Source organism: Chionomys nivalis, chromosome 10 (assembly GCF_950005125.1).
Source record: "Chionomys nivalis chromosome 10, mChiNiv1.1, whole genome shotgun sequence".
Lineage (NCBI taxonomy): Eukaryota > Metazoa > Chordata > Mammalia > Rodentia > Cricetidae > Chionomys > Chionomys nivalis.
The window spans coordinates 7,503,773-7,575,861 of NC_080095.1; the positions used below are offsets into that span (position 1 = coordinate 7,503,773).

General features: G+C 38.9%; 1 pseudogene and 4 gene segments (V, D, J or C); all 5 read left to right on the top strand.

Annotated features, from left to right (window-relative positions):
• Positions 1-18,284: 18,284 nt before the first annotated feature.
• Positions 18,285-18,761, top strand: LOC130882587 (Ig heavy chain V region 108A-like). The segment is given in 2 exon segments: positions 18,285-18,357; positions 18,442-18,761. Coding segments are annotated over 2 exon segments (366 nt in total).
• Positions 18,762-28,498: 9,737 nt separating this feature from the next.
• On the top strand, positions 28,499-28,992 carry LOC130882722 (Ig heavy chain V region 186-1-like; annotated as a pseudogene).
• Positions 28,993-41,373: 12,381 nt separating this feature from the next.
• On the top strand, positions 41,374-41,849 carry LOC130882298 (Ig heavy chain V region 102-like). The segment is given in 2 exon segments: positions 41,374-41,446; positions 41,521-41,849. Coding segments are annotated over 2 exon segments (375 nt in total).
• A 6,468-nt stretch (positions 41,850-48,317) lies between these two features.
• LOC130882723 (immunoglobulin heavy variable 3-73-like) lies at positions 48,318-48,794 on the top strand. The segment is given in 2 exon segments: positions 48,318-48,363; positions 48,460-48,794. Coding segments are annotated over 2 exon segments (381 nt in total).
• A 15,117-nt stretch (positions 48,795-63,911) lies between these two features.
• On the top strand, positions 63,912-64,380 carry LOC130882724 (Ig heavy chain V region 102-like). The segment is given in 2 exon segments: positions 63,912-63,957; positions 64,052-64,380. Coding segments are annotated over 2 exon segments (375 nt in total).
• Positions 64,381-72,089: the final 7,709 nt, after the last annotated feature.

Genomic DNA, 72,089 nt, shown 5'->3' on the forward strand with positions numbered 1-72,089 from the left:
ATGAGAAGGTGAACCCAAAGAAAAACATATAGTTATCCTCCTGGATATGGGAAGTAGACAAGATTGCCGTGCAAAAAAAAATGGAATCTTGGTGTTGGGGTGGTATGGGGGTAAGGGGAGATGGGGAGAGAAAAGTGAGAAGGGGAGGATGAGGGGAACTTGGGGAAACGGGATGATTGGGATAAAGAAAGGATGGTTATGGGTGCAGGGAACTATTTATCTTAACTAAGGGAGCCATCTTAGGGTTGGCAAGAGACTGGAACCTAGAGGGGCTTCCAGGTGCACAGGGAGATGTCCCCAGTTTGTTCCTTGGGCAGCTGAGGATAGGGAACCTGAAATGAACCTATCATATAGCCATACTGATGAATATCTTGCATATCACCATAGAATCTTCATCTGACGATGGATGGAGATAGAGACAGAGTCCCACATTGGAGCACCCGAACTAGCTCCCAAGGTCACAATGAGGAACAGAAGGAAGGAGAACATGAGCAAGGAAGTCAGGACTGTGAGGGGCGCACCCACCCACTGAGACAGTGGAGCTGACCTATTGGGAGCTCACCAAGACCAGCTGGATTGTGACTGAAAAAGAATGAGATAAACCCGGACTCTCTGAACATGGCGGACAATGAGGGCTGATGAGAAGCCAAGGACAATGGTGCTGGGTTTTGACCCTATTTCATGCTCTGTCTTTTCAGGAGCCTAGCCAGTTTGGATGCTCACCTTCCTAGACCTGGATGGAGGGGGGAGGACCTTGGACTTTCCACAGGGCAGGGAACCCTGACTGCTCTTTGGACTGGAGAGGGAGGCGGAGAGGAGTGGGGGGAGGGAGATAGAAGGGTGAGGATGGGTAGGGAAATGGGAGGCTGGGAGGCGGCAGAAATTTTTTTTTTCAATTAAAAAAAATGATTCAGAGGATGAGTTTGAAAAACATGAAATTTTATCTACAAGGATTAATATATTCTCATTGCTTAAATGAACTCTTAGCTGCTCTAGTTACCAGAACAAGACCTTCACAAAATTATGCCAGTCAAAATTATAGGATGATAATGTATGAAAAGGCTGAGCAGGTAAAAGTGCCTCTTGACAAACCCGACAATATGAGTTTGATTTCTGAGAGCCACATCTTAGAAGAAGAGAACTGAAGTACGTAAGTTGCCTGATACATTTTTCACACAGGCCCTGGTTCATGTGTGCCCTGCCACCACTATTAAATAAAATGTGTTTCAAAAGTTTACAAGACAGGACTCCCCATGGAGCACTCCAAAATGAGGAGGTGTTGGGATAGAAATACTGCTTAGGAAGTGGGTATCACATACATTAGAGGTGGGCCACCTAGAGGTTACTAAGCTAGTGGATAACCCCTACCCTATCCATATGTATATCACTAATTAACCTAATTAGACTTAATTAGTTATTCATTAATAAATCTAAAGAGATCAATATGTTTGGAGAGAGGTCATAAGCAGAGCAAGAGAGACATACTGGGGAATGTAATGTGCACTGAACATATTTACCCATAGACTCCATCTATCATTTACCCTTTTCTTCCTCCTCTCATTCCAATTTACCACTTTTATTCCATTAGACACTTTCAGTTCTATATCATTACATATGTGCACACATAGTCATTTCTCACTATGCTAAATCTAAAGAATACAAATGAGAATCTTATAAAATATCTGTTTCTGAGATGGTCTTAATTTACTTAATAATGTTCTCACCAATTGCATTCATTTTCCTAAAAGTGATCTAAGTTCCTAATACTTTTCTGATGAATTAATTCTGATATATTGTATATGTAACATGTATTCTTGATGTAATCATTTGTAGAAATGATTTATTATAGATAATATTGTAGTAATATTTGTGTGCAAGTATTTCTGAGACGTTTTCAGTTTTGGTCATTTGGGTAAGCATTTTTTAGCATGCAAACTGCTGGAAATGCATTTAATCACTTCATGTATATGAAAGAAAAGTAAATTTTTAGCACCACAGCCAATCTGTAATTTTTTTTCACCCAGAGGAAGAACTGTGTCTGTTTGAAGTATCCTTGTGAAATGAGATCATAGGTCATAATGTTACATCCACAAGGTATGGTCAACACTTGAGGAAATAGTATGGGATGCATTTTCTCAGACAGGATTAGGACTTTGTACCTTATCATCCTGCTGCCTGACTCAAGTTCCTCTAAATCTTTTTTTAAAGATGAATGAGGTCTTTACCTAAGAAGTACCCTCTCTTAAATATGTAAAACATGTTTATCTATGGTGGTAAATACAGGGATGTCCACACTCTAGAACAACACATGATCAGTGCACTCTCCACTGTCATTGAGAACACAGGACCTAACCATGGAATGGAGCTGGATTATTCTCTTGCTAGTGGCAACAACTACAGATAAGGGGATCTCCAGTTCCAGACTTGAGGAGGGTCCATACACTCAGGTGACAGGGACATTCTGCCTTTGTCTCCACAGGTGACCATTCCTAAGTCCAGCTGCAGCAGTCTGGGGCTGAGCTGGTAAGGCCTGGGGCTTCAGTGAAGTTGTCCTGCAAGGCTTCAGACTGCATCTTTACCAGTTACTATATTAACTGGATGAAGCAAAGGCCTGGACAGGGCCTGGAGTGGACTGGGCATATTTGTCCTAGAAATGGTGGAATTGACTACAATCAGAAGTTCCAGGGCAAGGCCACACTGACTGCAGACACATCCTCCAGCATAGCCTACATGGAGGTCAGCAGTCTGACATCTGAGGACTGTGCAATCTATTACTGTGAAAGACACAGTGTTGCAACCACATCCCGAGTATGTCAGAAACCCTGGAGGAGTAGGAAGCAATTCTGGGACCAAGATGACAGAGAATATTAGACTGGAGACTTGCTCGTAAATAATCATCTGAGTGTCCATTTTCTGACTTCTCACAGTACTCTAGTTTTTCATTTTTTCATATTACACACATAAATAGTATGATGCTGACTGAACAAGCCCTCGTGTACATCATACTGTGACAGTTTCTTCAACAATGACCATCTCCATTGACAAGTATGTTCCTTAATAAAATAATAAAAACTGAAAAATATGATTATGTTTTATGACCAAAGTACTTCTGGATTATTAAAGACTAGGCCCTTTATTAGGGTAGCTTTCAAAAAATGAAAGTATGAATTTGACAGGTAAGAGGTAAATAAATAATATCTGGCTTAACAAAAATATTTTCATGCTCTTAAACGTTACTTAACCTCAGGTGTATAGTTAAGTCTGGCTTTGTGGTCAAGCAGAATTCAGTGTCTTATAATGTAAAATATGGATACGAATGCACAGCCACATAAGTGTAATCCTGCAAGTTGGTATAACTAAAGCACTTTCCACAGAAATCATTAAGCTAAAAAATATATGCACTTGCTGATTGAGGTAGGTTCTGAGACCATACATTATTCCCTGTTCCCGTGTTTTACTTCCTTTATGTTCTCAGAAACCTGTCCTACAGTCTCAATTCTTAATAGAACATGAACCTATACTGATACAGCATCAACTCCCACAGGCCGTTAGATTCCTGCTGGTCACCTTTGTTGCATAGTGTTTGGATTTTGGCCAGGTGGAGTGCTTGTAGACTCCCTCCATCAGTTGAGCTGCCTATCAACTTCATCATCAGTGGTGACTGCTCCATATAGATCTCATAACACCTAAAGAAGAGACTGGGTTTCATGGAGTTGTGGGAAACAGCTATGTGCAGTTCACCATTCATTCTTGAATTATCTACTCAACATCACCTTAGAACACTGAAGACAGATGTGAGAGTTATAGTTTGGGCACTGTGTGAGTTCATACACAAGCTTGTATTAGCTGATTCTCCAAACCAGCAGGTGACACTGTAGATCCATCCACCAATGCCTAAGAAGTAAAATAGCAGAAGCTGATAAGGAAGTTGTGCACTGACTGATTTCCTCTGTGGAGTCCATTGCCAACAACATTACATTCAGAGACTGTGGAGTAGTTGAAATGTGAGATCCCTGCACTACAATACTTGAGAGCTTCTTTGTTTAATACAATCAATACATAAGGTCAAACTATGAGTAAAATTGGAATTTGCCTATTGCCACTGGATAGGAAACTAGGTCATGAACCACTCATTATTATGGGTTAAGAATATGTGGGCCTTAGGATCATGGGAAATATTTTGGGGGATATTGTCCCAAAACTACAGAACTGATACCTCAGGTGTGTCCACAGTTCTGCAGACCACTGGTGATGAAAGGACATCAGCAGTCTCTAGTGATCCATGTTAGTGTCTGATGGGGGCAGGATGGTCAATGCATCTTCACAGCATTACTGCTATGGTTGACTCTGAGGGGGATCAGATGTCCCATGAACCATTGACATGTGGGTCACATTAACAAACATGGATGTGATGATATTGTTCTCAGTGGGATGGGAGAGTTCACTCTGCCAAGGTGCAATAAAGGAACTGGGAATGCATTTCCCCAGACCGGTTTAGAACTTGGAACTCACCATTCCACTGACTAACTCAGAAAACCTTTACCTTTCTGTATCAAACAGATTCCTTCCTTGATCTAAGGAATGCTCTTCCTCATTCATGTGTAAATTTCAGAAATTATGTTTATAGATACAGTGATGTCAACCTACTCCACAGTACCACAATAATATTCTCTTGTTCACTGTCCCTGAGTGCACAGGTTCTCAGCATAAACTGCAGTTAGATCATCCAGTACCTGGTGTCAGCAGCTACAGGTAAGTGTGTTCCCAGAATTGGGCTTAGCGAGAAGCCAGATAATGAAGTGACAAAGGCATCTTTTCCAAATTGTCTACTCCCATGTTCAACTATAAAAGCCTGTGGATGAACTGAGGAATTTTGGAGGCACATTAAATGTGTCATGCAAGGATTTTTACTCAACTCTTCCCCAGGTATTGCAGAACTCTGGACATGGGCCTGAAAGAATTGGAAACTGCCAAGCATTAAGAGAAGTTTAAGAACAGAGTAACACAGTGCCTGATACTTCCTACATGGAGCTCAGAAGCCTGATATGAGTAGGCTGTCATCTATTGCTATGTAAGACACAGTGTCGTGTCTACAGCTGAGCTGGTTCAGAAACTCTGAAGGAGTAGGGGGTTGTCTTGGGATGAGAGGACAGGAACAGGTAACCAAAAGACTTGCTTAAAACCTGTGGTTAATGGGCCTGGAGAGATGCCTCAGAGGTTAACAACATTGCCTGCTCTTCCAAAGGTCCTGAGCTTAATTCCCAGCAACCACATGGTGGCTCACAACCATCAGTAATGGGGTCTGGTGCCCTCTTCTGGCCTGCAGGCATACACACAGACAGAATATCGTATACATAATAAATAAATAAATATTAAAAATGTGTGAATAACTATTGATGAAAGGAACAATAGGACTAAAATTAATTCTCATTGAATAAAGAAATTTCATAATCCCATGCCTGCAAAAATCAGTTTTAAATTTGTAAAGTTGACCCATATATTCCCCAGCTATTGTCAGTGTCAACACACGTGTCTGCTATAATTGGGTCAACACTTTGGAACAGAAATGTTTGATTACATATTAAATAAATGTCTAACTCCCAAGACACGACCAATATTGCTGTTGGGTTATTAATAATACTAATTCACCAATCCAGTTCATATTTATGTGCTTTGAGGAATGAATTCAGAGTTTAAGCATTGATCACTGATTTAACATCATAGTCCTTGTCCTGTAATCACAAGCCTGTTACCTATTGTGATACTCAATTTGTCCACCTTATCAATTCTCCACAATATTACAGAATCCAGAAGTTTGTAAATGAATTCCCTTAAGAGAAGAGAACGTCTCTGTGAATCTAAACTGCTTAATCAGGCAAGTACTTCTCTATTATCATCCATTATAGGTTTCACTGGCCTGCCTGCACCAAGCAAGGTAGGCGCTTTGTTTACGAACTACCCAACCAGCACGGAGATCTGAGCTCGGTACCAGGAGAGACATCATTGGGGTGAGTTTGTGACGCGGCAGCATCAGCATTAAACCATACTGCTGTTTTCCTTCCTTCCACTACTTCCAATCTCTACCTACCATTTCCCAAGTTCCCCTATTCACATGGCATATCAAGTTGGTGAGGCAACTCAATATGAGTAAAAGGGTCCCAAAATCCAACAAAAGTGTGAGAGACAGATGCCATCCCACTTTCAAGAATCCTAAAAAAATACCAAGATGTTATAACTCTAACATATACAGAGGGTCTAGGTCAGCTCAGTGCAGGCTCTCTGCTTTTCAGTTAAGACTCTGTGAGCTGTTATAAGCTTATGTTGATTCTTTTTTTTTTTTTTCTTTTTTAATTAAAATTTCCAACTGCTCCCCGTTTCCCATTTCCCTCCCCTCCTCCCACACATTGCCCCCTCCCCCCACTCCCCTCCCCTATCCCCACTCCTCTTCTCCTCCCCCCAGTCCATTCCCCCTCCCTCTCGCTACTGAAGAGCAGTCCAAATTCCCTGCCCTACAGGAAGACCAAGGTCCTCCCACTTCCATCCAGGCCCAGGAAGGTGAGCATCAAAACAGGCTAAGCTCCCACAAAGCCAGTTCATGTATTAGGATCGAAACCTAGTGCCATTGTCCTTGGCTTCTCATCAGCCTTCATTGTCCGCCATGTTCAGAGAGTCCAGTTTCAACCCATGCTTATTCAGTCCCAGTCCAGCTGGCCTTGGAGAGCTCCCAATAGATCAGTTCCACTGTCACTGTGGGTGGGTGCACGCCTCGTGGTCCTGATTTCCTTGCTCATGTTCTCCCTCCTTCTGCTCCTCATTTGGACCTTAAGAGCTCAGACGGTTGATCCAAATTGGGTCTCTGTCTCTCTCTCGATCCATCGCCAGATGAAAGTTCCTGTGCCATTCTCCTTGGCCTCTCGTCAGCTCTCATTGTCCGCCACATTCCGAGAGTCCAGTTTTATCCCATGTTTTTTTCAGTAGCAGTCCACCTGACCATGGTGAGCTCCCAATAGATCGGCCCCACTGTCTCAGTGGTTGGGTGCACCCCTCATGGTCCTGACTTCCTTGTTCATGTTCTCTCTCCTTCTGCTCCTCATTATAACCTTGGGAGCTCAGTCCGGTGCTCCAGTGTGGGTCTCTGGCTCTATCTCCATCCATCGCTAGATGAAGGTTCTATGGCGATATGCAAGATATTCATCAGTAAGATTATAGGATAGGTTCATTTCAGGTTCCCTATCCTCAGGTGCCCCAATGAACTAACTGGGGACATTGCCCTGGGCATCTGGTAGCCATTCCAAGTTCAAGTCTCTTGTCACCCCTTAGGTGGCTCCCTTACCTAAGGTATGAGTTTCCCTCCTCCCCTATCCAACCTTTCTTTATCCCCATTCACCCCGATTCCCCCAGTTCCCCTCATCCTCTCCTTCACACTTTTCTCTCCCCATCACCCCTCATCCCCATCCCACCCCACCCCCAAGATTCCAATTTTTTGCCCATCAGTCATGACTATTTCCCATAGCTGAGAGGATATCTATATGTTTTCCCTTGGGTTTACCCTCTTGTTTAGCTTCTTTAGGATCACAAATTATAGACTCAGTGGCCCCTATCCATGGCTAGAAACCAATTATGAGTGAGTACATCCCATGTTCTTCTTTTTGGGTCTGGGTTACCTCACTAAGGATCGTATTTTCTATTTCCATCCATTTGCATGCAAAATTCGAGAAGTCATTGTTTTTTACCGCAGAGTAGTACTCTAATGTGTATATATTCCACACTTTCTTCATCCATTCTTCCATTGAAGGGCATCTAGGTTGCTTCCAGGTTCTGGCTATTACAAATAATGCTGCTATGAACATAGTTGGACAAATGCTTTTGTCATATGATAGGGCATCTCTTGGGTATATTCCCAAGAGTGGTATTGCTGGGTCCAGGGGTAGGTTGATCCCAATTTTTCTGAGAAACCACCACACTGATTTCCAAAGTGGTTGCACAAGTTTGCAGTCCCACCAGCAATGGATGAGGGTACCCCTTTCTCCACAACCTCTCCAGCAAAGGCTATCCTTGGTGTTTTTGATTTTAGCCATTCTGACAGGTGTAAGATGATATCTCAAAGTTGTTTTGATTTGCATTTCTCTGATCGCTAAGGAGGTTGAGCATGACCTTAAGTATCTTTTGGCCATTTTAACTTCTTCTGTTGAGAATTCTCTGTTCAGTTCAGTGCCCCATTTTTTAATTGGGTTAATTATCCTTTTAAAGTCTAGTTTCTTGAGTTCTTTATATATTTTGGAGATCAGACCTTTGTCTGTTGCGGGGTTGGTGAAGATCTTCTCCCAGTCAGTAGGCTGCCTTTTTGTCTTAATGACAGTGTCCTTTGCTTTACAGAAGCTTCTCAGTTTCAGGAGGTCCCATTTATTCAATGTTGCCCTTAATGTCTGTGCTGCTGGGGTTATACATAGGAAGCGATCTCCAGTGCCCATATGTTGTAGGGTACTTCCCATTTTCTCTTCTATCAGGTTCAGTGTGTTCAGATTGATATTGAGGTCTTTGATCCATTTGGACTTGAGTTTTGTGCATGGTGATAGATATGGGTCTATTTTCATTCTTCTACAGGTTGACATCCAATTGTGCCAGCACCATTTGTTGAAGATGCTTTCTTTCTTCCATTGTATACTTTTAGCTCCTTTATCAAAAATCAGTTGTTCATAGGTTTGTGGGTTAAAATCCGGGTCTTCTATACGATTCCATTGGTCGACTTCTCTGTTTTTATGCCAGTACCACGCTGTTTTCATTACTGTAGCTCTGTAATAGAGTTTGAAGTCAGGGATGGTAATGCCTCCAGAAGTTCCTTTATTGTATAAGATTGTTTTGGCTATCCTGGGTTTTTTGTTTCTCCATATAAAGTTGATTATTGTCCTTTCAAGATCTGTGAAGAATTTTGATGGGATTTTAATGGGGATTGCATTGAATCTATAAATTGCCCTTGGTAGAATTGCCATTTTTACTATGTTGATTCTCCCAATCCAAGAGCAAGGGAGATCCTTCCATTTTCTGGTATCCTCTTCAATTTCTTTCTTCAATGCCTTAAAGTTTTTGTCAAATAGATCCTTCACTTCCTTGGTTAGAGTTACCCCAAGATATTTTATGCTGTTTGTGGCTATCGTGAAAGGTGATGATTCTCTTATTTCTCTCTCTGCTTCCAGATCCTTTGTGTATAAGAGGGCGACTGATTTTTTGGAGTTGATCTTGTATCCTGCCACATTACTAAAGGCGTTTATCAGCTGTAGGAGTTCTTTGGAGGAGTTTTTGGGGTCGCTCATGTACACTATCATATCATCTGCAAATAATGCAAGTTTAACTTCTTCCTTTCCAATTTGAATCCTCTTTATCCCCTTATGTTGTCTTATTGCTATTGCTAAAACTTCGAGAACTATATTGAAGAGGTATGGAGAGAGTGGACAGCCTTGGCGTGTTCCTGATTTTAGTGGGATGGCTTTAAGTTTCTCTCCATTTAATTTGATATTAGCTGTCGGCTTGCTGTATATAGCTTTAATTATATTTAGGTATGACCCTTGTATCCCTAATCTCTCCAAGACTTTTATCATAAAGGGATGTTGAATTTTGTCAAATGCTTTTTCAGCATCTAATGAAACGATCATATGGTTTTTTTCTTTCAGTTTATTTATATGATGGATTACATTGATAGATTTGCGTATGTTAAACCAGCCCTGCATCTCTGGTATGAAGCCTACTTGATCATAATGGATAATTTTTCTAATGTGTTCTTGGATTCGGTTTGCCAGAATTTTGTTGAGGATTTTTGCGTCGATGTTCATGAGTGAGATTGGCCTGTAATTCTCTTTCTTGGTTGTGTCTTTGTGTGGTTTTGGTATCAGAGTTACTGTAGCTTCATAAAAGGAATTTGGCAATGACTCTTCTGTTTCTATATTGTGAAATACATTAAGGAGAATAGGTATTAGGTCTTCTTGGAAGTTCTGGTAGAATTCTGCACTGAAACCATCTGGTCCTGGACTTTTTTTGGAAGGGAGGTTTTTGATAACAGCTTCTAATTCTTCACGACTAACCGGTCTATTTAGGTTGTTCACCTGGTCCTGGTTTAACTTTGGTAAATGGTATTTATCTAAAAAAGCGTCCATTTCTTTTACATTTTCCAGTTTTGTGGCATACAGGCCTTTGTAGTAAGATCTAATGATTCTCTGAATTTCCTCTGTGTCTGTGGTTATGTCTCCCTTTTCATTTCTGATCTTATTAATTTGCAAATTCTCTCTCTGCCGTTTGATTAAATTGGATAGGGGTTTATCAATCTTGTTGATTTTCTCCAGGAACCAGCTTTTTGATTCATTGATTCTTTCAATTGTTTTCTGTGTCTCTATTTTGTTGATTTCAGCCCTCAGTTTGATTATTTCCAGTCTTCTACCCCTTCTAGGTGAGTCTGCTTCTTTTTTTTTCTAGAGCTTTCAGGTGGGCTGTTAAGTCTCCAATGTGTGCTTTCTCTGTTTTCTTTAAGTGGGCAGTTAGTGCTATGAACTTTCCTCTCAGAACTGCTTTCATAGTGTCCCATAGGTTTGAGTATGTTGTTTCTTTATTTTCATTGTCTTCAAGGAAGAGTTTAATTTCTTTCTTTATTTCTTCCTTAATCCAGGAATGGTTCAGTAGTTGACTATTCAGTTTCCATGAGTTTGTAGGCTTTCTGGGGGTAGCATTGTTGCAGAATTCTAGCTTTAATACATGGTGATCTGATAAGATACAGGTGGTTATTAATATTTTTTTGTAACTGTGGATGTTTGCTTTGTTACCGAGTATGTGGTCGATTTTTGAGAAGGTTCCATGAGCTGCAGAGAAGAAGGTATATTCTTTCCTATTTGGGTGGAATATTCTATAGATGTCTGTTAAGTCCATTTGATTCATTACCTCCATTAATTCTCTTATTTCTCTGTTAGGTTTCTGCCTAATTGACCTGTCCATTGGTGAGAGAGGAGTATTAAAGTCTCCTACTATTAATGTGTGCGGTTTGATGGCTGCCTTGAGTTTTAACAATGTTTCTTTTACGTACGTGGGTGCTTTTATATTAGGGGCATAGATATTCAGGATTGAGACTTCATCCTGATGAATTGTTCCTGTTATGAGTAGAAAATGTCCCTCTCCATCTCTCCTGATTGATTTAAGTTTGAAGTCAACTTTGTTAGAAATTAGTATGGCCACCCCTGCTTGTTTCTTAGGTCCATTTACTTGATAAGCCTTATCCCAACCCTTTATTCTGAGTAGGTGCCTGTCTTTGTGGTTGAGGTGTGTTTCTTGTAAACAGCAGAATGTTGGATCCTGTTTTCGTATCCAATCTCTTAGTCTGTGCCTTTTTATAGGAGAGTTGAGTCCATTGACATTAAGTGATATTAATGACCAGTGGTTGTTAACTCCGGTCATTTTTTAAGTTGGAAATTTTGTGTGTTCCCCTTCTTTGTGTTGCGCTGGTGAAGGGTCTCTAGTTGTCTGAGATATTGTGGTCATTGCTGGACTCCTTGGTTAGTGATTTTCCTTCTATTACTTTCTGTAAGGCTGGATTTGTGGCTACGTATTGTTTAAATTTGTTTTTATCCTGGAAAATTTTGTTTTCTCCATTTATAGTGAACGAAAGCTTGGCTGGGTATAGTAGTCTGGGCTTGCATCCATGGTCTCTTAGTTTCTGCAGTACATCTATCCAGGACCTTCTGGCTTTCATGGTTTCCATAAAGAAGTCAGGTGTAAGTCTGATAGGTTTACCTTTATAAGTAACTTGGCCTTTTTCCTTTGCTGCTCTTAGTATTCTTTCTTTATTCTGTATGCTTTGTGTTTTGATTATTATATGGCGAGAGGATGTTTTTTTTTGATCCAGCCTATTCGGTGTTCTGTATGCTTCTTGAATCTTCATAGGTATATCTTTCTTTAGGTTGGGAAAGTTTTCTTCTATAATTTTATTAAATATATTTTCTGGACCGTTGAGCTGCGCTTCTTCTCCTTCTTCTATTCCTATTATTCTTAGGTTTGGTCTTTTTATTGTGTCCCATATTTCCTGAATGTTTTGTGATGAGAATTTGTTGGCCTTGCTGTTTTCTTCGATCAGCGTGTTTATTTTCTCTATGGTATCTTCAGAATCTGAGATTCTTTCTTCTATCTCTTGTATTCTGTTGGTTATGCTTGCTTCTGTAGTCTCTATTCGTTTACCTAGATTTTCCCTGTCCAGCTGACCTTCTGTTTGTGTTTTCTTCTTTGCCTCCATTTCAGTTTTTAAGTCTTGAACTGTTTCCATTATCTGTTTGATTGTTTTTCCTTGGTTTCCTAGGGTATCATTCACTGATTTACTCAATTCTTCAAACTTTCTGTTATACTTCTCATCCATTTCTATAAGGGCAGTTTTTACATGTTGTTTAAGGGTGTCAATCACTTTCATAAAGTCAATTTTATCTACTTCTTCATGATTAAGGTGTTCATGTCCACCTGTTGGGAGGTCGCTGGGTTCTGGTGGTTTCATATAGTTTTTCAGATTGTTAGGTGAATTCTTGCATTGGCGCCTGCCCATCTCTTTCTCCGAATGCTCCCCTCTGGATCTTCTTTTACAGGATCAGGTCTCCTTGCCTACTGATGTACCTTCCCAGTGATGGCTCTCTGCAGTGCTAGTCTCCTGGTGTTATAGTGATGTCTCTCCTTGCTTGTTGCAGGCAGGCCAGTGAGACAAAGGAGGTCTCGCCTGCCTACTTGCCCTGAGGATTTGCCCCCAGCGCCAGACAGACTGAGCTGGATGGTGTTATGTGCCCAAAGAGGAAAGGGGACAGAAGGAAGAAGGGTTCTGGATGCAAGCTGGGTGGGACAAGAAGAGAGAGGCAGTATGGGGGGGTAGAGCCCCTGCAGGGAGCCCGGGGAGTATAGGGAGGGGATGAGGAACTTCAGAGTTCCCTGTCCAGGGCTGCTTCCGCCGCCACTGGTCACAAACTCACCGCCCTGCTGTCTCTCCTGGTGCCGAGATCAGATCTCGGTGCAGGTTGGGTAGTTCGTAAACAAAGCGCCTACCTTGGTTGGTGCAGGCGGGCCAGAGAGACAAAGGAGGTCTCGCCTGCCTACTTGCCCTGAGGGTTTGCCCCCAGCGCCAGACAGACTGAGCTGGATGGTGTTATGTGCCCAAAGAGGAAAGGGGACAGAAGGAAGAAGGGTTCTGGATGCAAGCTGGGTGGGACAAGAAGAGAGAGGCAGTATGGGGGGGTAGAGCCCCTGCAGGGAGCCCGGGGAGTATAGGGAGGGGATGAGGAACTTCAGAGTTCCCTGTCCAGGGCTGCTTCCGCCGCCACTGGTCACAAACTCACTGCCCTGCTGTCTCTCCTGGTGCTGAGATCAGATCTCGGTGCAGGTTGGGTAGTTCGTAAACAAAGTGCCTACCTTGGTTGGTGCAGGCGGGCCAGAGAGACAAAGGAGGTCTCGCCTGCCTACTTGCCCTGAGGGTTTGCCCCCAGCGCCAGACGGACTGAGCTGGATGGTGTTATGTGCCCAAAGAGCCTTATGTTGATTCTTTGGATTTTCTTGTGATGGTTCTGGCATCTACAATTCTTCATCCCTGTCTTTTACAGGATTCCCCAAATCCGCCCAGTGTTTGACTGTGAGTCTCTTCATTTATTTCCATTAATTGTTTTATGAAGCCTCTCTGATGACAATTGGGCTAGGCACCAATCTATGAGTATAGCAGAATATTGTTAGTAATCATTTCATTATTTTTTTTTCACAGTCAGGTGTGGTTTTATCTTAGGTCTCTGAGCTATCCATCCTCTGGATCATGGTCCTCCAAGCATTGTCAAAAGTGGGCTCACTTGCTTGGCATGGGTCTTAAGCTGGACCAGTTATTGCTTGATTACCCCAACATCCCTGCCACCTATACACTAGCATACCTTGTAGCCAGGACAAATTGTAGGCTGGAGGTTTTATGGATAGCTGGTTATCCCAGACCCTCCACTGAAAGTCTTATCTGGTTATTGAAGTTTGTCAGTTCAGATTCTGTATCTCCCATTGTTAGGGTCACAATCATAGATTCCATGGAATTTCTATTGTGATAGGTGTCTATCTTGTCCCTGAATTGCCTCCCCAATCCAGTTGTCTCTCCCAGCACTCTCTCTCTCCATCCTCCCTACACTTGACCCCTCTCTTCCTGTCCAACTTAAGCCTCACCTCCAACCATGATGTCTATTCTTCTATTTCCCCAAAGTAGGGAGATTCATATGCTACTCCTTAACTCTCCTTGTTACTTTGCCTACCTGGGTATATGGATTGTAGCATGGCTTTCCTTTACAGATAATATCTACTTACAAATGAGTACTTACCATGCTTGTATTTTAAGGTCTGGGTTAACTCATTCAGGATGAATTTTTCTAGTTCTATCCATTTGTCTGCAAATTTCATGGTGTCATTTTTAATAGCTGAGTATTCCTATATTGTGTAAATGCGTCACAATTTCTATATCCATTCTTTGTTTGAGTGCCATCTAGTTTGTTTCCAGTTTCTGGCTATTATGCTGCTATGGACATAGTTGAGCAAGAATCTTTATGATAGTGTGGAGTGTTCTTTGGGTATATGCCCGAGGTTGGTATAGGTAGATCTTGAGGTAGAGGTTTTCCATTTTTGAGAAACTGACATATTGATTTCCAAAGTGGCTGCACAAGTTTGCACTTCCATCATCAGTGGAAGAGAGTTTCTCTTGCTCTATATCCTCTTCAGTTAAATGTGTTCCTGTGATTTTAATGTTACAGGTGTAAGATGGAATCTCAGAGTCATTTTATATTGGGGACCTCTGAGTACCAGCCTCAGTGTCTAACAAGGTTGAAAACTTCTTAGAATGCTTCCCCAACATTTGAGATTCATCTGTTGAAGATTTTGTCTTTAGATCTAATCCCCATTTTTATATTGAATTTTTGTCTTTTTATTAATTTTTATTGAGCTCTATATTTTTCTATGCTCCCCTCTCTGCTTCTCCCTCACTTTCAACTTCCCCCAAGGTCCCCATGCTCCCAATTACTCAGGAGATCTTGTCTTTTTCTACTTCCCATGTAGATTAAATCTATGTATCACTCTCTCAGGGTCCTCATTCTTGTCTAGGTTCTCTGGGAATTGTGATTTGTGGGCTGGTTTTCTTTGCTTTATGTTTAAAAACCACTTATGAGTGAGTACATGTGATAATTGTCTTTCTGTGTCTGGGTTAATTCACTCAAAATGATGTTTTCTATCTCCATCCATTTTCCTGCAAAATTCAAGATGTAGTTATTATTTTCTGCTGGGTAGTTCTCTATTGTGAAATTGTACCACGTTTTCCTTATCCATTCTTTGTCAAGGGGTTTATGTTTATAGCAACATTATTTGTCATAGACAGAACCCGGAATTATTTGTTTTTTGTGTCTAATCTTGAGTTCTTTATATATTTGTGGGGTAGGTAAAGATCTTTACCACTCTGTAAACTGCCATTTAGTTATTTTGATAGGGTTATTTTTTGCCTTACAAAAGCTTTGTAGTTTCATCAGGTGCTATTTGTTAATTGGTGATCTTATTGCCTGTACAATTGATGCTCTGTTCAAAAATTTTTCTCCTGTGCCAATATGTGCAAAGCTATTCCTCACTTTCTCTTTTATCAGGTTCAGTTTATTTGGTTTTATGTTGAGGACTTTTATCTACTTTGCCTTAAGTTTTGTGCAGGGTGATAGATATGGTCCTATTTGTACTCTTCTACATCTTGACATCTATTTAGACCACCATTTGTTGAAGATACTTTCTTGTTTCCATTGTATAATTTTTTCTTCCTTCTCAAAAATCAAGTGTCTTTAGGTTTGTTGATAGGACTTCAGTTCAATTCCATTGTTCAACCAGTTTGTTTGTATGTCAATACAATGAAATTTTTGTTACTTTTCTCTACAGTACAGATTAAAATCAGGAATGGTGATACCTGTAGAAGTTCTTTTATAGTACAGGACTGTTTTAGCTATCAGCAATCTGATTTCTAAAGTCACTACAGAAGTTTAACTTACATCAACATGTGACTATAGATTACTCTTTCCACACATGCATGCCTACATTTGTTGTCTTTTATTTTCTTGTTTACAATTTTTCTTATTGAGGCTATAATGTATCATTGGGGTTGTTTTAATCTGAATTTCATGGGTGAACTAAGGACTTTGGTTGTAGGCCATAGAGAATACTATCTTGAACTGAACAGGAAATTCTCACTGCTTGTTCTGTTTTCTAGTGCAGAAAGGTGCTGGGAAGCCTTCAGGGAGAGAAAGACATCAATAATCTCACACAGTACCAGATCTTGCAGTCTACTTTATTAGCCTCTAGGTAAGAGGTACCAACTAGTGGTTCTTGTTACACTCTGAATAACTGCTTTCTAATTGGAACCTGCTCCATAGGAAAGACACCATCGTTAGTAAACACGCTCAAATAATCACGACTAGGAAAGACATAGCCGAAGTAGACCCTAGTTGTATTGCTAATGGTTATGTTGTCTAACTGCCTATAAATATATCTGTTTATATATGATAAATTAGTGCTGATTTCAGCCTTGATCATGGAAGCATCTGTGTGTAGTGATGATCACTGTAGACATTCATGACTTGTCAAAGTGCAGAGAATGAATGACTGAGTACTCAGCCACAGTGAATAGTCTGTATCTATCTCCTCCTTCCTCCAAATGAAGGATCATTATGAAACAGAGAAAAGAATGTAAGGTTCAGAGAATGAGGTTGAATGTCATGGAATTCTATTTACAGTGATTGACATGTACACTGTTGTCATTGCACAAAGGACCTCTTAGCAACTGTTGTTAACAGCCCAAGTCCTGCACAAAATCAAATCAGTTAAAATTACATGAAAGCCTGTGGAAAGGCTAAGCAGGCAAATGTGTCTCTTGATCAAATTGACAGTATTAGTTTGATTTCTGAAAGCCACCTCTTAGAAGAAGAGAATTGAACTCCATATGTTGTGCCATGCCCCCTCCCCCTACTAAACAAAATATATCTTAAAAGACTACAATACAGGTGGGGGAGGAACTGCCCATGGATCACTGCCAGTTGAGGAGATGTTAACATTGGAAGAATGCATAGGAAGTTTTCTTTTCTTAGAAGTGTGAACACTTGGCAGTTACTTATGAGCTAGTGGATAACACACACCATATCTATACAGACAGCATTTATTAGACTTCCAGAGTTGTTCATTAATTAAACCAAAGAGATGAATATATTAGAAGAAAGACCTTTTGTTTTGAAAGATCATAAGGGGAGTAAGAGGGACATAGTGTGTGAGAATATGATGAAAATGTATTGCATTCATAAATGAAAATTGCAAGGAATGAACAAGATCATTCTGAAATAGCAATATTCCATATGTTTAGAATTTTCATATAGGTGTAATATGTCCACTATACATATTTACCCTATAAAGTCAACCTATGATTTTCTTTCCCCTCCATATCCATTTGCCAAATTTATTCCGTTGGACATTTTCAGTTCTATGTCTTTATATATGTGCATTCACAATTATTTCTAACTGTATGATACCTAAGGACTACAAATAGGATCCAGATAAAATCTGTTTCTAAGAGAGTCTTAAATTTCTTAATGTCATCACCAATTGCAATCATTTTCCTCAAAGTGATATGTTTTTTATACATTACTGATGAATAAATTATGTTTTATAGCATATATATCAAGTTTTCTTAATACAGTCATTTTTTCAAAGACAAGTAGTTTGTGTCTATAATTTATCAACTGTAGACAATGCTGCAATAACATTTGTGTGCAAAATTTTCTGAGATATTTACACTTTTGATCATTTGTGTAAGTGTTTTTGTAGGTAGTCTTCTGGAGAAACACTTGCCAATTTTTGTATATGAGAAAAAACTAAACATTCTCAAATTTTACAAGTTTTGAAATCCTTTTTCACAAATACTAACTGTAAATCTATTGTCACAAGAAAAACAATTGTCTGTGGCTGAAGTTTCTTTGTAAATTGAGAGTTTATGTCTTAGTGTTACATCCAAAGATCTGCACAAGTCTTGGAGATATAGTATGGGTTTCATTTACTCAGAGAAGATTAGAATTTGGACTTTAGCATGCAGCTGCCTGACCCAACGTCCCCTACCTCTTTCTTCTAAAGCTGTACTAGGACCTTATCTAACAGGTACACTGCTCATGAATATACAAATGACATGAGACTATAGTGGTAAATACAGAGATGTCCACACCCAGAACAACATATGATCAGTGTCCTCTCCACAGTCACTGAGCACACAGGTCCTTACCATGGAGTGGAGCTGGATCACTCTCTTCCTCCTGTCACTAACTACAGGTAAAGGGGCATTCCAGTTCCAAATCTGAAGAGTGAACAGGGACTGAGGTGACAATGACATCTAAACTGTTTTTTTCTCTACAGGTATCGACTCTCAGCTGCAGCAGTCTGGGCCTGAGCTTGTGAGGCCTGGAACCTCTGTAAAATTGTCCTGCAGGGACTCTGATGATATCACTTATTACTATATTCACTGGGTGAAGCAGAGTCCTGGTCAGGGCCTGGAGTGGATTGGAAGCTTTATTCCTGTAAATGGTAATACTAACTACAATCAGAAGTTCCAGGGCAAGGCCACACTGACTGCAGACACATCCTCCAACACAGCCTACATGGAGCTCAGAAGCCTGAATTCTGAAGACTCTGCGGTTTATTACTGTGCAAGACACAGTGTTGCAACCACATCCTGAGTGTGTCAGAAACCCTGAAGGAGGAGGAAGTTGCCTGGGACTGAGATGACAGAGATGATTAGCATGAAGATTTATACAGAAATAATCTTTCTGAGTGTCTGTTTTTCTGCTTCCTTCTCTATAAATAAAATGATGCTAATTGATCCTCATTGACATGTTTCTCTGTAATAAAACACTAAAGAAGGGAAAACCATGTTACTGCATATTAACAGAATTATCTCTGGATTAGAACAGACTTGAACTTTTGGGAGTAGGTATGAATAATGTATAATATGAATTTTACCAGTAAAGTTCACATAAACAGCATCTGACCAAACCAAAACTCCTCTCACAGTCTTAAGTGGCATGAATGTGTGTTTTATAATTCTACCTGTGTTGTGCAGCAGAATTTCAGTTTCTAAGAACTGAAGAGATATTTACATCATAATCTACTACCACATAAGTGTAAATCTTGTAATTTGACAAAATATTATTAAATTACTTTTCATAGAACTAATTTATTACCCTGTGTGTATACATGTCAATTATGATAAGTTTGATATTATTCATATCAATCTGATCTTAAGTTACTGCCTTTTCAACAACAGCACCCTGACCTACAGTCTCAGGCTTTTAAGATCTGGCCTCTTCTGACACACCATCATCCTTCATGTTCCTCTGGATATGTTGAAGTCACTCTTGTTCTATAGAGTGATTGGGTTTGGATACCTGGGCCAATAACAAGCAACACGGAAACCTGTCATCCTTGATCATCTCAAGGGGTTGAATCAGTAAGAAATCTCTGTAGTGTAGAGGGATAGTTTGGCATGTTCCTGTAACAAACATAAACCCCCTTGAAATATGAATGCTATGTACTGAATATTGATGTCATAATCTTTATATGTCAAGGTAGGCAGGAATTCTGTTGGCCTATTCTGTGTTAGAGATCACTTAAACCTCTGTTGAATTTACAATACTGTTTGAATTAAAATACTGTCTTCATAAAACACTCTCCTGTCTCCACCAACAGGAAAGTATTAATGGTCAGCAGGCAAGGGATTCTTCCGTTTTTTTTTTTCCTCTGAATTGATTAAGTCTCAAAAATTTTAAGCCATCAGTCAAGTGACTGTAAGACCTTAATTTAAGCAGTTGCCTTTTGCATGCTGCAGAGCCATTTTGAAGTGCCCCAAACACTTATACTGCTAACTTAAACACTTTATACTCCCTATTCTGTACAGCCACTGTGGAATTTGTATGACTGCTCCAGAGGAAGATTAGAATGGACTTACCCCAGCAACCAGCCATACCACTCTAGAGCATGTACCCAAATGACTCTACATTCTACTAAAGACACTTACTCAATAATGTTCACTGCTAATCTACAGATAATAGCCAGAAATTGAAAAGAACCTCATTGCTCCTGTTATCCATTCCAGGATCCTTTTTTTGTGTGGAACCATTATCCTCCCTGCCTTTGATGAGGACATTTATAATGATGTTTGAATTTCATGGAGATAATGTCAGACACATTCCTATTTCAAGATATAAAATTTAATCATAATTGAAAAATCATTGTGACATTGAAATGCCCTGGAAAATGATCAAGTGTAGGTGCAGGTCTTATTGCGCATCCTTCCATGAGGGTTCAGTGCCTCAGCTTTTTCTCAGATTGAGGGTTTGGTTTCTTTATACAGTGTTACTATATCTTTGTGGTAAGTGCAATCTCATGGTTTAGATACATCTTTAGGCCCTTTGTGGTGACTTTCAGGATCTTCTGTCACTCTGGCCCTCCCCAGACTCCTGCTTGGGGTCTGAGAGAAATAAACTAACTAATCATGTCTTTGCCTACAGTTTATGTTTTCTGTTGGTGCTGTTTTTTAAAGAATCTGAGTGCAGCATAAAGATGAAGGTACTGATATTGAATAAATAGAAATTTCAAATACATGATCCAGGAAATTAACAGATTAGTATTCAACAAACTATCACTCTCTTCCATGCAATTATAGACTGAATAGCTGCCAGCCTACAAGGTCACCTACTCTTTTCTGCTGCATTCACACAGCACTCATCAGATGTGTTGTTTACCAAAGGCCTGTCTGTACCAGGTGGGCTACTTTCTTTGGGGAAAAAGGTGAACTCCTGTGAGGGCTTCTGTGCCTCCCCTCACAGACGGGCTTGACTAGAATCCTAAAACTTAAGTCCTTCATCAAAGCCAGGACCTGGCATGGAATGCAAGTCTCTTCTGGATTCATTCAACTTTGTGTGGAAAAGCTAAGCTGGGTCTGGGTACTCACTGGTGTACAGCCATGGACAGAATTCCTTCTTCATTCTTGCTGCTGATTTACCTGCATGTGAGTGTCAAGGAGCAAAAGTGTCAAACTTCTATATTATCACCTATTCCAACCTTATCATCTGCTTTCCTTTCTCCACAGTTGTCCTGTCTCAGGTTACCCTAAAGGAACCTGGCCCTGGGCTGTTGCATTCTGCCCAGGATCTCTTACTGACCTGCACTTTCTCTGGTATTTCACTGAAAACTTCTGGTATAGGTGTGAGTTGGATCCATCAGCCCTCAGGAAAGGTTTTGGAGTGGCTTGCAAACATCTTGTGGAATGATACTAAGTTCTACAACACAATCCTGAAGAGCTGGCTCACAGTCTCCAAGGACACCAACAACCGGGTATTCCTCAAGATTGCCAGAGTGTGTACTGCAGATACTGCTACACACGTCTGTGTACAGACAGCACATTGACAGAGCCTCAGCTGTCAGCTAGACAATAGTTCTGGCTGCTTCTCAGCACTATGCCTTCCTCTTACAGTTTATGGGTTTGGGAGCAGACACAGTTTACCTGCTAACCTCTGGGAATTCCTCTACACTATTTGTTTCAGAGCCCTGGATTCCTGATACACAAATAAAGTCCCTTTTAAAAATTATTCAGGAATAAAAATCTGTTGCTAAGAGTTTTTGGAGGCCCAAAAACATGCACCTATTTCCACCTTGTCTGAAAGTCAGAGAGTTTTTGTTTTTCCAAAATTGTTGACAAGTGTGACTGCACATCCTGACCTAGGATGTGGTTATTTGGTCCTCTTGACATTAAGATGGCCCAATAGGTATTTTCACTCCACCCTGACTAATGATCAGGATTTTTAAGCATACCTCTGCTGCTTACTTTGAAATAGGAGTTTTCACCTTGGGAGTTTTTGCCTTCAGGATAGTTGGTCTAAGGTGGGTTCACTGCCTATACAGTAGAGTGCTAATAATTTGTTGTCTTAATGTATTGAAGCAAATAATGTCCTTTGTATCATGTTAAAGCTGTTGCCTATCTTCTTCCCCCTGTTGTATTGGGGGTATACAATTGTATGGAATATTAAATGCAGGCAAATTTCAGTATTCACTGGATGTCCCTCTTGATACTATCCTATGCTTCTGTTTTTATTATTTTCATGTGTGTACTGATACTCATTACTGACTGTACTAATCTCCATTTCCCTACCCTGTTAAGTGGTATCTTTGCTGAAGCTTGTCTCCAACAGTTTTTTTTTTAACTATTAAGGGTGTCTTGTTCCTAACCCAGGTGGTTTAGGGTTGTGTTTCCACTCAGTGTTTGACCTCAAAACCCCAAAAGAGAAGATTCCAAATTATTGCAACATTCATCATCCATAAACTACTGGATATTTGGAAAATTGTCATTCCTGAACAAACATTCATAAATTGAATCATTGGCCAAAGTAGCTTCATGTTTATCACAAAATACCTCAGGATATTGCCAAGGCTATTGGTTGCTCTCCACAAGCTGATGGTAAAACCTTATTGCTAAAGACAACACATATATTTTATTGATCATGTAGAATTTGAGTTGGCACCTTAGTGGAAGCCTTATCTACTAACTACTGTTCATAGCAGTAGAAGGTACTTGGCATGCTCTCAGAGGAGAAGTGTAATAATAAACCTAACAACAAACTGTGACCCACAATGGTGATCTGCCTGTTAGTTATGCTTGTGTATTCATCAATGGCACAAATATTAGGGGCGTAATCAACCATCTTGAGTAGATTTAAAGACCACTCCATGAATGTAATCCATACTTGAAACTACTAGAATATTCTAGAAATTGTAGTGAGGTTGCTTATGGGAAAACTAATGTCATGCTAAAGAGCTATGGTTTTCAACCTGTGGGGTATGACCTCTTTCGGAATTGAAGAACCCTTTCACAGGGGTCACATACTCTTTAACAGGGTTCACATATCAGGTACACTGCCTGGTAGATATTTACATCATGGTTTGTAGTGAAACTTACAGTTATATAATAGCAACAAAATAATTTTTTGGTTAGGGGGTCACTACATCATGACAACCTATATTAACGGGTTGTAGCAATAGAAATGTTAAGGACCACTGTGCTAAAGGAATGGAACAATAAAATAATTCCCAATGACATGCCTGTATATGTATATTAATTTGAACTTCACAAAAGTATCATTAGTGTTGCTTCTTCTTTCATAATATGGGAAATAGCATCAAGAATCTCAAATGGACAATCTATAGAGCATGAGTTATATTGGACCACTCAGTTTTAAATAGTTGTCTTAAAGAAACGTTCTCCTCGGGACTCAGGGACTGAAGTAGAAGAAGAGCTGAAAAGATTGTAAGAGCCAGAGGTGTTGAATGAATCCAAGGAAACAGTCTCTTCCAGACACAATAGGATTGATGCATATATGAACTCACTAGATTGTGGAAGTAGATACAGGGCTTGCACATGTTCAAACAACATGGATTCTACTGCCAAGAGGGGAAAGAAACAGGACTCCCAATCCTAAAGAAGAAACTATCTGCAATTGGTATGAACATCCACAGAAAATTTAGTGGTCTTCAGGGGAATTTCACTGGCTGAAGTAAACACACTTCCCAATAGGTCTTATACTAATATCAATAAATCACAAAGTGGAATTTTTATAGATGTTTCTTTAACTGCATAAATTTATTTGGGCATTTTCTTGTCTTGATGATCTTTGTTTATATATTTTGGTTTCTGATACTTGTGTTTTTGTGAGTCTATGTGTGAGAAAGAGAGACAGATAGAGAGTCAGAGAGAAGAAGAGAGAAGGGGTTGTTTTTTAATGACTGAAAGAAAGGCTTGGCAAATCAATTAAAAGAAAGTGAGGAGGATATACAAATAGTTGGGAAAAAGAATAATTATGTTCAGAATGTATTGCTTAAAATATTTTTAACTAAAGAATATTTAAATGAAACATGCTATAATCCCCCTCTAAAATTGTGTATTGATTTTTTTTCATAAATGAGGATATTATGTATAGACTAAACATATTTATTAATATTTCTGGCATGAATGTGAACAAGCTGGTTAGAGAGTTCCCAACAATTTCTGGTCAGTTTCCTACTGCACTGTTGATTCCATCTCTTATAATCTGGTAGAATTTATAAAGATTTCTAAATGTTTTTCTGTTCAGATGTTTTATCACAACATGGGCAGAATCATTATAGAAAAGTGCTCCCTTCCAGATGTACTCAAGTACAATCACAGTCAAGCAAATCTTTGTAACTGACACCAAAGATTATAATTCAGTTTCCATTCACTTATTTCTCATTGTCTTACATGACATCACCAGGACAGGATTCATGGTCCAGTGCAGAGCTCTAAGATTCAGCCTCTTTTTATTGTTAGTTCATTTTTATTTTGTCTAAGTCAAGATGCCACTCATTGTCTATTCTTGGAAACACGGGCCTGTTTCAATACTAAGTTCAAAATTGTTTCAGCTCTAAGAGTCACCCAGTCCTGAGATGCATAAGTATTTACTCATTTATATCAATGTTACCACTCTCCTGTGCAATAAAGTGCAATTATTTACTTTGTCTATTAAACAGTGTAAAATGAATGATTTACCATGAACAGAACATCATTCTTCAGTTGAGAAGGTTCAAGATATCACTATTTGACACAGGCAATGACTTTCTTGTCCTTGATGATTTTGATTCATGAAATTCATGAATTTTCTGAGATGAATAACCTGAAGATCTTGTTTGTAAATTTTGCTGGAGGATATTGTACAGCTCTACAGAGACATATCCACCCTTTAGATACTGCACCTGAGGTATATGACCAATGAAGAAATCATGCTGTATCAATCTTTGAGTGACTCAGAGACAGGAGATCAGACTAGGTTTCATATAAAATCATCTTTGCAAATAGTGTTATGAATAGTGCAAATGGTTTTCAGGCCCTTTAGCAATGTTGAAAAGTATCAATTATAGCACAGTGAAAGAAGAAACTGCTGGGAATTCTGATGACTGAAAGCGAGCCCAGTCAGAGAAGTATGGAAAAATACACACAGTAAAGTGCGAGTGAGAATGCTAGACATCAATGTGTGCATGTATTTTAAGGAAACCTTTGCCCAGCTCAACACACATTGCCACAGCTGAGCCTGTGTTGTGATCCTCATATTAGTTTAACTTAGGAAAAAAAAAACTTATGCCTTCTTTTTATGATATCACTGTGTCAAGAGTTTAGTGCATGTATCTAGTGATGAGAGGAAAATACCTTTGTAAATCCACACTGCTCAATCAGCCAAAAATTTCATGCACATTCACACTCATAATAGCCACTAGCATCCCATGATGCTGGGCTATGAAGGACACCACCATACACTTTACCCAGGAAAGCAGAGAGGCTGAAATCCAAGAGGAGCACCACCACCTCCTGAAGTACCCTGGATTGTAGGGAAAATTGGTCCTCTACATGAAAAGAGAATCTTGTCTTCAAGGTATTTCTCAGTGTTCTGACAGTCCAGAGGAAATCATATAAATAATCACTTGTGATTGAAGAGAAGCCAAGCATTGGACTGGTTCCAGAATCCTCTATTTTGCAATGTTATGTCCATATGATTTGTGATCCTGAAGTTAGAGAAAAACATATGTGAATAGCCTCACTTTCTATAGCCACATTTTTGTTTTATTTTTAAGCTCCATTTTTGACATTTATCCACACTTGCACAGAAAATCTTACATAGTGCTATTAGCTTCTCTCATTCCTGGGAGCACAATCCTAAACAGTCTTCATCAGTGAAAACATTCAGCTCTGAAAAAGCTTTACTAACACATTCTCTTTTTTTATTATTAAAATTTTTTTATTAAAAATTTCAGCCTACTCCCCGCCTCCCTCCTCCCCCTCATCACATCCCCCTCCCCTCCCCCTCCCTCTCCAGTCCAAAGAGCAGTCAGGGTTCCCTGCCCTGTGGGCAGTCCAAGGTCATCCCCCCTCCATCCAGGTCTAGGAAGGTGTGCATCCAAACAGCCTAGACTCCCCCAAAGCCAGTACATGCAATAGGATCAAAACTCAGTGCCATTGTCCTTGGCTTCTCAGCAGCCCTCATTGTCCACCATATTCAAAAAGTCCGGTTTTATCCCATGCATTTTCAGTCCCAGTTCAGCTGGCCTTGGTGAGCTCCCAATAGATCAGCCCCACCGTCTCAGTGGGTGAGGGCTCCCCTCGCAGTCTTGACTTCCTTGCTCATGTTCTCCTTCCTTCTGTTCCTCATTTGGACCTTGGGGGCTCAGTCCAGTGCTCCAATTTGGGTCTCTGTCTCTATCTCCATCCATCGCCAGATGAAGGTTCTATGGTGATATGCAAGATATTCATTAGTATGGCTATAGGACTGGGACATTTCAGGCTCTCTCTCCTCAACTGCCCAAGAACCTAGTTGGGTACATCTCTCTGGACCCCTGGGAACCCCTCTAGAGTCAAGGCTTTTGCCAACCCTAAAATGGCTCCCTTAATTAAGATATATACTTCCCTGCTCCCATATCCATCCTTCCATTATCCCAACCATCCCATTCCCCACAGCTCTCTGCCAGATATTATCTAAACAGATCTACTTTTTCATACATGAAATACCGGGTCTAGATATTAGCCTTATCTGGTATTTGAACTGTTGACCATAACTTAGTCAAGGTAGAATGGAACCATACTTATGAGCCCAGTCAAAAGTGCAACATGAGAAACAGTTTGAGGCATGGTATACAATCTGTGAGTGTCCTCTTATCCTTCCTGGCCTGTTGTCCAACAGACCTTGAGAACAAAGAGGTGAAGTGTTGAAAGAAAGCTGTGTAAGTGAAGGGCTGTTCATGAAACAGAGAAAAGAGAGAATTTATGGTTCAGAGAATGAGGTTGAAAGTCATGGAATTCTATCTACAGAGATTGACATGTTCTCATTGCACAAATAACCTCTTAGCAGCTATTCTTATCAACAAACGACCTGCACAAAATCAAAACAGTTAAAATTGCAGCATGAAAAATGGTGGAAAGACTAAGCAGGCAAATGTGTCTCTTAGCCAAACTGACAATTTTAGTTTGAATCCTGAAAGCCACCTCTTAGAAGAACAGACTTTTGGTGTTCACCAAAAGTTGTCTTCTAAGTTCCTTGGCACATTTGTGGCCCTCCTCCTACTAAACAAAACATATCTTAAAAGACTACAACACAGGTGGGGGAGGGACTTCCCAGGAATCACTGCCAGCTAAGGAGATGTTAGCATTAGAAAAATGCATACATAGTTAGAATCCCCCCCCCATTTTTTTTTTTTTAAGAAATGTGCCCATTTGGCAGTTACTTTTGTGCTAGGGGATAAGGCCCACCATATCCTACAGACAACATTTATTACATTTACTGAGTTATTCATTAATAAAACAAAAGTGATCAATATGTTAGAAGAAAGACCTTTTGTTTTGAAAGATTATAAGGAGAGCAAGAGGGACATAGTCGTCGAGAATTTGATCAAAATGTATTGCATTCATAAATGAAAATTGCAAGGGATGAACAAAATTATTCTGGAATAGCAATATTCCATATGTTTAGAATTTTCATATAGGTGTATAATGTCCACTGTACATATTTACCCTAAAAAGTCAACCTACCATTTTCTTGCTCTTCCACATCCATTTGCCACTTTTATTCCATGGGACATTTTCAGTTCTACATCCTTACATATTCACAGTTATTTCTAACTATACGATATCTAATGACTGCAAATAGGACTCAGACAATATATGTTTCTGAGAGGGTCTTCAGATACTTAATAATGTCAGCACCAATTGCATTCATTTTCCTCAAAGTGATATAAGTTCCTTATACAATGCTTATGAATAAATTCTGTTTTATAGCATAGTTCTTGATATGGTTCATTTGTTCAAAGACATGTATTTTGTTTCTATAATTTATCTACTGTAGACAATGCTGCAATAACATTTGTGTGCAAAAATTTCTGAGACATTTTCACTTTTGATCATTTGGGTGTTTTATTATGCAGTCTTCTGAAGAAAGACTTGCTAATGTCATGTACATGAAAAAAGACTAGAAGTTCTCATAATTTACAAGTTTTAAATCCTTTTCACAACTGCTAACTGTAAATTTTTTGTAACAAGAGGAACAACTGTCTCTGCCTGAAGTCTTTTATAAACTGAGAGCTTATAACTTGATGTTATATCCACAGGTCTGCACAAGACTGGGGGATATAGTATGGGTTTCATTTCCTCAGACAGGATTAGAACTGAACTTTAGCATCCTGCTGCCTGACCCAAGGTCCTCTACCTCTTTCTTCTAAAGTGTACTAGGACCTTATCTAAGAGGTACACTGTTCATGAATACACAAATCACATGAGTCTATGGCGGTAAATACAGAGATGTCCACATCTCAGAACAACATATGATCAGTGTCATCTCCACAGTCACCGAGCACACAGGTCCTTACCATGGTGTGGAGCTGGATCACTCTCTTCCTCTTGTCACTAACTACAGGTAAAGAGGCATTCCAGTTCCAAATCTGAAGAGAGAACAGTAACAGAGGTGAAAATGACTCCTAAACTGTCTTTTCTCTACAGGTGTCCACTCTCAGCTGCAGCAGTCTGGGCCTGAGATTGTGAGGCCTGGGACTTCAGTGAAATTGTCCTGCAGGATCTCTGATGGTATCACATATAGTTATATTTACTGGGTGAAGCAGAGTCCTGGTCACGGCCTGGAGTGAATTGCAAGGATTGATCCTGAAAATGGTAATACTAACTACAATCAGAAGTTTCAGCACAAGGCCACACTGACTGCAGACACATCCTCCAGCACAGCCTACATGGAGCTCAGAAGCCTGACTTCTGAAGACTCTGCGGTCTATTACTGTGCAACACACAGTGTTGCAACCACATCCTGGGTGTGTCAGAAACCCTGGAGAAGGAGGAAGTTGCCCTGGGACTGAGATGACAGAAATGATTCGCCTGAAGATTTATACAGAAATAATCTTTCTGAGAGACTGTTTTCTGTCTTGTTCTCTATAGTAAATAAAATGATGCTAATTGACCCCCATTTACATGTTTCTCTGTAATAAAACAATAAAGAAGGGAAAACCGTGTTAATGCATAGTGACAGAATTATCTCTGGATTAGAACAGACTTGAACTTTTTGGAGTAGCTTTGAATAATGTATTATATGAATTTTACCAGTAAAGTTCACATAAACAGCATCTGACCAAACCAAAACTCCTCTCACAGTCTTAAGTACCATGAATGTGTGTTTCTTAATTTTACCTGTGTTGTGCAGCAGAATTTCAGTTTCTCAGAATGGGAGAAATAATTACATCATGATTTACCACTACGTAAGTGTAAATCTTGTAAGTTGAGAAAAATAGGATTAAATTACTTTTCATAGAACTGATTTATTTACCCAGTGTGTATACATGTTACTTAAGAATAGGATTGAGATTACTAATATTAATATTTTATTAAGTTTACTACCTTTCCAGAACCAGTACCCTGACCGACAGTCTCAGGCTTTTACAGACACTGACCTACTCTGACATGCTATCAACCTTCATATTTCTCTGGATTTGATGAAGTCACTCTTGTTCAATGGAGTGATTGAATTTGGATACCCGGGCCAATTACATGCAACATGCATACTTAATAATATCAAGGGGTTGGTTCAGTAAGAAATCTCTGTTGTGCAAAGGGTTAGTTTGGCATGTTCCTGTAACTGCCATAAATCCTCTTGAAATATGAATACTATGTACTGAATATTGATGTTATAATATTCACATGTTGTTGTAGGCAGAAATCTTATTGGCTTATTCTATGGTAGAGACATTTAAACATCTGTTGAATTTAAAATACTGCTTGAATTTAAAATAATGTCTTCATAAAGCACTCTCTTGTCTCCACCAACAGAAAAGCATTAATGATCAGCTGGCAAGGGAATATTCTGATTCTGTCCTCTGAATTGAACAAGACTCAATAATGTAAGGCATCTGTCAAGTGACTATGAGACATTGATTCAAGTAGTGGTCTGTTGCATGCTGCAGACCCATTTTGAAGTACCCAAACCCCTTATATTGCAAACTTAAACACCTAATAAACCCCACTCTGTACAGCAACTGTGAAATCAGTGTGACTGTTCCAGAGGAAGATTGGAAGAGGCCTACCCCAGCATCCAGCTATACCGCTCTGGAGCATATACCCAAATGACTCTACATCCTACTAGAGACACTTACTCAATAATACTCACTGCTAATCTACAGATAATAGCCAGAAATTGGAAAGGGTATCATTCATGCTGTTATCACCAATTCCAGGATTCTTATTTTTCTTGTGGATCCATTCTACTCCCTGCCTTTTATGAGGACATTTTGTGACGATGTTTCAATCTCATGCAGATATAGTCATATACATTCCTTCTCAATATATATAATTTAATCATAAATCAAAAGTTATTGTGAAATGGAAATGCCCTGGAAAATGAAACAAGTGTAGGTGCAGGTCTCTTTGCCCATCCTTCCATGAGGGTTCAGTGCCTCAGCTGTTTCTAAGCATTGAGGGTTTGGTTTCTTTTTACAGTGTTACTATAACTTTGTGGTAAGTGCAAACTCATTGTTTAGACACATTTTATATATTTAAATAAGAAGATAGTTTATTCCTAAAAAAATGAGTTAATCATTTTTCACATAGATTTCTTTAAAGAAATCACTTTACTCTAGTTTTTTCTATATTTTCAGTCATGTTCATGTCACAAAGTCACTGTGAAAGGTGTTCAAAGTTAGGCAAATAATTTTCTCTCTTAATTCTAAAACATCCATAGTGGCAATAAAAAAGAGATTACATTGTGTTTTAACATCACAGTCCCAGTGAATAAAATCCTAGGCCCTGTGTGGTGACTTTCAGTGTCTTCTGTACTTCTGTTCATCCTCCAGTATGCTCTCAGACTCAGAGAAATGAGCTAACTAATCATGTATTTGCCTATGGTTTATGTTTTTGTCCGTGCTGTTTTTAAAGAATCAGAGGGCAGTATAAAGATGAAGATACTAATATTGAATAAAAAAAGTCTCAAATACATGAGGCAGGAAATTAACAGATTAGTATTCAATGAAATATCACTCTCTCCCATGCAGTTATAGACTGCATAGCTGCCAGCCTGCAAGAGCACCAACTCTTTCCAGCTGCATTCACACAGTACTCATTAGATGTGTTGTGTACTGAAGGTCTGTCTCTACCAGGTGGGCTACTTACTTTGGGGAAAAAGGTAAACTCCTGTGAGGGCTTCTGTGCCTCCCCTCACAGACTGGCTCACCCTGAATCCTAAAACTTAAGTCCTTCATCAAAGCCAGTACCTAGTACCTGGCATGGAATGTAAGTCTCTCTTGAATCCACCCAATCCTGGGTTGAAAAGCCAAAGCTGGGTCTTTGTACTCACTGGTGCGCAGCCATGGACAGACTTCCTTCTTCATTCCTGTTGCTGATTTACTCTGCATGCGAGTGCCAAGACACACTAAGGGGCAAACTTCTATATTATCACCTATTCCAACCTTATCTTCTACTTTCCATTCATCACAGTTAATCCTCTCCCAGGTTACACAGAAGGGCCCTGGGCTGTTGCAGCTCTCTCAGGATCTCATACTGACCTGCTCTTTCTTAGGGATTTCACTGAGCACTTCTGGTATAGGTGTGGGTTGGATCTATCAGCTGCCAGGCAAGGGTTTGGAGTGGTTTGCAATCATTTGGTGAGATGATACTAAGTTTTACAACACACCCCTGAAGAGCCAGCTCACAGTCTTCAAAGACACCAATAACCATGTATTCCTCAATCCCGAGTGTGTATTCTGCAGATACTGCTACATACTACTGTGCACAGAAAGCACATTGACACAGCCTCAGCTGACAGCAGCACATTAGTCCATCTGCTTCTCAGCGCTATGCCTTCCTCCTACAATTTAGGGGTTTGAGAGTGGACCCAGTTTTCCTGTTAGCCTCTGTGGATTCCTATACACTATTTGTTTCAGAGCCCTGGCTTCCTGATACACAAATGAAGTCCCTTTTAAAAATTATTCAGAAATGAGAATCTGTTGCTAAGATTTTTGTTGAGGCCCAAATCTGTGAACCTAGTTCCACCTTGTCTGAAAGTCAGAGAGTTTTTGCTTGTCCAAAATTGTTGATAAGTGCAACTGTACATCCTGACTGAGGGTGTGGTTACTTGGTCCTTTTGACATCAAGATGGTCCATATAGATAGATCCACTCCACCCTGACCAATGATCAGGATTTTCAAGCATAACTCAGCTCCTCATTTTAAAATTGGAGTTTTCACCTTGGGAATATCTGTCTTCAGCCTACTTGGTCTAGGGTGAGTTCACTGCCTAAACAACAGAGTGCTAATGACTTGATGTTACAGTATTGCAGCAAAAAAAACTGTTCCAGTTGTCTTAGTATCATGTTAAAGCAGCTTTTTGTCTTCCTCCCCCTGTTGTATTGGGTTATAAAAGTCTATGAAAAATTAAATGCAGGCAAATTTCAGTGTTCACTGGATCTCTCTTCTGATACTATCCTATGCTTCTATTTTATTATTTTCATGCATGTATTCATACTCATTACTGACTTTTCTAATCTTCATGTCCCTACCCTGGTAAGTGCTAACTTTTCTGAAGCTGATCTACATCAGTTTTTTAAGTAGTAAGGGTTTCTTGTTCCTAACCCAGGTACTTTAGAGATGTTTTTGCACTCAGTCTTTGGCCTCAAATTCCCCAAAGAGCAGATTCCAAATTATTACAACCTTCAGCAAATGACTGGATATTTGGAAAATTGGCATTACTAGACAAACATTCATAAATTTAATCATTGGCCAAAGTGGCATCATGTAAATCACAAAATAACTCAGGCTATCACCAAGGCTATTGGTTGCTCTTTCACAATCTGATGGTAAAACCCTATTGTTAAAGACAATACTTATATATGTTATAGGACATGGAGAATTTGAGTTGGTATCTTACTGGAGGTCTTATCTACTGACTCAAAAGCGTAGAAGGTACTTCATATTCTCTCAGAGGAGAAGTGTAATAATAAACGTAACAACAAAATATGACCCACAATTCTGATCTGCCTGTTAGTTATGCTTGTGTATTCATTAGTGGCACAAATATTGGGTGAGTAATCAGCCATTCTTTGATTGGTCCATGAATGTAAACCATGCTTGAAACTACTAGAACATTCTAGATCTTGTATTGAATTTGCTTATGGGAAACCCAATATTATGTGAAAGCTATGGTTTTCCACTTGTGTGGTATGACCTCTTTGGGAATTGAACAACCCTTTCACAAGGGACAAAGAACTCTTTCACAGAGTTCATATCAGGTACCTTTCAAGTCTGATATTTACATTGATTCATAGTGGAAAATTACAGTTACATAATAGCAACAAAATAATTTTATGTTTATGGTGTTACTACAACATGAGGAAGTATATTAAAAGGTTGCAGCAGTAAGAATGTTGAGGGCCAGTGTACTAAAGGAATAGAACGATAAAATAATTCTCAATGATATGCCTGTGTATGCATATTAATCTGTGCTTCACACAAGTAACATTAGTGTAGCTTCTTCTTTCAGAATGTGGGAAATAACATAGAGAATCTCATATGGACTATCTATAGAGCATGAGCAATATTGGACCACTCAGTTATAAATGTGTTGTGTTAAACAAATGTCATCCTCAGGACCCAAGGACAAATGTAGAACAAGAGCTAGAAAGACTTTAAGAGCCAGCGGTGTTGAATGAGTTGATGGAAACAGTCTCTTCCAGACACAATAGGACTGAAACACATATGAACTCACTAGACTGTGGAAGTAGATACAGGGCTTGCACATGCTCTAACAACATGGCATTCTTCTGCAAAGAGGGGAAATAAACAGGACTCCCAATCCTAATGAAGAAACTATCTGCAATTGGTATGAACATGCAAAGAAAAATTAGTGCACTTCAGAGGAATTTAATTGGCTCAATTAAACATACTTCCCAGTAAGTCTTATAAAACACCAATAAATCATACAGAGGTATTTTTGTAGATGTTTCTTTAACAACATAAATTTATTCAGGCAATTTCTTGTCTTGCTGGTATTTTGTTCATATATTTTGGTTATTTGTTTTTGTGTTTTAATGAATGATGTAGGTGGGTCATCTTTCCATCTGTTGCTTTCATTGGTTAATTAATAAAGAAACTGCTTAGGCCCATTTGATAGGCCAACCCTTAGGTGGGTGGAGTAAATAGAACAGAATGCTGGGAGAAAGAAGCCGAGTCAGTGAGTTGCCATGATTCTCCCACTCCAGACAGACACAGGTTAAGATCTTTCCTGGTAAGCCAGCTCTTGGTGCTACACAGAATATTAGAAATGGGTTAGATCAATATGTAAGAGTTAGCCAGTAAGAGGCTAGAACTAATGGGCCAAGCAGTGTTTAAAAGAATACAGTTTCCATGTAATTATTTTGGGTAAAGCTAGCCGGGTAGCGGTGGGAAGCAGCCCCGCCGCTCCCATCTTCGACAAATGAATCTGTATGTGTGAGAGAGAGACAGAGATAAACATTAAGAGAGACAAAAAAAGATGGAGTTGTTTATTAAAGATTGAAAGAAATAAAGGCTGTGCAATTCAGCTAAGAGAGGTGAGGAGGATCTATAAGTAGTTCAGAAAAAGAATAAGTATGGTCAGAGTGTATTGCTTAAAAATATTTTTTCACTAAAAAATTCAAATGAGGCACATTAAAATCTCCCTCCAAAATTGTGTATTGAATTTTTCAATAAATGAGGATATTGTGTATTGACTAAACATGTTTATTAATGTCTCTGGCATGCACATGAACAAGCTAGTTGGATAGATTCCAATTTCTTGTCATTTTCTTACTGAAATGTTGATTCCTTCTCTTATAATCCAGTAGAAGCTAAGAAGATTTCTAAATGTTTTACTGCTCAGATGTTTTATAACAACATGTACAGAGTCACGATAGAAAATTGCTCCTTTCCAGATATTCTCAAGCATAGAAACTGTCAAATATATCTTTGCTACTGATATCAAAGATTACAATTCACTTTCCATTCACTTATTTCTCATTGGCTTACATGACATTGTCAGGACAAGATTTAAGGTCAGGTGCAAATCTCTAAGATTCAGACTCTTCCTACTGTTGGTCCATTTTCATTTTCTCTAACTCAAGTTGTGCTCATTATCCATTCTTGGAAACACAGACCTGTTTAAATACTAAGTTCAAAATTGTTTCAGCTTCTAAGCGTCACCTAGACCTGAGATGGATCAGTGTTTACTCATTCATATCAATGTTCTCACTCTCCTGTGCAATAATGTGCAATTATTTACTCTATTATAAAACAGTGCAAAGTGAGTGATTTACCATGAACAGAAGTGAAATGGATCATAATTCTTCAGTTGAGAAGGTTCAAGATATCACTATTTGCCAAAGACAAGGATTTTCTTGTTCTTGCTGATGCTGATTCATGAAATTTGTAATTTTTCCAAGATGAATAACCTAAATATCTTGTTTGTAACTGTTGATGGAGGACATTGTACAGCTCTCTAGAGACATATACAAACTTTTTGTCCTGCACCTGAGGTATCTGACCACTGAGGAAATCATGGTGTATCCATTTGTGAGCGAATCAGAGAGAGGAGATCAGAACTAGGTTCCAGATATAATCCCCTTCAGAAAGCGTCTCACAAATAGTGCAAATGGTGCTCAGGCCCTTCAACAATGATTACAAGCATCAATACTAGCACAGTGACAAAGGAAACCCATGAGCATTCTGATCAGTGAAAGTGATCCCAGGCAGAGAAGCCTGAAAATTCACACAGTAAAGTGTGAGTGAGAATGCTAGATATCAATGTGTGTATGTATTTTAAGGAAACCTTTGGCCAGCTCAACACACATTGCTGCAGCTCAGCCTGTATTGTGATCCTCACATTAGTTTAACTTAGGAAAAAACTTATGCCATCTTTTTACGATGTCACTGTGTCAAGGGTTTAGTGCATGAATCCAGTGATGAGAGGAAAATATCTTTGTAAATCAATATTGCTCAATCAGCCAAAATTCCTTCACATTCATACTCATGATAGCCATTAGGTTCCCATGATACTGGGCTATGAAGCACACCATCATGCACATAACCCAGGAGAGTAGAGAGGCTGAAATCAAAGGGTCGCACCATCACCTCCTGCAGTACCCTGGATTGTAGGGATAACTGCTCCTCTACATGAAAAGAGAACTTGTCCTCAGGGTGTTTCTCAGTGTTCTGACACCCAGAGGACATCGTATAAACTCTGACTTGTGATTGAAGAAAAGTCATGCATTGGACTGGGCGCAGTTTCCTCTATCCTGCAATATTAGATCCATATGATTTGTGATCCTGAAGTTAGAGCAAAACATATGTGAATAGCCTCACTTTCGATACCACATATTTCTGTTTAATTCTGTGAATGTCTGTTTCTGATATTTAATTAGATATGCATGTAAAAACTTATATATTGCTGTTAGCTTATCTCATTTTGGGAGCACATTCCAAAACATTTTTCATCAGTGAAAACATTCATCTCCTAAAAAGCTTTACTAACACATTCTCTGCCAGATATGGTCCAACCAGGTATACTTTTTCATACCTGAAATACCTGGTCTCGATATTTTCCATATCTGGTATTTGAACTGTTGATCATAACTGAATCAAGGTAGAATGGAACCATACTTATTAGCCCTGTCAAAACTGCAGCTTGTTAAACAGACTGAGTCATGGTATACATTCTGTTATTGTCCTCTTATCCATCCTGGTCTGTTATCTAACAGGCCTTGAGGACAAAGGGGAAGAAGTGATGAAAGGAAGCGGTGTAAGTGACCTTAAAGAAGAATGGAGACAGCCCTCTGGGAGACTGCATTTGATGAAAAAGCTCAAAGTTATTCCAGGATATGGCAATATGGAGAACTGGGTTGTCTGGGGAGATACAATATTTTGCATTAAGATGCAAGCTTCTATCATACAGTTAAATTAGTAGAATCACAGCCCTATCAAAATTTCTAGAGCACTTGCCTAATTACTATGTGGGTCATCAAGGGAAGGATATTTGCAGGATATGTGTTAAGGGTAGTCCTTGAGATAACTACCAACATATTCACTATATTTATACATCCTTCTTAATATATTTTTCTGAAGTTGTTAACTGATCTATAGGTACCACATTGGTGCCTCTTGTTCTGTTGGCTCTTGTGTCTGGAAACAGGTGGGAACATGAATTAAATTCAAGACTATGTGATTCTCTGACTTCAGGTGCTTTGCCCCAGGTATAGAATAATGAGGGCAGACAATATTCTGCTTTTTCCTGTGGTCACCATGTTACAAGGGGGAATTGCTAGAGTTGGATACATACAACTGTCACCAGGGTGAAACCTAGATTTGAGAGGGACACTGATAATTATATGGGCATAGCATAAAATCAATTTCTGAAACATCTATTCAGCATTTCTATGTTAATCAGAAGCCATTTACATATGCAGCTGAACACTGTATTTAATGCCTAAGTTACAAATTAAACCATACTGTGTAACTTCAGCGTAAGTCATGACATATCAACATGCAATGTAGCCAAGGACCAGCAGGGGGCACAAAAAAGCTAAGAATCCCCATTAGAGATATGGGGTGAAGTGTGGAGGGGATTCTTAATCCTCTGTGGTTTCCATTCTTAAAGTGTGTTAACTGACCTGCACCAGCTGTGACTGACATATGATGTTTCCATGGTCATACATAATAGTTTACTTGTCAAACTCCACACGGGTTTGTATATTTTTTAAAATTTTATTCAGTTTTATTTACTTTATACAGTTTTTGAAAAAAAATATACCATATATTCTGATTACTGAATCACCCCCAATTTCACACCCTCTCCTTCTCGCTGTAGAAAGCAAACAGGGAAAAAAGAAAAACTAAAATAAAAAGCATTTATGTAAGAATAAAAACAGGAACTTAGATACATATAACCTATAACAGCACTCAAAATGAAGAAATGTTATATAGGTTAAAGTTGAGTTATAATGTACAATGTGAAATCAGAGAAAATATCTGTAAAATACTGCATTTATTCTGTGTTAGCCATTTCCTACTGGACTTGTGTCCAGTCCTGAATGAAGTGAGTACACCCAATAATACTTCAACAGAGAAAACAAACATTTCCATTGCAAGGAAGTATCAATTATAGAACTTCTTGGTTAGGGGATGAAAGTCTGTGTCCTTGTTCTACTCTGAACATTGGAACACCATTAGGATCAAATCTGTGCAGACTCGGCATGCTTTCTAGTCTCTGTGACTTCATATGTGCATCAGTCCTGTAGTGTCTGGAAGACACTCTTTCCTTAGAGTTATGTACCGCTTGTAGCTCTTAAGATTTATTCATATTTTAAATTCTTTCTCACAAACAAGGTCTAACTATTGAGCTAATGTAGACAAATAAAGACACTGGCAATACCTTATACTGTTTTCAACAAATCTGGATCCTCCCTGATTATTAAATCATAGAGAGCTGCCTTGTGCCCATACAGAGGTGTTCATTAAAAACTCATGGTTTCTGGGAGCAGAACAGTTCACCCACACAGCTATGTGTGTTCAAATACTCATTAGTTAATTAGAAACCAACTTTGTAATAAACAGAAAATTCTCCCTACTGGGTAATTTTTTTTTGTGTAGCAAGGAGCTATGCAGCCAGAAAGGATAGAAAAGACATCAAGGATCTTATTCAGTAGCAGACATCATGGTCTAAAAATCTCATTCATAAGCTGTCTAACTCATATTTTTGGAAGCATCTCATCTCTTATATCCACAGAACATGATCAGGAAAACCACAGGAGCAATGCTAATAACTGAATGACAAGTTTATCTACATATCACTAGTTTTCATACAATTTTCTTTAAAATATAATTTTGATAACAATACTGTATCCACAGATCTTAAAACCACACCAAATCTGAACACAAATTCACTCATTTAACTACAATGATTTATTCTTACATCAACCTGTAAACAATCTTTCCCCAGCTCATGCCTGCTTTTGCTGTACTTTGTTTTATTATTTATAATCATTCTCAGGTAAAAAGAAAACAACAAAGTTGATTCAATCTATATTTCACTATGAGTTGAGGACTTTAGTTGTAGGGCATAGAGAAACCAACATTGAACTTAAGAGGAAATTCTCCCTGCTTGGTAAGTTTTCTAGTGCAGAAATGTGCTAACAGCCTGAAGGAAGAGAAAAGGCATCAATAATCTTACAAGTAGCAGACCTCTTGATCTACAATATCAGACTTCAGCTAAGATGTACCCACTAGTGCCTAGTAGTTATGTAATAATGAACTACTTTCTACTTGAATTTGTGGTCAGATTCATAGGAAAGTATTCATCCTTGGTAAACATGTTAAAAATACCCATGACTGGATGTGACATAGTACTTACCTAGTAGATCCTACTTGTATTGCTAATGGCCATATTGTCAAACTGTCTTAAAAATATCTATGTCTATTCCCAATAAGTTGATGCTTCTCTCAGCCTTAATCCCAGAATTTCTTTTGTGCTCAGTTTCATGATTAATGCAGACATTCATGACTACTCAAAGTGCTGAAAATGAATGTTTGAATACACATTCTCAGATGAGTCATTTAACCTCTCACCTAAAGCACAATGATTATCACAAAGAGGCACTGGAAAGAATATAAGATCTAGAATATAGGGCAGAAAGTCATGGAATTCTAATGTTACCACTAAACTTGACCATTGCACGTACGAGCTAACAGCCACTATAGTTTCCATCACAAGACATGAACAAATCCAGCCAAACACAGACAGACTGAAAGCCTGTGAAATTGCTGAGCATGTAAAGGTGTCTACTGGCAGTCTTGACAATACTTTTTGATGCAGCCATATGGTAGAATACAAATATTTAATTTCTTAAATTGCCCCAGTGGTAAATGCATTGGTAAACCCTTGGTGCATTGTGCACTGCTCTCACCATTAAATAAAATACAATAATATTTTAAAATATTGCAACATGATGAAGATGGACTCATGAAGGTCCACACAAACATGGAAGTCTGTTTGCTTTTCAAGACTGATGAGGAAAATATAATCACTTTTCTTTGTACGTGTTCTGTAGGTTCTCTATGTACTTGTGAATGATACAACCTCTATATTTGTATATAGCACTGATTGGACTCACTGTGTTAATGAAGAAAAGAGGTCAGAAATTTGGGAAAGAGATTAACTGGAAGGTCCCAAGTGGAACCAGAGGGAAATATTTGTGGTAGATTTGATCATAATATGTATCATACATCAATAAACTATTAAAGAATAAGCAAAGTCATCTTGAAAACCGAAACTATTTTAATATATGTTTAGAATTTTCACTCAAATTGATATTGTAGACTGTGTAAATTTCATGAAAATCTCTACTCTTTTATTTCCTAACCCACTTCTTTTTCCACTTATCATGATAAACAGTTTCTTTTAAACATTGTTATGTATTGGTATATATAATTGTTTTGTCACAAAATCTAAACACTAATAATGAAATAATCTTATAATATCTACATTTCTAAGGTGGTCTTTAAATAATATAGCTTTCTATAGTTGCATTGAATTTCCTGAGTGGAATGCTATTTCTTTATTCCCTTTAGATAAAATATTTCTATTGTATTGCATATATAAACACATTTTCTTGCTGGAATCATCTGTTTACAATTATATTTGTTTCCATAATTCAGTTATTAGAGAAAAATAATGTAATAAACTTTGATATACAAATGTTTCTATGGCATGTTCCCTTATGGTCATTTCTGTCAGTTTTTATGTAACAAGATGCAAAGGCAAATATAAATTGCATGTATCTGAAAGGAAGCTACAAATTCTGAAAAAATTAGCAGGTTTTGGAATTACTAATGGCCATCATCTTCATAATCACAGTCACCTCTTATAAATCAATCTGATAACCTATTGTCAAGGCGAAGTAACTGTTTGAGGCCTGAAATCAATTGAGATCTTAAGCCCTGGTGTTATTTACAGAGGGTCTGCACAGTGCTCAGGGAAGAAGTATGAGATCATTTCCCCAGAAAGGATTACTATTTGAACCTCAACATCTTGCTACCTGACCCAGGTGCCCTCTAACTCCTTTTTCTCCAACTGGACTAGGGCCTTATCTTAGAAGTCCCTGCTCATGAATATGCAAATTATATGAGCACAGGGTAGTTAGTTAATACAGGGATGGACACACCATAACATCATATGATCAGTGTCCTCTTCACAGTCACTGAGCACACAAGGTCCTCACCATGGGATGGAGCTATATTGTCCTCTTCCTATTGGCAGCAGTTACAGGTAACACTCTCCCCAAATACAGATTTCCTCTCTCTCATGTGACAATGGCATCCACTCTGCCTTTCTCTCTGCAGGTGTGAACTCACAGATCCAGCTGCTACAGTCTGGGGCTGAGCTGGTGAGGCCTGGGGATTCAATGAAGATGTCTTGCAAGGCTTCAGGATACACCTTCAGTAGCTACTATATGCACTGGGTGAAGCAGAAACCTGGGCAGGGACTGGAGTGGATTGGAAGGATTAATCCAGCAAATGGTGAAACTAAATATGCTCAGAAGTTCCAGGGAAAGGCCACACTGACTGCAGACAAATCCTCCAGCACAGCCTACATGGAGCTCAGAAGCCTGACATCTGAAGATTCAGCGGTCTATTACTGTACAAGACACAGTGTTGCAACCACATCCTGAGTGTGTCAGAAACCCTGGAGAAGCAGGAAACTGCCCTGAGTCTGAGATGACAGAGAGATTAGCCTGGAGACTTGCTGACAAATAATCACTATGAGTGTCCCTTTGTCTGTCAAATCAGGGTCTTTGTCATCTTTTCAAAAGAAATTCTGGGAAGGAAGTCATGCTGATTGAGGATGCCTCAGAGCTGACCATACTAGACAAGATTTTACCTGTGACCACCTCCATTAACATGATTTTTTTAATAAACAAAATAGGACAAACTGTAGCAATACATTATGATATAAATATCTCTTAAATCTTTGGAACTGGAACTGTTGCTGTAGTAGATGAGAATAAGCTACCATCATGTCAGTAAAACACAAATCAACAGCATTTGGGCAAACTAAAGCCCCTTTCATAGTTCAGTTTGTTTCCTACATATAAAAAGTGGCAATTTATTGGAAGTTGGTCCCTATATATGTTGGATTAAGTTCTTTAATCTCTCCTATGAAATCAAATAGTATGTCTTTAGTTACTGATACATTGTGGTCATGAATTGCCTTTGGCAGTAGCAATCAAACCTCTTACTCTTTTAGGATTAAGAATAGATCTGAGTGTCAAGCTGTGGAATCCTGAGGGTATAGAATCTGCTATTTTGGCAACATACTGGGCTTCTCCAAAGAAATCATTGGGGGCAGAGCAGTGGGATCCAACCTGGGACTATAAGAGGCCTGGTCCTGTTCATCAGCAGCCCTGATTGCTCATTTGCTTACTTCCTGAAATTGGATTATCTTTGTCACCACATCTAGATTGACACTGATTGGAGCAGTGAAATTGCATTTCACATTTTGCAGATATATTAGAGGGAGGTTTACTATCCTGGGTTGATTGTCAAGTTTTTGTTTGTATTATTTTTGAGAATTTTTATTTCCCTCCACATTTGAAACATATAGGAATCACAAGGAAACTGCCAGCATCTGACCTTTTCATTCCTCTGTGCCATCATTTTGGCATGCTTGTATAAAACCAAGATTATTAAGAGAGGCATTAATTAGCAACTACACAATGAACCTTTGTACAGATAAAATTTGCATTTTAATAAACAGAATAAAAAGTGAGGTGGGAGAAGCTTCTTTATTATCAATGTGCTGCTCTATAGCTTGTTGTAGATGACCTACAAAGTAATAAAAGGATCTGTAGGTTTTGTATATAGCGGGAAAGATGTTTTGGGAGTATTAATATCAAGAACTTTATTACAAGTTCTTATAGCAGTTTGAGTACTTTGATTGTTAACTGTCTAAGGGCAGGCAAGCTGTTGGGCAGCTGTTAAGAAATTACCTTGTCTGATAAACTGATGATAAGATTATTGTTGTTAAGGTATTAATTCTTTTGATATAAGAAGCAGTAGACAGGCAACCATCCATCCATTACTAAAGTCATAGTCCATACTGAGGGGTGATGAGAATTGTTTCCATATGGACTTGTCAGGCCAAGAGTATCCTTTTATACATATTTGCCATAATATCTTTATTTCTATAGAGAAATGACCCTCAAACCATCTCACTATAACATTTTTTGATATTAAAAATGATTTACTTATTTTTTAAAGCCATTTTTTCTCATTTTACATACCATTCCCAGTACCACTCCTTCCCCTCCACCTCCTCCCTCCACCCACTTTCTCCCTCATTCCACTCCCATTCATTCCTCCGAGAGGGTAAGGCTTTACATGGCGAATCAATGAAGTCTAGCACATTGCTTGTTGGCAGGACTAACTCTCTCCCCACAAAAGCCCTTCTCCCCTCCACACACACTCCCAACTCTATCAGAATATCAAGTCTACTTCTCCTTCTCAGGGTAGTCTATGTATGTTTCTCTTAGTATTCTCTAGGGTCATGAATTACAGGCTCGTTATTCTTTGCTTTACAACTCCTATCCACTTATGAGTGAGTACATTCCATGTTCATTTTTTGAATCTGGTTTATCTCACTCAGGATGTTTTCTTCCACTTCTGTCCATTTGCATGCAAATTTCATGATGTAATTTTTATTTTTACCTCTGAGTAGTACTTTACTGCATAAATGTACCACATTTTCATTATTGATTCTTTGGTTGAGGGGCATCTAGATTGTTTCTATGTTTTGGCTATTACAAAGGATGCTGCTGTGAGCACAGTTGGACAAATGTCCCTATAGTGTGATTAAACATCCTTTGTGTATATGTCCAATAGTGATATTGCTGGGTCTTGAGTTAGGTTGATTCCCAATTTTCTGAGAAATCATCATCCTGATTTCCAAAGTAGTTGATCAGGTTTGCACTACCACCAGCAATGGAGGTGTGTTCCTTTCACTCTATATCCTCAGCATAAACTGTCATTAGTGTTTTTGATCTTAGCCATTCTAACTTGTATAAGATTGTATGTCAGAGTCATTTTGATTTGCATTTCCCTGATGGTTAAGGATGTTGAACATTTCCTTAAGTATCTTTGGGCCATTCCCAATTTTTCTATTGAGAATTCTGTGTTTATATCTGTACCCTATTTTTAATTGTCTTATTTGGTATTTTGATGCCTAGTTTCTTGAGTTCTTTATATATTTTGGAGATTAGTTCTCTGTCTGATTTGGGGTTGGTAAAGATTTTACCCATTCAGTAGGCTGCCTATTTGTCTTATTGTCTATGTCCTTTGTTGTACAAAATCGTCTCAGTTTCAGGAGGTGCTATTTATTTATTGTTGATCTCTGTGTTTGTGCTACTGGTATTATATTTAGGAACTGGTCTCTTGTGCTCATGCATTTAAGGACACTTCCCACTTTCTCTTCTATTAGGTTCAGTGTGGCTGGATTATATTGTAATCCTCTTGAACTTGAGTATAGTATATGGTATAGATATGGATCTATTTTAATTATTGTATATGCTGACATGCAGTATGACAGCACCATTTGCTGAAGATGCTTTCTTTTTTCCATTGTATAATTTAGCTACTTTTTGAAAATCAAGGCTCATTGGTGTGTGGATTAATATCTGGTTCTTTGATCCAATTCTCTTGATCAGCCTGTCTCTTTTTATGCCAATATCAAGCTGTTTTCATTACTATTGCTTTATAATAGAGCTTGATGCCAGGGATGATAATGCTTCTGGGAGTTCCTTTAATGTATAAATTGTTTTGGATATCTTGGGTGTTTTGTTTTTTGTATTTATTTGAATATTGCTCTTTCGAGATTTGGGAAGAATTGTGTTAGAATTTTGATGAGGATTGCATGGAATCTGTAGATTGCTTTTGGTGGGATTACCATTTTATTATGTTGGTCCTACCTATTCAAGAGCATGGGAGATCTTTCCATTTTCTGATATCTTCTTTATTTTCCTTTTACAATGACTTGAAGTTATTTTGGAACAGGTCTTTCAGTTCTTTAGTTAGTTTTACCCCAAGATAATTTATGTTATTTTTCGCTACTGTTAATGGCGATGTATCTTGATTTCTTTCTCTGCTTCTTTTTTTTTTCCCATATAACTCACGGTTCACTTTATTCTTTCTCAAGGCACTGGCATACAACCACACCCGAGTCACCATGCCCACCACTTCTGATGGGACTCCAGAATTACATCCTCATAGAATTCATTTCTTATTGATATTTATTGAGTTCTACATTTAACTCTGCTACCCTCCCTTCCTCTCCCTTCCCTCTTCAATCCTCCCCCAAGGTCCCCATGCTCTCAATTTACTCAGGAGATCTTGTCTTTTTCTACTTCCCATGTAGAGTATATATATGTAAGTCTCTCTTAGTGTCTGCATTGTTGTCTAAGTTATCTGGGATTGTGGTTTGAAGCCTGGCCCTGGCTTTCTTTGATTTATGTTTAAAAACCACCTATGAGTGAGTACATGTGACAACTGTCTTTCTGTGTCTGGGTTACCTCACTCAAAATAATGCTTTATACCTCCATCCATTTTCCTGCAAAATTCAAGCTGTCGTTATTTTTTTCTGCTTTGTAGTACTTTATTGTGTAAATGTACCACATTTTTCTTATCCATTCTTTGATTGATGGGCATTTAGGTTCTTTCTGGCTATGACAAACAACGCTGCTATGAACATAGTTGAGCACATGTCCTTGTGGCATCATTGAGAATCTATAAATATTCAGCTGTTCATTATGTTTGTATTGTGTGTTTCGTAGCAGTGACTTAGAGCTAGAGATTTACTGCTAGACATGTTTTCAGACTTGATAAGAACCTGTGGAAGATGCAACTGCAGGGTTTTCTCTTTTTCAACCCCCAACCCTGTGTCTTCTTTTGATAGGCATCCGTCAGTGTTTGTGAGAATGAGTCAGTGAAGAGCAACTTACTGCTGGAGAAGGAGTGGACATAATTCAATAATTTTCCCAACATAGTATAGTTCTCACATCGAACGCAACAAAGCAGAAATCAGTGTTCTAGGTAAAACATCTGCATTATGTAACTCTCAAACATTCACAGACCCTCTACTTCTCATTGTGTCTCTAAGGTGGGAGATGAATGCCATGAGATAGGCTTGATATGGTGGACTTAAATCAACTGCCACCAATGCATCTGAAATTCTTTATTGTTTAATAGTTCAAGGAAAGCATGCTGATAGCAACAGGACAACATTAGTGATAGTAAAGCCCTGTCCAGTCTCATTTGATAACTTCTCCCTCTCTCCTTCTCTATCCCTCAGTCTCTCTGCCTTTTAATCTCTCTCTATGTGTGTGTAAAAGTCATGGACTTGTGGAGAGATAAAGTCAAATAACTTCTGTTATTTGCAATAACCAAGGTTGTTTGAAAAGGACTCATGTCAGAACATCATCCACCATCCAAACAGAGAACAACTAAACACACAAAACTAGAAATTTTGCCCATTGAGGCTTCCAATCTCTCCAAGAGGATTTGCTGTGTTTTCATTTTATTAGACACTAGTAAATAAAAAATTAATTTCTTAATCAATTTCTTTTTTTACTCTTGATTGGTAATCAGTTGTTTAATGTCCATGAAACTGTGGAATTGCTCTTTGTTCACTGAAGATGATAATCTTCATTGAGTTTTTAACAGAAGGGATGTGCAGACTGAACTCAATTATTCTTAATTTGTTAAGATTTGTTTTGCATCCCAATATGTGACCCATTTTAGAGAAACTTCTATGTCTGTTGATAATAGTATATGCCATTTGGTGTTTATGTCGATATTATTGTTGAAATCAAGGAAAAAACCCATTTTTGCAGGAATCTGTGGGGAAAGTTCTTAGAGAAGTGGATAGTAGGACCCAAGTGTTATGACTGGGAGAATGGGGAAATGGGGGCGGGTATTTATCTGCTAATGGTAGGAGGAGAAAATTAAGGAGAGAGAAACGTGAAGAGGAGAGGGATAAAAAACATTGCAAGTAACTGTAAATGGAGACTGCTCATTTGTTTCCCAGCCACCCAGACACAAATAATCACACAAAATTTTATTAATCACAATATCGTTTAGCTGATGACTCAAGTATTTTTCTATCTAGCTCTTACAATTTAAATTAAACTATTTCTATTAATCTGTTTATCACCAGGAGGCTGTGGCCTACTGCTAAGTTACTGCATCTTTCTCCTTTGGTAGTTTCATGGTATCTCCCTGACTCTGACATCTTTCTCCCTGCATTCAGTTTAGTTTTCCTTCCTTGTTCTATTCTGCCCTGCCATGGACTGAAGCAACTTCTTTATTAACAAATGGTAATAAAACACAGTCACAATATACAGAGGAGAATCTCACATCATCTCCCCTTTTCTGACTAAAGAAAAAAAGGTTTTATCTTTAACATAATAAAATTACATAGACAAACAGATATCAAGCTAAGATTTACAGTTATAATATTTCTTTGTGAGTCTCTAGTTTCATATCTAACTTATCTTTTATTAAAATTAAGGGAAATTAGAACTATCTGTCTTCAACTCTATGAAAGATCACAGTAGAATTCAATATTACCTAAGTAAACTGGAAGTACTTTGTAAGCAACTTCCAAAGTTCTAGAATTGACAGAGACAGCTTGATGCCTAATCAGTCACCTAAAGTTCTCTGTAACATTGGGCAATGCATCTTTAGCCTGCATACTTTCACTATTCATTGAGATTAATATTAATTCGCCTAAAACTATAAAATGTGCAAATTTCATTTTTAAATTTCATATGAATTTACTGGTAAGATATGTAGTAAATAGTGAACATGCAAAGAAAGTAAAATAAATTAGTGAAGTTTTATTATAAATGAAATATGAATAAGATTTTAATAAAATAATGCTCACTTTGCTACTGCATTTTCTTTCAGACATTTGCAAAAGTATCCTGTCCCAAAGGTACAGATCAGAGCATAAGATATGTAAGAAGATATGCAAATATGACCTTCCTCTGCTTGTGAAAACCAGCTCTGCCCTGACCCTGCAGGTCACTCAGAGGACTCTAGCCTTGTCTTCCCATTTGAAGATCAACACTGAAAACATTACAATCAACATGGGATTGGGGTTGAACTGGATTTTCTTGGTTGTCGTTTTGAAAGGTAGATAACAAGGGATACCGAGTGCAAGAGTAGGTGTGAGTGATAGAGACAGTAGATGTTTGACAGTTTCTTGATCATTGTTGTCTCTGTTTGCAGGTATACATTGTGAAGTGCAGCTGGTTGAGTCTGGTGGAGGACTGGCCCAGCCCAAGGAGTCATTGAAGCTCTCCTGTGCAGCCTCTGGATTCACCTTCACTAGCTATGCCATGTACTGGGTCTTCCAATCTCCAGGAAAAGGTCTGGAATGGGTTGCTACCATAGGAGTTAGAAGTAATAATTATGTAACCTATTATGTCGATTCGGTGAAAGACAGATTCACCATCTCCAGAGATGATTCCCAAAGCAAAGTCTTCCTTCAAATGAACAACCTGAGAACTGAGGACACAGCCATTTATTACTGTACACAGGACACAGTGAGGACTCTTGTGTGAGAGCCCAGCCAAAAACCTCTCTGCTATGACCCGTGACCAACAGGGGGCGATCAGATCACATGAAGCATAGAAGTAGGCATAATTGATACTTTTCTGTGTTATCTGGGAGCCCTCTCTATCTGATTGTTTTCCGGTGATCCTTTCTGCAATTAAATACTCTAAAATTGTTCCTGTCTTTGAAAATAAGCAAGTCCTTCTTTGGTTGATTTTCTTTTAAAAAATATGACATCTAATCCTAACTCAACTACATGCAGAAAAGTCTATGAGACCAAGAGTAGTCCCCGGGATCAGCTGCAGGGGAAGCTCAAGAAACTCTAATAGACTTTTCACTCAGACAGCGCATAGGAAAGACCCTTGACTGGAGCAATGTTAGTAATTAAAAGGGAGCCAAGTGGAAGGAGGGGCCAGGCTCATTCACAGTTAAACATTATCTTCTCCAAACCCCTTCCCTCTTCTTAAGGAAAGCTAAGATGTGGTGGAAATGAAATTTTAATAAATGTTTTTCCTAACTGCATTTCTTCATTGTATCCTCTGTTTCTCTGCTGAATTGTAAAATTACACTTCTGTAATTGTGCACCCAATTCAGAGCTCAGTCCCCCATCTGGAGTTAAGGGATAGCTTAATGTGTGGTCTGGGAACTGTGCATCCTGTGTGTTTTTAATGTGGATTCCCAGCTCCTGATCTGGCTGACTTCAGTTATGAATTTATTCTCACTATATTCATAAATTTCCTGGTAAATCTGCCTCTAAGACTCAAAGAATGAGCAGCTTTAAACTGACAACAAAGATCCAAATGTCCTCATGTCAGTGATAATGTGAGCATATGCTTCTCCCAGTCCTGAGTCAATATTTTTCTTTTTTCTTTTTTTTGGTTTTTGGAGACAGGGTTTCTCTGTAGCTTTGGTGCCTGTCCCGGAACTAGCTCTTGTAGACCAGGCTGGCCTCGAACTCACAGAGATTCGCCTGCCTCTGCCTCCCGAGTGCTGGGATTAAAGGCGTGCGCCACCATCGCCCGGCCTGAGTCAATATTTTGATGAAGATATATTTGATCATTTATAAATTCTGATAGCTACTTGCAAATGACAAATTAGTTTTCTCAGAGGGAATCTCACTGGGGAACAGACCACTCTCAATGATAGTCCCAGCAGTAGGTGCCAAACACAAGATCAACTTGGTGCTTTGTCTATCACAGGGCATTGCATTTGTTTTCTGCTTTACTTTACCACACAGACCCTTTGTATATATTATGTCCTTATGGGATTCTTGAGTATGTGAATGTGTGTGTGTGTGTGTGTGTGTGTGCACGTTGGCATCTATATCTGTTTCTTGTGCTATTTCATTACCACTTTCTCACATTTGTTTGTTTTGTCCTCTTTCCATTTTTTTCATTTGTCTTTATCTTAGGCTCTTTTACTATTAACCCATAGGAGCTTCTTTGCTTTTTGAGAGATAGATAGATTGTGACAGTGGATATAAGGAGAGATAGGGAGGAACTAGGAGGAGTAGGGTAAAGGAACATGTAATCAGAATAAATTGTATGGAACAATTTATTTTAACAAGAAAAGAATGAAAGAAAAATCTGAAAGAAATTATTTCTAAATATAATTTCTGATGGAGCGCCGATTTTCTCTGCCATTTTCATTTCACATAATTTATTTGAAGAACTGGCTCATGTAAATGGCAGAATTGAAAGAGAGTTTTGAATTATACAGTTAATCCTTGACCCCATATTCACAGCCTTCCCCAATCTTGATACCCTGTCTACAGTACAAGTCTGTCACAGAAAAGAAACATGCTCTGACATTCCATCACCTCCCAAAGTCCATGTACTACATGGGGGCTCAGCCTACTTCTGTAGAGCACCTGGTTTGAATAAAGTGAGGAACCACAACCAGAATGGGACCCGGAACTACAGAAATTTCCATGGATTAACATCATTAGGATGTCTCTTTACTAAACAGTCGCTACTTAGGTTCCTCTAGGAGTCAGTCTCTCCATGGACAAATGTGATGCCCTGTGACTTATATGGACAGTATCATGCTAAGAATGCCTTATGGTGAATGTGAGTTCCCTTGGCCAAACATACGTTAGAAGCTTTGCAATCCTAGGTAAATTAAAATTTGCTCCTTGAACTCATTTCACATTTGGTCTGCCTCCTTTTATATAGATGAATACCTCCATGCCATAGATGATTTGATATTACTGCCAATAAATTTCTTTTTTTCAATTTTGAAATATTTATTAAAAAGTTTTATAAATATGTGTAAAGGACTTTAGTTACTTTCACTCTCATTCCTCTTTCTCATCTTTTCCATTTCTTGCTTCACATCATTCTCTTAGTTCTTTATCTTCCTTTATATGTGACCAATTGCATTTAAGTTGAATTTCTTGACTACTGGGGATGTTACCAGAAGATGTATGACTGAAGAAATGGCAGTCCATTTCCCAACATATATTTTATCAATAGTCATTCAGAAAGGGGTGAAGCCTTGGATTCTCTGCCACTGTCCATGATGAACCTGTGAGGTTCCCAATCTTCTGCAGGAGTCATACATAGGACCATAGCCACTTCTTGAATAAATAGCTATGTTATGTATAAGAAACATCTCTGATGCACATATATTCTCATTCTTTTATCTGACTTGCTTTCTGACCCCTATTCTCCAGTGCACTCTGAAACATAGACGAGTTGATATAGCTATTACATTAGGGTCAAGCACTGCAGTATAACATATTCTCAGCAGTTATAGATTTTGGTATTTTAATTACAGTATTCTTTATTTATTTAATGAAATAAGAAACTTCTCTTTGAATGCTGAGCACAATGCTAGTGTCTGTACAAACTCTCAAAAAAAGGTAGCCAATAGATATGTAAATAAAGTTTTAAGTGTTTTTAACAGTGTTTTTTTTGTTATCTTGTTATTTTTGAATAGTAGAGTCAAACTCATGTTCTTATGCTTGTGATGTTAATCAGGAATGAGCATAAAGAGTGTTTCTAAATATCTTTTTAAATAATTTTAAACCTTAAATTATAGAAATAAATGTAAAAATATTGAAATAAAACTGAGGTACTTAGACACTAGTATACAGCCATAGCATTCATAACAGAGGTCATTTCTGTCACTACCCATGACTCTGCAGGACAATATTAATATGCAGAAAGAGAAAATCCCCCTTATCATTTGTTCACTAAATATCTACTCAACACCAGCAATTAGAGAATGAAAAAGAAAGGAGGAGTCATTATAAGAAAACTGTGTTTGACACTATACACAAAGCTACAGAAACAGGGTCCTAAGACTGTAAGGGGTCATTGTAGACTCACCAATCCCTAAGGAGTAAATGGCAGCAGAAGTAGAACAGGAAGTTGTACATTGAGATTTAAACAGACTCTGGTTTTCATTGTCAATTTCATTACACTCCGAGCATATGCTGTAGTTAACATGTGAGATATCCATGCTATAACACCAGAGAGGTTCTTTGTTAAATAGAACCCATATGTTAACCCAACAAAGGCCACACTGCAGTACTATTGCCTCTGTATAAGCATGAAGCACTTATTAGCATAGATTAAGGTGATGTGGGCCTCACAACTCTGAGAAAAATTTTCTGGAAAAAGTGTCCCAAGACTTCACAACTGATATTGTAGGTATCCATAGTCCTGCTGATTACTGGTCTTATCATGGACAGCAGTCTCCAATGTTATGTGCTGGGGTGTAGCGAAGAGGCAAGTAGGCCTACTTTTCATCCCCCGCCCCCCCCGTATGGCTAGCTTTATGCCCAAAGTAACAACACACAAATTGTATTCATTTAAACACTGCCTGGCCCATTAGTTCTAGCCTCTTATTGGCTAACTTTCACAACTTGATTAACCCATGTCTAATGATCTGTGTACCCACCACAAAGGGGTGGCTTACCGGGAAGATTCTAACCACAGTCCATCTTGGGTAGGAGAAGGATGGCGTCTGCCTGACTCTGCTTTCTTCCTCCCAGAATTCTATTCTGACTACTCCACCCACCTAAGGGCTGGCCTATCAAACGTCCAAGGTAGTTTCTTTATTAACCAATGAAAATAACACATAGACAGATGACCCTCCTACATCACTGGGGTTTTATTGGACCATAATAATCTCAATGGACCTTCTCACATCAAAATTGTTGACCCTCAGGAGATTCATGTGTCCCTTGAACCATTAAAAGGTAATTTATATTAATGTATGTGATGGACTGATTTTCAGTAGGATGGAAGACCTCTGTGTGCACAAGGACCAGGATGGAGCAAAGAATGCATTTCCATAGACAGATCTGAGACTCAGATATCACCATGTTTGCTGCCTAAAACAGAATCTTCTTTCTGTTCTGTCATGAACAGGATCAATTATTGATGATGGAGGAGGGTCTATATGTTACTTTCATTGGTTAATAAAGAAACTGCCTTGGCCCTGATAGGACAAAATTTAGATAGACGGAGTAGACAAAACAAAATGCTGGGAGAAAGAAGCAGATTCAGGCAGTCACCATAGCTCTCCTCTCCAAGATGGACACAGGTTAAGATCTTACCGGTAGGCCACCACCTCATGGTGCTACATAGATTATTAGAAGTGGGTTAATCGAGATTTTAGAGTTAGCCAATAAGAGGCTGGAATTAATAGGCCAGGCAATGTTTAAAAGGGAGCCATCTTAAGGTTGGCAAGAGACTTGACTCTTGAGGGGTTCGCAGGTGTCCAGGAATATGTTCCCAGCTGGTACCTTGGGCAACTAAGGAGAGGGAACCTGAAATGACCCTATCCTATACTGATGAATATCTTGCATATCACCTTAGAACCTTCATCTGGCGATGGATCGAGGTAGAGACAGAGTCTCAATTTGGAGCAACGGTCTGAGCTCTTAAGGTCCAAATGAGGAGCAGAAGGAGGGAGAACATGAGCAAAAAATCAGGACCACGAGGGATGCACCCACCCACTGTGACAGTGGAACTGATTTATTGGGAGCCCACCAAGGCCAGCTGGTCTGGGACTGAATAAGCATGGGTTGATTCCGGACTCTCTGAGCATGGCGGTCAATGAAGGCTGATGAGAAGCCAAGGACAATGGCACTAGGTTTCGATCCTAATACATGAACTGGCTTTGTGGGAGCTTAGCCTGTTTGGACGCTCACCTTTCTGGACGTCGATAGAAGGACCTTGGTCTTCCCGCAGGGCAGGGAATTTGGACTGCTCTTCAGTATCGAGAGGGAGGGGGAATGGAGTGGGGGGAGGAGAAGAGGAGTGGGGATAGGGGGAGGGAAGTGGGGGGAGGGGGCAATATTTGGGAGGAGGGGAGGGAAATGGGAAATGGGGAGCAGGTGGAAATTTTAATTAAAAAAGAATAAAAAAAAAATACAGTTTCCATGTAATTATTTTGGGGCATAAGCTAGCCATGTGGGTGCTGGAATGCAGCCCGCCGCTCCATACAACATATTGATCTAACAAATACCCTCCCTCATGAGTATATAAATTACAGAGGTTCTGGTGGTAAATAAAAGGTTCTCCATAATCTCTACAGCAGCACATTATTACACGGTTGTCCCTAGTCCCTGAGCACACATGTTTTCAACATGGACTGGCACTGTTTGTACTCTGACTGGTGGCAGAAGCTACAGGTAAGTGAATATTTAGTCTTAGGCCTGAGGGGGGAATGAGGGTGAAGTGACAGTGAAAGCCACTATTTCCTCTCCATAGGAGTCCTTTCTCAGGCTCATCTGCAGAAGTCTGTGTCTGAATTGAGGGGTCCTGAATCTTCAGTAAATGTTTCCTGCAAGGATTTTGACTCATGTCTTCCCCGTTTCCAATATGAGTAAGGTGAGGTAGATGCTAGCTGTGGGCTTGAATGTATTGCAAACATACTCCCAACCATTGCTAGAATAAACTATAGGCAAAAAGTTTGAGGACAGAGCCACAGTCTATGCATACACCATGTTCAACAGAGCCTAAATGGAGCTCAACATCCTGACACCTGTGGATTCTGTTATCGTTTACTGTGCAAGACACAGAGTCACAGCACACATCTGAAGCATGTCAGAAACTCTGAAGGAGCAAGAAGCTGCCCTGTTGCTGAAAGGAGAGAGAAGAGTAACATGAAGACTTCCTCAAAATTGTGGTTAACTGTTGAGGAAAGTAATAAATGACTAAGAATGAATACTATTGCATAGAAATTTTCCTAGTGACATTTCATAAAAGATTCAGAGAGAAGAAAGCTTCATATTACTAAAGTTGATACATACCCCCATGTTGATGTTAATATCAGCAGAGGTTGCTATCATAACCATGTCAATATCTTGGAGCAGAAGTGTTTGATCACATAGTAAATCAAAGTCTAATTCTCAGGAGATGTCAAAAATTACTTTTCAATTATTATTATGAATGATTTCATCATTCCTCTTTTTAGTCATGAGATCTGAGAGGTAGTTTCAGAGATTAACCACTGATCACAGGTTCCACACTCATAGTCTTCCCAAGTCCCAATACCCTGCCTTGTACTCATAGGATAATGCATTGCATTGAACCATAGAGACACAATAACCTGTTCTATAGTTTGGGGGATACATACTCAATTTGAATGAATAGCTAAGCAAGGAGAAACATGGAGACACATGTCACCTGTGATCCCTGGGATTTGTCATTGAGAATGGTAGCTGAGAACAGTGACCTGTTCTGCATGTCCTTCCATCACAGAGTTCCCCTCCATGAGAAATCTGAATGCTGTGAATAAATGTTATCATCCTAATAATACCTTTTAGTAAGTGTGAATTTTCTTCTCCAGTTCTAAGTTAGAACCTTGTAACTGTGTGCTGAATTCAAGTTTTGCTGTACTCATTGATTGGTGTCTTGTCCGATTGTTCTGAGAGAGGCATCATCCATCAAAATGTGGAAACAGAAGTAGACCCACAGAAGAGGTGAAGAAAGGATAGTAGGATCCAGGGGGTAAAGAACACAACAAGAAAAATCAGAGAATCAACTAACCTGGGATCAAAGGGATTCACAGAGCCTGAACTGGCAACCAGACAGCCAGCAAAGGAATGGTCTAGGTCCACTGCATATGTGTTAGAATTGGGTATCTTGGTCCTCTTGTGTTATTCCTAACAGTGGGGACAGGGAATGTTTAAAACTCTTTTATTGGCTTTGGGAACCTTCTTGTCATACTGTGTCTCCTTGACCAGTCAAAGTACATGGGAGGTGACTAATCTTACTGTAACTTGATAAGCCACATTTTGTTGATACTCATGGGGGACCTGTCCTTTCTTCAACAGAAATAGAAGGGGAGTGGGACAGAGGGAAATTTGTGGGAAGGGACTGGGAAGAAAGAAGCAGGAAACTGGCTAGGATGTACAATAAACATAGTTATATAAAAATTGAAATAAGAAATAATGCATAAAATACTATTGACTTTTCAAAGCACACTACTTCTTTCCTTCAACTGCAACATATGTAGAAACAATTTCGAACATTCTAATTCAGAAGTGAATTGATTCTGCAAGCTCAATGATTATAGCATCTAACATGGCTGCAAGCCTTTAACTGAAGGTCCAACTACATAGCTGCTTTACAATTCTGCTAGAAGGGCCGCAGCATCTTATATTGCATGCAGGAGACCTCAGGCTTCTAAGCTGATAGTGATTGTTGGGTCCAAATGAATAATTTCTTGAGTAGTTAAGACATGTCATTACTACTTAGGACTTCTCATGACACCAGAGTACATATATACCTTTTTGTGTTTCCCTTCTGTGATGAGAGTTGTTTTTCGAAGAACACTTACTCTCTAGGATTTCAGAACAGAATTCACTTTCAGTGAAGAAATGTATGGTTACTTCTTACTTGCTGAATCTTTGAATGATATCGTGTCGTTTTTTCAACTCTTATGCTTCACATACTCAAACATATAATGTCTTGTCTGACTCAAGTCTCTTGTCAATAGATAGGAAATATTCATATCATATTTTTGACTCTATGTTTCCTTACAACCCCAAAGATTCATATGCAATTCATTATTTTTTTTTCTGATGCCAATCAATGTGTCACATCTTTCTCATGAGTATTCTCATATGATAGCACATTGGTGGGCTGCAATTGCTTTATATGCTTTTCGGTGATCTACTTGTGTCATCAGGTATCCCCTCCATAAGAAGTATTGGGTCCACATTTAATAAACTTTTATAGACATTCTCCTTGATTTGTACAGTCTACGTGTTCTATCAGTAGTAATTCCAGATACTGATTCATAATGATCTAGAGGAGTGGACTGTAGAAGTTATTTCTAACCTCCTCTACAGGTAAACTACCTAGCAGACACTCCAGGCAGCTGCAGAAACACATCTAAATTGGTTCTTGTTTCAGCAGATATAGCTGACCTCTGAGAAAACTATGGTGTTTCCATCTGTGAGTGAAACAGAGTGAGAAGGTATGATCCAGGTTTCAGATGCAAACCTATCTGCAAAGGGACTCAGGAATAGTGGAAGTCATGATCAGGCCCTTCAGTGGTGACGATGCATCAAGCATAGAAGCAATAACACTAGGAACTACTGGCCATTTATGGTTAATAAAACCAGGCTTCAGAGATGTGAATTCGGAAATAATCCACAAGCAAAATGTGGATGAGGATGATAGAAATCAATGTGTTCATGTTGTTTTTGGGAAAGTCTCACATAGTTCCACAGACATTGCTTCAGATCAGCACATGCTGCAATACTCACACTTTTTTACCTTAGGAGCAGACACTCATGTTATCTCTCAACAACTTCAGGGCCCAGAATTTTGTGATTGTATTTCATTATATGAGGAGGATATCTCTGTGAAGCCATATGGATTAGGCAGGCAAAGACTCCTGTACATTGTCACACATGATAGCCATCAGCATCCCACCAAACTCACTATGAGGTGAAGACTTACAGACACCACTCTGACAAGAACAGAAGAAGAAATGTCAAGTCCACTCAGCAACCTGAACTGTATGGAGAACTGTGCCTTTATAATGAGATGTTGTCCTGAGGGTGCTGTCTTATGAACTGAAAGACCCAATGACATCATACCAATTATGGTCAGTGATAGAAGAGAAGCCATGCAACTAAATGGTTCAGGCTGCTTTTCTACTGCAATATTAGGCACAAATGATTCATAGTCCAGAAGTTAGAATAAAACATACATGAGTAGCTTGGCTTTCTATAGCATGAAATTTTGTGTTAATATTTGTAGTTACAGTTCAGATATTTAAACAGGTATATTGACAAAACACTGAGTAGTGTTCTGGGATTCTCTCATTCCTGACAGCATCTTCTAAATTCATCCTTCCTTTTGAAAACATTCAACTCCTATAAAGCTTTAGTAATACATTCTCTGTCCAAGGTAGACAGAGATAAAACTCTACCCATGAGAATCCTTGTCGAAGGATCTTCTCTCCCCTTACATTCCTTTATATATATGCAAATACATTATGATAAATATATTGGGTTACATTTCAAATTGGCTTGACTTTTATCTCCTCAATATGAAAGTATTTTTATTGAGTGGTTACCTGGTCTGTAACACAGTTGTGCATCCTCTTTATTTTGACTCCTGTATCTAAATATCTCAGGAATTCATACATGAACACATGATCCACTGAGCTTCTCTGAGTTCAGGTACTCTCCTCCAGTTGAAACAAGATGAAAGCTGCAAAGACCCAGGTCTGTCCTTATTTTATGTATTACAAGCAGGAATAGCTAGAACTGGATCCACGCAAGCGGAGCCTGGCATTGAGAGAGACATTGATGATCATAATTTAAAACCAATCTCTCAAATATCCAGTCATCGCCTAAGAACCAGAGACATTTCTCCCAGCAGCTGAGCACTGTGAGCACTGAAGTTTCAGGGATACTGTTGCTCATGGCAGACAATGTCATTTCTGTGTAAGCCTTGACAAACCAACCTGCAGGGGATCTCAGAACCAGAAGGGGGCACAATGGTACCAAGAATCCCTAGTAAAATGATGAGGTTTGAGTGGAGGTTACTCTGTATTCTCTGTGGTGTCTTTACTTAAATCTACTAGCTGATCTGCACCTGCTGTGATTGACATGTGATATTTCCATGCTCAAGAACAGTAAAAATTATTAATTAAAATTTTCAGAGGTTTAAATTTTCTTGCTTATTTTACTCAGTTTTCATTTATCATTTATATATTTTTAAAATAAAATTTAATGCAATATATAATTACTGATTTTCATCTTCTAACTTTTTCTAGATCCTTCTTTCTTCCCTACCATCCAGCTCTTTCTCTCTTTAGAAAGCAAACACATAAAAAAAATGTTTTAAAATAGAATTAAAAAACCAAAATACACAGATCACAGAAACTCACACATACACACACAGAGAAAGAGAGATAGAGATAGAGATAGAGAGATAGAGAGAGAGAGAGAGAGAGAGAGAGAGAGAGAGAGAGAGAGAGAAACTGAAACTAAAGTACACCAAAGAAACCAAAGAAGTCGTAAGCAATTAAACCCTGGAACCATAGTACTACGCAAAAACATATTAGATGAAAGGAAATGCAGTATGAATTGATATGACAGGAAATATCTACAAACATACAATGGAGGTCATTTTGTGTTGGCCATCTACGCCTGGGCATGGATCCACCCTTAAGTGTGCTTAATATACCTAATGAGACTCAATTACAGAAAACTAATTCTTCCCTTGCAAGGAAAGATTGCTGAAACTTCTTGCCTTGGGTTGAGAGCTTCTCTCTCTCTCTCTCTCTCTCTCTCTCTCTCTCTCTCTCTCTCTCTCTCTCTCTCTCTGTCTCTGTGTGTGTGTGTCTGTGTGTCTGTGTGTCTTTGTCTATCTCTCTCTCTCATCACTGGAAACCCATTTAACCCATTTGGATTGAATCTTTGCAGGCATTGTGCATGCTTTCATAATCTTTGTAGGTTCATGTGTGCTTCAGTCCTGTTATGTCTCTAAGATACTTTCCATAGCACCCCCAATCTGCAATTGCTCCTACAATCTATTGAGCTTTTACTTTTTTCCAGTCTAATTATTGAGTTATTGGGGTCAACTAAGGACATTTTCAATACTTCATACTGATTTTATACCTGTTGTGCCTCTCTGACCATTAATTAACTTATACAGACTTATTCAAATTTGGCATTTAGATGATAAATTAATAACTCATGTATTAGGAAAGCAGCACTGTTCACCCAGGCAGGTACCTCTGTTGAAAGCTCACAGGTTAAAATAAAATTCAAAGTTCCTCCTTGTACTTTCTACTCAGGTTTCTGCCATAACCCAGATAACCATAGATCAAGATGAGAACAGACCACTGAAATAGCACTAACAGTTAAACTATAAGTCTTATCTAGATGTAACAAGGTTTGTCTACAGTTTTCTTTAATTCATTAGTTTTTATGTAAATGCTCTCTCATCACATTATTATCTTAACACAAAAAATATTGTCAACCAAAGAAAACTGCAAATTTAGAACAAGGAAGTTTATTAATTCGCTGTCTTCTATTATTGAAACAACAAAGGTAATTTATGTTTCTGTTATTCCATAGTGCATTTAACTTTACTGTAAGCAATCTAACTTCATTTTGTCATGCAGCACACACTACATGTTATCTACATCTTTATTTTTTACTTCTTCTGCAGGATCCTATATTTACACATAGCTTTCTTATCACCCTTAATTTTGGTTTGCCTTACACCACTTCTTGATTTTTCAGTTCCCAAGTCCCACTTCATGCTTGAGACTTTATTTCTCCAGGGTTCCCCTCCAGTTTTCTTTTGTCCCTGTTTTATTATATTTCTCAATGAAAACCTGAGGCCATAATGACCCATTTCTTGTCATTTGGCTTCTACAAATTAAACCCACACAGCAAGTATTCAAGCAGTGGAATCACATAAATAAGAGAACATGAAGCATTTGTCTTCATTAACCTGGGTTCCCTCACTCAGCATATTTCTTCCAGTTTCAAATACTTACTTATATAGTTCATGATTCTTGTTTACTACTGAATAATATCCCATTGTTTATGTACCCCAGCTTTCATTATCTATTTGTCCTTTGTTGGAAATCTAGGTTGATTCCATTTCCCATCTCTGTGAATAGAGTAGCAATAAATATTGATGTGCAAGTGTCCTTACAGTAAGATGGAGAGTCTCTTGAGTATACACTTGGAATGATAAAGCTAGAGCACAGAATAGTTTTATTTAGTATTTTTGATGCAATTTCCAAAGTCAGGACACTAGTGTACACTGTCATCAACAGTGCATGAGGATCACGCTTTCTCCACAACCAAGTATGCATTTATCATCATTTATTTTCTTGTTCATAATCATTCTAACTGAGGTAAAATAGAACACTAAAGAACTACATTTCACTGTGAGCTAAGGACTGTATCATTGTATGCCATGGAGAAACCAACCAGAAATTGAATGGGAAATTCTCCCTTCAGCTTCCTTTCCTAATGTGGGAAGGTGTTATTCAGTCTGCATTGGGAGAAAGGACATCCCCATTGTCTCAGTGTGTGGGTGCACCCCTCGCGGTCCTGAGTTCCTTGCTCATGCTCTCTCTCCTTCTGTTCCTGATTTGGACCTTGGGGTTGTAGTCTGGTGCTCCAATGTGGGACTCTGTCTCTGTCTCCTTTCATCGCCTGATGAAGGTTAATATCCAGGAGGATGACTATATGTTTTTCTTTGGGTTCACCTTCTTATTTAGCTTCTCTAGGATCACGAATTATAGGCTCAATGTCCTTTATTTATGGCTAGAAACTAAATATGAGTGAGTACATCCCATGTTCCTCTTTTTGGGTCTGGCTTACCTCACTTAGGATAGTGTTTTCTATTTCCACCCATTTGCATGCAAAATTCAAGAAGTCATTGTTTTTTACCGCTGAGTAGTACTCTAATATGTATATATTCCATACTTTCTTCATCCATTCTTCCACTGAAGGGCATCTAGGTTGATTCTAGGTTCTGGCTATTACAAACAATGCTGCTATGAACATAGTTGAGCATATACATTTGTTGTATGATAGGGCATCTCTTGGGTACAATTTTTTTAAAAAAATATTAAAAAATGGCCAGTTTAGTCTCTGTGTCTCCTATTACTGTCTTTGATAGGATTAGCTTCATAGATTGCCTAGATTTTCCATTGTACCAGTTTTCCTGAAAAGAATACCTTCTGTAACCATGCAAGGTTTAAAGTCGAGGTGTTAGGACACCAAACCATCAACCTACAGTTAACTTGTCCTACCTGGAGAGTGTTCTGTGACTGGAACCTAGCAAAATCATCATCATTGAGACCAAGGAAACTGCATCCAGGAACTGATGGGAGCAGATACATAGTCCTAGAGCTAAATATTAGGTGAAATTCATGGAGTCTTAGTAAGGAATAGGAAGAAGGATTGTAAAAACCAGAGGGCCTATAGGCACCATGAGATCACTGTCCTGTCCACATAATCAACTAATGAGGATTTATGGGGGTTTGTGAAAATCACAGATCTTGTAGGATTGCCTTATGTCCTCATCATACCTGTTATGGCTGAATAGCTTGACATGCTTTGGGGATTACTAACAATGGAAACAGAATCTGTCTGATTCTTTGCCCTACTTGTTGGACACTTTTCTTCTAACTGGGTTGATTCAACCAGCATGATGATAGGTATTTGCCTGGTTTTATTGTATCTTGGTATGCCATATTTTATGGATTTTTCCTGGAACGTCTGCTTTATCTGGGGGAGGACAGAGCAGGATGCATCTGGTGGAGAGCAGAAGTATAGGTGAGAGAAGAGTAAGGAGAAACTTTGATTGGGATGTACTTTTTGATAAAAAATTAAAAATTTAAAGAAATATTGCAGCATGATGGGTAGGGACATTGTTGTGGGCCAACACCGAATTTTGGGTCTATTAGTATTGGACAACTGATGAAAAAAGTATATTAACTTTTGGAAAGATCTCTAGAGGCTCCTTCTTCACCTTTGTCACTTTGGAATGACACACCTAGGTGTATATAGATAGCACAATTTGGACTTACTCTGATATTATGAAACAAAAGAAAGAATTTTTTGGAATTTCCCAAAGAAGTCTGAGGAACCTAGTTGGGGATAGACATGATCACAATATATTTTATTCATGAATGAAAATTTCATAGAATAAGCACAATTATTTTTAAAAATGAAGATAACAATTTTATATATATTTAGAATTTTCATACCTATAAATTTTACACCGTGCATATTTCTCCCTTAACTCCTACCCCTTATTTTCTTGATATCCCTGTTTTTTCTATATTCTGCTAGACAGTTTCATTTCTCAGTTGTTAGTTATTTGCATAAATAGTTCTTTGTAATTATTCAATATAGAAAAACTACTTAGAGTTTCATACAGTATCAGTATTTCAGAGATAATTTTAATTAATACAGTTATCTCCAGTTACATTGATTTTCTTAAAGGTGATATAAGTTCCTTATTCTTTCAGGTGATCAATTCCTGTTGTGTCACACATGCAGCCATGTCTTCTTGGTGCAATCATCTCCTGACAGACATGAAGTTTATTTCTATAAGTTGTGGTAGATAGTGCTGGATTAAATATCAATGTGCAAACATTTCTGAGGTATATTTCTTTAGGTCGTTTCAGTGAGTATTGGTATGAAATCTTCTGGTATGCAAATATTAATTTTATATATCTGAAATTAGGGTATAATTTCTCAAAATTCAGAAAGTTTTGAAATTTCCGGTCTCCATTATCATCACAACCACCTTCTCTGAATCAATATGACAACCTTGTCATAAAGTAGAGCAACTGCCTCAGGACAGATATCTACTGAGAGATTAGGTCCTGTTGTTACACCCACAGCATCAGCAGAGCTGAGGGAATGGTATGAGATGCATTTCTTCAGATAGGATTAGGACATGAACTTCACCCTTCTGTTGCTTAACTCAGGTGTCCTCCACCACCTTCTCAAACTGAATAGGTGCTTATTTAAGAAATCCCCTGTTCTTGAATATGCAAATTACCTGAGACTCTTATGGTAAATACAGGAAAGTCCACACCCAACAACAACATATGATCAGTGTGTTTTCCATAGTCACTGAGCACACAAGGCCCACACCATGGAATGGAGTTGTATCATTCTCTTCCTTGTGTCAGCAACTATAGGTAAGGAATTTCTAATTCCAAACCTGAGGAAAAGACAGCAATTGAGGTGACAATCTCCCTGACAATCTACTCTTGTCTTTTTTTTTTTTCACAGGTGTCCACTCCCAAGTTCAGCTGCATCAGTCAGGGCCTGAACTGCAGAAACCTGGGACCTCAGTGAAGTTGTCCTGCAAGGCTTCAGGCTACACCTTCACTAGCTACTATATTAGCTGGGTGAAGCAGAGTCCTGGACAGGTCCTGGAGTATATTGGACGTATTGATCCTAGTGATGGTTATACTAGCTATGCACAGAAGTTCCAGGGCAAGGCCAAAATGACTGCAGACAAATCCTCCAGCACAGCCTACATGGAGCTTAGCAGCCTGACATCTGAAGACTCTGCGGTCTATTACTGTGCAAGACACAGTGTTACAACCACATCCTGAGTGTGTCAGATACCCTGTATGAGCAGGAAGCTGCCCTTGGATTGACATGACAGAGAAGACGAGCTTTAAAAAAATCACAGAAACAATCTTCCTGAATGTTGTTTTGTCTCTCACTTTTTTGTAACAACTTTTCAAATTTTTATCTGTGAATGAAGGGATGCTTATTTAGTGTATACCACACCTTCACAATCTTTTCATCAATGACCACATTCATTGAAGTGTTTCTTCATTAATAAAATAATAAAAAAGTGAAAACTATGATTATGAAGTTTGATAAAATATCCATCTCTGGATTATAAGAGAATGGGACATTTTGAAGGTAATTTTTAATAAGCTGAAATATAAATTTGAGTAGTAAAGTCCAAATCGTAACTGCTGAGAAAACAAAAGTCCTTCGGAGTCTTAAATGTTACATGATTTCAGGTTTATAGTTAACTCTGGCTTGTATAGTCCTGCAGAAGTTCCAGTCTCTCAGAGTGTTAGATATGTGTCAAAATGCACTTTGTAGAAATATAATTCCTGTAAGTTGATCAAGTATGATTAAATTACTTTTCACAAAAATTATTAATCAAATCAATGTATGTACATGTTAATTGAGGTAGATTCTGATATCATACAATGTTCCCTGGTCCCATATTTACTTCCTTTCCAGTCTCAGAAACCTGCCCCACAATATCAAATCTTTATAGAACATAGAACTATACGGATACATCATCACCTATCACACACCACTGGATATCAAAATGGTAGTCTCCTTTTTTCTACAATGTGTTTGGATTTTTGAATGGTTCAGTACTTGTGAACATCATCAATCAATTGTGCTTGTCTATCAGCTCAATTCATCTTCAGTGTTCACTGCTACAATTTTATTGAACAACACCAAAGAAAAGATTGGGTTTCATGAACATCTGGAAATCAACCAAGGCACAGCTCACCATTCATTTTTGAAACATCTACTCAGTATCACCTTAAATAATGAAGAAAGTAGAGACAGTCATATTTTGTGCACAGAGTGAGCATGTCAGAGATTTTCTGGTGAAGGGAGAAATCTATATCCATCAATAAAGCACAATTATTCCAACTACCCTATAAATGTGCCTGAACTTGACCCCAATCATATTCTGTGTCATTATATGGAAGAGTGGTCACACGAATCCATTTAAAGGTAGAACAACACTAAGTTGTTGTCTGAGGTTTTCTGTCCTGCCCAGTTCCTGCAATCCATAAGTCCCAAAGAAAATCACACAGAGGCCGGGCGGTGGTGGCGCACGCCTTTAATTTCAGCACTCGGGAGGCAGAGGCAGGCGGATCTCTGTGAGTTCGAGACCAGCCTGGTCTACAAGAGCTAGTTCCAGGACAGGCTCCAAAACCACAGAGAAACCCTGTCTCGAAAAACCAAAAAAAAAAAAAAAAAAAAAAGAAAATCACACAGAGGTCTACATTAAGTATAAACTGATTGGCCCATTATGTCAGACTTCTTATTAACTCTTATTACTTATATTAACCTATTATTCTTGTCTATGATAGCCACATGGCTCGGTACCTTCAGCGGGGCAGTCACATCTTGCTTCTTCTGTGGTGGGCTCACAACTGCTTCCTCTTCCCATAATTCTCCTGTTCTCATTGGCCCGCTTCTACTTTCTGTATGATTGTTCCACCTATATTTCTTGCCTGGCTACTGGTCAATAAGCATTTATTTAAAATATAATTGACAGAAGACAGGCCATGATCCCACATCACTTCCCCCTCTTAAAAAAAATCCATAGTCAATTTTTGGGGAAAGTGGGCAGTTTTCCAGGCTACTTCCTGCTAGTTGGGGATGCTGGTAATCTTATGGGGAACCAAAGAAAATTTAGAGTTATGATCAAGTCCTGACTGGAGTATCCTGTGAAGCTTGATCACCTCAGGCAGCAGTTTTGAATATGGTCTGGATATAAAATTCAGAAATCTGGGCCATCCGCTTCTATCAGAGATTTCTCTCTTCTTTGATCAAATCTGATTTTTCTTAACTCAGAATGAATCTACAGCCTCTCATATCCTGTGAAAACAAAAGCAAATCCTCTTGTTCAAAGTAACATAACATATTTCTTCAAAATAACATAATTTTGAAGCCAAGGTATTTTCAAAATATCTATCTTGGATTAATTCATCAGCATTTATAAATAAATATCACCAACCCCACATCAGACAAAGGTCTGGTCTCCAAAATGTATAAAGAACTCAAGAAACTGGACATTAAATTTCTAATTAACCCAATTAAAAACTGGGGTACTGAACTGAAAAGAGAATTCTCATCAGACTAATGGCCAAAAGACACTTAAGGTCATGTTCAACCTCCTCAGCAATCAGGGAAATGCAAATCAAAGCAACTTTGAGATGCCATATTACACCTGTCAGAATGGCTAAAATCAAAAACACCAATGATAGCCTATGCTGGAGATGATGCGGAGTAACGTGTACACTCATCCATTGCTGGTGGGAATGCAAACTTCTGAAACCACTTTGAAAATCAATGTGGCAGTTTCTCAGGAAATTGGGAATCAATCTACCTCATTATCCAGCAATACCACTCTTGGGGATATACCCAAGAGGTGCCCAATCATACTACAAAAGCATTTGTTCAACTATGTTCATAACAGCATTATTTGTAATAGCCAGAACCTGGAAACAACCTAAATGCCACTCAATGGAAGAATGGATAAAGAAAGTGTGGAATATATACACATTAGAGTAAGACTGGAGAGAGCTTTGGGCAGTGGGAGGGTAGTGATGGAGGAAGAGCAGATATAGAAGTAGGGAAGAAGATATCTATATTAAGGGAGCCATTTTAGGGTTGGCAAGAGACTTGGCTCTAGAGGGGATCCCAGGTGTCCAGCTAGGTCCTTGGGCATCTCAGGGGAGGGTGCCTGAACTGGACTTGCTCCACTATCACACTGATAATTGTCTCGAATATCCCCATGGAATTTGGCAGCACATGGAGATAAAGACAGAGACTCTCATCAGAGCAACAGACCAAGCTCCCAAGGTCCAGTTGAAGAGCAGAAGGAGGGAGAAGATGAGCAAGGAAGTCAGGATCATAAGGGGTTGGTCCACTCACTGAGACATTGTGCCTGTTCTAATGGGAGCTCACCAAATCCAGCTGGATCGGGACTGAAGGAGCATGTGATCAAACCAGACTCTCTGAATGTAGCTGACAATGGGGGCGGACTGAGAAGCCATTGATAAAGGCAATGGAACATGTTTCTACCGCAAGTACTGGCTTTTTGGGATCCTAGTCTATTTGGATACAAAGCTTCCTAACCTTGGACTTAGGGGGACGGGCCTTGGACTTCCCATAGGGCAAGGTTCCCTGTCCTCTCTTAAGGAGGGGGGGTGAGGGAGGAGGGTGAGTGGAGGAGTGAAAGGGGAATGGGAGGAGGGGAAGAAGTGTAAATTTTTTAATGGAAATAAATAAATAAATAAAAATAAATATCTTTTAGCAGCTGATGCTCTTTCCTTAGCATTTAAACAATTCAAAAAGAACACAATAATAAAAAATAAAAAAATAAAAAAATAAAAAAATAAAACAAAAACAAACAAAAAAAGAATATAATAACATACAGTATCCAAACTCTCTGTGTATTTTTCATCTTTATGTGGCTTTATTTTAACCTTTATTTCTTTTATATTTACTTTTAATTTTTGGCTTTTTGAGACTGGTGCTCTGTGTATCTTTGGCTGTCCTGGAACTCCTTCTGTAGACCAGGCTGTCTTTGAATTCACAGAGATTCACCTGCTTATGCCTCCCAAGTGCTGGGATTAAGGTTGTGTGCCACCACGCCTTGAATTCACAGAGGTCTGCCTGCCTCTGTCTCCCAAGTGTTGGGATTAAAGGTGTGTGCCACCACATCCAACTACTCTCTTATTTTCCTTTTTTTCTCCCAAGCCTACATATATTTTTAAACACACAGTAAAACATTTAGAGCGTTTTTTGTCTTTGAATCTATCTTTACTGTGTCTCTTCCTTTTCTGACCACATGAGTCTTTAATTTGCTAAGCAATATGAATAGGATTAAAGCTGTTGCTTTGACAGCTGGATCCAGCCCATTCCTTAGCTTTATGAGATTTTAGTCTCATGGCTGAGGTACCAGCTGTAGCCATGTTTATTGCAACAACTCTATGGCATTTCAAGGTCCTTGCCAGCAAACAAGCTGCAGCAGTCTGCCGCCAAACCACGTTCAAAAGCTCTGTAGGCAGACCTCCTGCCTGAAAGAGTCAGAATTTGGACTGGCAGGATGGCCCAGAAAGCCAGCATTTTAAAATGGTGTTACTATTTTGCTGCTACAGCTGAAAACCAAAAAAGCATGCAGTCAGCTTTTCATCAGCATCATTTATGTGCTTCATGGCATGACCTCTTAAAAGAGCTGCAATGTTTTATAGCTAAAGCTGATTCAGCAAGCCTCTATTTTAGATTTATTTGTCTACCTATTTATTTATTTAGTGTTCAGAATTCTCAGTATTCTGTCTGCATGTATGCCTGCAGGCCAGAAGAGGGCTCCAGGTCTCATTACAGATAGTTGTGAACTACCATGTGATTTCTGGGAATTGAACTCAGGACCTTTGGAAGACCAGGCTGTGCTTTTAACTACTGAGCCATCTCTCCAGCCCCAAGAAAATGGTGGCAGCAGTGTTCAAGACAGGGTTTCTCTATAGCTTTGGAGCCTATCCTGGAAGCAGCTCTTGTAGTCCAGGCTGGGCTCAAAATCACAGAGATCTGCCAGCCTCCGCCTCCCAAGTGCTAGGATTAAATGCATGTGCCACCACTGCCCCAGGAATCCTCTCTTCAATGAGATTGCTTGCCTCTAGCAAGCAGAGCTCATCTGAGAAAATGCTGCTATCAATAATCTGTGCTTAACTCTATTCTTTTTTGTCAAGAATTACTTCCCAAGCTCTGTCAGGCTTTATGTGGATGAAGTCATCCACATTAGGCACCATTTGTTGTCAGGGTTTCTGTCCTGCCCAATTTACACAGTCGTTAAGTCCCAAAGAAATCACAGAGAGGTCTACATTACCTATAAACTGATTGACCCATTATATAATGCTTCTTATTAACTCTTATGACTTCTATTAACATATTATTAGCCAATTATTCTTAATTGTGTTAGCCATATGGTTTAGTATCTTTTTTAGAAAGGCAGTCACATCTTGCTTCTCTGTTTGGAAGAGGACTTTCCAGAATTCTCCTGTTCTCATTGACCCACTTCTACTTCCTGTCTGGTTGTCCCACTTATACTTCCTGTCTGGCTACTGGCCAATCACTGTTTGTTTAAAATATAATCGACAAAATACAGACCATGGTCCCACACCACTAGATTAATATTGTTCATCTGATATCCTGTAAAAGAACAGCTTCCTCCAAAGCACTGTTATGATCCTGAAGGCCCCGACTTCTAGATTTTTAGCAATTTTTGGATAACATATTTTGAGAACCAATTAACATTCTCTATAATATGAACCTGTTGTACTAAGGCAGTTTTATATACAACAGTTCTTACAGTAGTATTGAGTATAGTAATGCCCAAATTAATGAAACATTAAGTAACTTAGGTCTATTAAGAACATTAGTAATTTCTTTTATAGCACATGTTAAACAAGTTCATCAGCCATATATCCCAGGTTCTGAAAATATTTCTGTAGATTTTTGATGATAATAAATGAATGACAAGGTACAATGTAATCCCTACTTCATGCTGAAATGAAAGTGTTGTAGTTGAGAATCCAAAACGTTTCAATGCTGTCAAAGTTCAGTAAATTCAGGTTGTTTCTCTCATTGTTCATGCTCTATAGGACCATCTGAGACTAGGGATATGTAGTCTGTGAGGCTGGACAAGGGTATAGATTCTGAGGAAACAGCTAAAGTTGATCCTGGAGGTGTCTGTGGTTGATTTGAAACCTGTTGGAAGAGATAAACTAGGGACAAAAGTAAAGTTAAGTAGTTCAGAAAAAAATTATGGTGGGATCATGGTCCTGGAAATGAGAAAGCAGATTTTCAATAATGCAGTGTTGAGAGAGAGGGGAGAGGCAGAGAGAGAGAGAGAGAGAGAGAGAGAGAGAGAGAGAGGAGAGAGAGAGAGAGGTCCCATTAAGAAAATAGGCTGAGGCTGGCCTCGAACTCGTGATCCTCCTGCCTCTGCCTCCTTCAGCAAATCCTACCGGCGTGCGCCACCACAACCGGCTAATACCCAAGAGATGCCCTATCATATGACAAAAGTATCTGTTCAACTATGTTCATAGCAGCATTGTTTGTAATAGCCAGAACCTGGAAACAACCTAGATGCCCTTCAATGGAGGAGTGGATGAAGAAAGTGTGGAATATATACATATTAGAGTACTACTCAGTGGTAAAAAACAATGACTTCTCGAATTTTGCATGCAAATGGATGGAAATAGAAAACACTATTCTGAGTGAGGTATCCCAGACCCAAAAAGAGGAACATGGGATGTACTCACTCATAATCGGTTTCTAGCCATAAATAAAGGACATTGAGCATATAATTTGTGATCCTAGAGAAGCTAAATAAGAAAGTGAACCCAAAGAAAATCGTATAGTCATCTGCCTGGAGAGGGGAAGTAGACAAGATTGCAGGGCAAAAACTGGGAACTTGCGGGTGAGGTGGCTTCGGGCTAAGGGGAAATGGGGTGAGAAACGTGAGAAGGGGAGGATGGGAGGAGCTCGGGGGATTGGGATGGGTGGGATATAGGAAGGGTGGATACGGGAGCAGTGAAGTATATATCCTAACTAAGGGAGCCATCTTAGGGTTGACAAGAGACTTGACTCTAGAGGGGCTCGCAGGTGTCCAGGGAGATGTCCCCAGCTGGTACATAGGGCAACTGAGGAGAGGGAACCTGAAATGACCCTATCCTATACTGATGAATATCTTACATATCACCTTAGAACCTTCATCTGGCGATGGATCGAGATAGAGACAGCGACTCAATTTGGAGCAATGGTCTGAGCTCTGAAGGTCCAAATGAGGAGCAGAAGGAGGGAGAACATGAGCAAGGAAGTCAGGACCACGAGGGGTGCACCCATCCACTGTGACAGTGGAACTGATTTATTGGGAGTCCACCAAGGCCAGCTCGACTGGGACTGAATAAGCATGGGTTGAAACTGGACTCTCTGAACATGGCAGACAATGAAGGCTGATGAGAAGCCAAGGACAATGGCACTAGGTTTCGATCCTAATACATGAACTGGCTTTGTGGGAGCTTAGCCTGTTTGGACGCTCACCTTCCTGGACCTAGATAGAAGTGGGCAGACCTTCGTCTTCCCGCAGGGCACGGAATTTGGACTGCTCTTCAGTATCGAGAGGGAGGGGGAATGGTGTGGGGGGAGGAGAAGAGGAGTGGGGATAGGGAAAGGGGAGTGGCGGGAGTGGGCAATATTTGGGAGGAGGGGGAGGGAAATGGGAAACAGGGACAGGTGGAAATTTTAATTAAAAAAGAATAAAAATAATAATAAAAAAATAAAATAAATAAAAAATAATTTCACATTTAAGAAAATAGGCTGATGGGAAACAAATCACAGCTTGGTGGTACTTTTCTTAAGTTTTTCATGACCTATGGGTGTTTATGAATATAAATTGACCTTTTGAAACCTATAAAGACCTTCATCAAGAGACAACAGTTCCTTAACATTCTTATTATTTATGGTATTTTATTATTTGTGG